General features: G+C 34.6%; 2 protein-coding genes and 2 pseudogenes across 3 annotated transcripts; 3 read left to right on the top strand and 1 right to left on the bottom strand.

The window, feature by feature from the left end:
- The first annotated feature begins 24,187 nt into the window (after positions 1 to 24,187).
- LOC120216154 lies at positions 24,188 to 32,532 on the top strand (annotated as a pseudogene).
- A 332-nt stretch (positions 32,533 to 32,864) lies between these two features.
- Positions 32,865 to 34,608, bottom strand: LOC120216203 (probable adenylate kinase 7, mitochondrial). The gene is made up of 4 exons (XM_039213692.1): positions 34,199 to 34,608; positions 33,798 to 33,938; positions 33,445 to 33,603; positions 32,865 to 33,263 (listed from the first exon to the last, which is right to left on the bottom strand). Exons 1-4 carry the CDS (start codon positions 34,553 to 34,555, stop codon positions 33,111 to 33,113), a joined length of 810 nt encoding a protein of 269 aa, XP_039069623.1. The 5' UTR covers positions 34,556 to 34,608; the 3' UTR covers positions 32,865 to 33,110.
- An 18,282-nt stretch (positions 34,609 to 52,890) lies between these two features.
- On the top strand, positions 52,891 to 55,593 carry LOC120216191 (uncharacterized protein At3g27210-like). 2 transcript variants are annotated; one of them, XM_039213684.1, is made up of 3 exons: positions 52,891 to 53,231; positions 54,584 to 54,664; positions 54,951 to 55,593. In XM_039213684.1, the coding sequence occupies exons 1-3, from the start codon at positions 53,051 to 53,053 to the stop codon at positions 55,394 to 55,396; spliced, it is 708 nt and encodes a 235-aa protein (XP_039069615.1). In that variant the 5' UTR covers positions 52,891 to 53,050; the 3' UTR covers positions 55,397 to 55,593. The 2 variants fall into 2 exon arrangements, with proteins under 2 accessions (XP_039069615.1, XP_039069616.1); XM_039213685.1 differs by having other exon boundaries at positions 52,905 to 53,183.
- A 1,391-nt stretch (positions 55,594 to 56,984) lies between these two features.
- On the top strand, positions 56,985 to 60,374 carry LOC120216155 (annotated as a pseudogene).
- The last annotated feature ends 574 nt before the right edge of the window (positions 60,375 to 60,948 follow it).

Here is a 60,948-nt window from a genome sequence, read left to right on the forward strand (position 1 = left end):
TCTCCAACCTTTTAATTTTATCAATTTTAGTATTAATATTATGTTTTACGTTCAATTATATTACTCTAAGGTTAATGATTTAACGAGACGATTGACATGAAAATTGTGTGCCGTGACAGTGATGTGGACGATTTCATTAAACTCATTTCAGTCAAGTAGGATCACTTTGACCTTTTACCTTTTTTTTATTTCACTTTGGCATTCTCTTCTCATCAACGATAAAGTAAGAAGAAGAAAAGCCACGAGCAACAAATAGCAGAGCGGTCTGATAATGAAGTTTAGAATTTTGATGACAGGCAGTTAGATGAGCAACGAAACTCTGCAAATGACTGTTTGTCAAAAAATACGAGGTCTGATTTTGTATCGGATATTAATAACAAGAAACTAAAGAAGATCGAATTTTGTTCCAAAAACTTAGAAGACTGAACTCTTCTCATGATGAAGCCAATACAAATTATATTGTATCCCTCTGTGAGAATATGAATCCGTATCACAAATACATTAATGAGATATTATTAGCATCAGGCCATTCGATCAACTTGAAGCTATTCTTTGTTTGGAGCAAACCAAAGCAAGCTTTTTGCTATCGAAAGAAGATAGTGACTACGGAAAGGTTTCGCTCTTAAAGTCAGGTCAAGAGAAATTCAATCGGAAGCTTATATTGTGCTTGGTTAAGAAATTCTTGTTGGAGAGTTAGTTCTAGTGGAAGTCTATGTAGAACCTTGGATAAACTCCAGAAAGTTGGTGAGGAAGACCCTCGGTGCACAAAAGCTTCTAAAGGAACTTTGTATGAAAATAGATGAGTTTTAAGCCAAGAAATTAAAGAGCAATACGGAGGAATAGGAGTATAGTACGAAAAACATATTTTAGGAACATGTAATGTGTCAACCTAAGCCTTTAATTTTCAAAATTCTCTATTTTACTGTATATTCAAATCCATCGAGGAAATCACCATTTTCGGGGAGAGTTAAGAGCTGACAAAAAGCCATATAGACCCTTCATTGCGGGATAATCAGGGGCGGATGCATTAATCTTACAAGGGTCAAGTGCATCATATTATTTGAAAAAATAGTTAAATTTAATTTAATGTGTTAAAAAAATACAATTTTACCTATCCATTATTTTTTTTAAAAGTTAAAATTTTAGACATCTTTCATAAATTTCTAGATTCATCACTGGGAATAATGCAGAAGTGGGTTTGTTTTATACAAGAAAAAAAGCAGTACAAGGAGCGGGTGATGGGAGAGGTGAAGAGTTTCGATGTATGGATATGTTCATGAAAGGTGTTTAAAAGTCAGACAAAAATTATATGTGGCGGCGAAGATGAAGACGAGACCCGAGAAACTAGTGTAAGTGAGGGAGATAAGAGTTTGACGTAAAAGAAAACACATTATAGAAAACGGATAAATTAAAAACTTATCCGTACATTGTTTAGATTTACAAAAAGATCCATAATTAATATTTTATTTAAAATATAGGGGTTAAAATGAAAATTAAACTATTTTGTTAACGTGTCATGACATCAAATTAATGACATTTAACATATCAATAACTAAAACTTAATAAAACGATAACGTAAGTGGCCAAAATTTATTTTTTTTCAATTTGATAAGCAAAAGTGTATAAATATGAAAGATAAGTGATCATTTTTGTAGTTCATTTTTAATTTTTTTTCTTTATCGTCATAGTTCCCGATTGTCATGTTATTGTCCTACTAAATTATTAAGGGCAGAATGGTATAATTGAACGTAAAATATGACGTCAGGGGCGGATGCACTAAGCCCCTAAGGGTCAAGTGCATCCCATTACTTAGGAAAAAAGTGAAATTTAGTATAATATGTTAAAGAAAAATAGAAGAAAATTTTTTTTGCACCTCCATTATTTTTAAAAAAAGAAAATTAAAATTTTGGATCCCATTTATAAATTTTTGAATCCGCCACTGATGTTAATGTTAAAATTGAAAAAATAAAAAACTTGACGGTATAGATAAGTCAGGACTCAAAATTGGATGGTATCTAATGTTGAATTAATATGAACCGATTCCGCCATGTTATCACAATCAAAGTGATAAAAAGAAAAAGAAAAAGAAAAAACGACACGACGAAACCTTCCGAAACGATAGCGTTTCGACAAGAATCGAGACCTCAAAATATCTCTGCTTGTTTTATTATTCTACTGTGGAAACCAACGCAAAACGCAGTGTTTTAGGTGGTGTTTGTTTTCACTGTGCAAGCTCTTCAAACCACTTATGTCTGCGTCGCGCAGACCAACCGCAGACATTAGGCTTCGCAGACCGTTTGTTTTTTAGAATACAAAAGCTCTTCAAACGTCTGCGCGAGCTCTTCTTGGTGCAGACTTGGTTTCATGTCTTCAAAGGTCTTCAAACCTCTTCAAGAACAATTATAAAATATAGTTATTTATTAAAATAATTTTAAATAATTTAATAAGGTTATTTATTTTAAAATAATTTATTTTAAAATAATTTATTATAAAATAATTTATTTTAAAATAATTTATTATAAAATAATTTATTTATTACTTTAAAATAAATTATTATAAAATATGGATTGATTTATTTTAAAATAATTTATTTTAAATAATTTATTAGTATAGTTTGATTTATTTTAAAATATGGATTGATTTATTTTAAATAATTTATTAGTATGAATTGATTTATTTTAAATAATTTATTAGTATGGATTGATTTATTTTAAATAATTTATTTGTATGGATTGATTTATTTTAAATAATTTATTAGTATAGATTGATTTATTTTAAAATATGGATTGATTTATTTTAAATAATTTATTAGTATGGATTGATTTATTTTAAATAATTTATTTGTATGGATTGATTGATTTATTTTAAAATATGGATTGATTTATTATTGTAGTTGTATGTATTGATTTATTTTAAATAATTTATTAGTATGAATTGATTTATTTTAAAATATGGATTGATTTATTTTAAATAATGTATTATTGTAGTTGTATGGATTATTTAAATTTCAGTACTGTAAAACTAAAATTATTTAAATCTTAGTATTACAAAACTCTTTTAAGTTTAAAAAATCAGTTTATTTATATTTCAGTTCATTTTAGCAGTCTGCATACGTTAAAAAACAAACAGTCTTCTTCTTGCAGACTGCAGACTTTTGGTCCACCTCTTCTGCTGCAGATGCCTGCAGATGTAGTCCGCAGACTACAGACCTTTTACCTCTGCAAAAACAAACACCACCTTAGTCTTTTAGTTTCTCCATCGCTGCTGTTATTGCTGCCCTGTTGCTCTTGTTCTAATTTTTCCTGGTAAATTTTATTGCCATATTGAGGGTACCCGAAGTGAAATATCTGTTGCTTTTCTCAGTTTCCTTTCTTTTCCTCTTTGGGGTACTTTGTATCTCTACATTGTAAAGATTCCACTTTTTCTCAGCTGATTTGAGTTAGAAATTTAACATTTTTCGCCATATTTTGTTTGTTTGAACTGCAACTGATGCTCAAGAATAATCAAGTTTCCCATTTACTAGTATTTTTGTCGTTTATTGAACTTTAAAGTTTCTTTGTTTAGGTATATTTTAATTTTTTTCAGCTCTGTCTAGCTTGTTTGATGTTCATGGCATGGATGAGCTGAAAGTTACTGTCAATTTCATTGCTTCATGTCTTCTTCCATATTGGGAGAATGATTATCAGCTCTTTTGTTTTACTGTTTATCATCACTTCTTAAGTTGTATACTAATCAAGTATGCCTTATTGGTTTAGCTTTTGAGTGTGCGTGTTTGTATTTGAGCTTTACAAATTCGTTGTGCATTTAATTTTCGATGCAAAGTTTTCTCTTTTAAAAGTGTAATGCTTTCTGCATTGTAGGAATTCAACTCTCTTGTGGATTGAATAGTTTAAGAACAAATGCATACGGTTAAAATACTCGTGTTTCAGCAACACTGGGTTGGTTTGAATGCAAAGAACCGGTCGTGTCGTGTAATATCCAAAATTTTGATTAGTGATTGAAGTGTCAATTTTGAAAGCTTGAGGACTAAAGTATAAAGTTGTAAAAGTATAGGGACTAACAATGTAAATTTTTAAAAATTATATTTTGAATTTGTAAATTAGTAGTTCAGCCCAAAACAATCATTTTAATAGGTTTCGGATTTTTTATCCGGAGTTTGAATAAAAGTCTATTAAGGATAAAGTTCGATATTTTATTCGAATAACCGACTCAAATCGAAAGTTTATAAAAATTCGCAGGAAGGTAGATTTGGGTTGAAAAAATTATATGGATATTTTTAAATAGATAAATTTATACTGGATCGGTGAAATTTGGTGAGAATTGTACTATAAAGTGAGATAGTACAATTTAGTTACTAAAATGAAATTTTAAAAAATTAGAGGGCCAAAAAGAAAAATTGAGAGATGATATTTTTATAACTATTTAATAATATTAAAATATAGATAATGGAGTGGCATGATTATAATTTTGGGAATTCATTAATGGTAATTTGGGTTTTCGACCGAAAATGAATAATTTTTTTATTGGTTTTAAAAGTCAAAATTGGGGGATTTTTTTTCAAAAATTTATGGAGTCTCTTCTTTTCCCCAGGTTGCTGAAACTCATAGCCAAGGTGAGCAATTTCTTTTCTTTCCCATTTTTGATCTAATTTTCTAAGATTTTGGGCTAAAATGTGAAATAAGAAAATGATCCTCATTAAATTCTCTACAAATTGGTGTAATTATTTCTTGGTTTCATGCTTGAATGATGAAAGTTGTGATTTTGGTGGATGAAGGGGAGTTGAGAATTTGTTGAAATTAAGTTGGATTTTGATATTAGGAGTGTTGTAGAGTTATAAGTAAACATGAAAGTTGAATAAAAATTGTTGGAGGGATTGGTCTAGTGATTTGGCCATTGATGGATATGTTAGGAACTTGGTTGAATTTGATTTGTTTTGCTTTGAATTTGATTGAGAATGATTAGAATTGATTGGAAATGAGTTTTACTTGATGAATCAAGCTTGAAATAGGTTGGAGAGTACTAGGAGCCTATTTTGCATGACTTGAGAAATTAAAGCATAACTATGTAATTATTGGAAATTACTGTATTGTGCTGAAAGTGATTGTGTTGATGATGTTAGGATCTTCAATTGATTCATTTGTGTTCATTTGATAAGCTAATAAAAGTGAGTTAAAAGTGAGTGAATAAGTTAAGAATGCAATTTAGTGAAATCAGTTTAAATTGGTAATCTGGGTGGTAAGTTTATAAAATCAATATAAATTCTACAAGAATGAATAAAAGACGATTTTTATACTGTTGAATTCGTAAATCAATCTAGTTTTGTTTAGGCATAATGCAAACAAATACCCCTAAAGCTTGACCATATATGCAATTTTGCCCAAATTGTTTTTTTGGAACATTTGACCTCCCCACGTTTTATTTTGGGTCAAAAAGCACCCTCGTTGGATGAAAATCGTTAGTCAACTGACGGTTAACGCCTGAAGCTGACTCAGCAAGAACATGTGGAGGGAGATGCTGACGTGGCATGTTCATATCATAGTAAAGGATGACGTGTCAGATCCACGTAGACTAAATGTTGACGTGGCATGTACACGTAGACTAAATGTTGAAGTGGCATGTATATGTGTGCTGCCACGTCATCATTTTTTAAAAAAATAATTAATAATAAATAATTATTTTTTTACTAAATTAATAGCAACCAATCAAATATTGTCACGTGACACATGAATTTTTTTATTAAATTTAGAAAGGAGGGATTAAACCTCCACAAAATTTGCAATCCATGAGATTTGAATTTGAGTCTAAAGGATGAAAGCCTTGAAGCCTAACCATTAGGCCAAGTCACTTGTGTTATTAAATGGCTAATAACAAGATTTAAAGTATATTGTTGCCATCAAAACCACCATTAACACAAGCATTTTTTTAAAATTATAGTTAAATTTAAATTGTTAGAATTATTTGAGTCAATTTAAATTCATATTTAAAACTTTAATTAATTTTAAATTTATAACTAATTAATATAAATTTATTCATTTGTTTATTTTTATTCAAAATTTATAACTAATTAATTTTAAATTTATAACTATAATTCATTAATAATACTAATTAATATTAATTTTAAATTTATAACTATAATTAATTAATAATACTAATTAATATTAATTTTAAATTTATAACTATAATTAATTAATAATAAATAATTAATATTAATTTTAAATTTATATTAATTATAGTATTATTAGTATTATTAATTAATTATAATTATAAATTTAAAATTAATATTAATTAGTATTATTAATTAATTATAGTTATAAATTTTAAATTTATATTAATTAGTATAATTAATTATAGTTATAAATTTTAAATTTATATTAATTAGTTATAAATTTTGAATAAAAATAAACAAATGAATAAATTTATATTAATTAGTTATAAATTTAAATTAATTAAAATTTTAAATATGAATTTAAATTGACTCAAATAATTCTAACAATTTAAATCTAACTATAATTTAAAAAAAAGTGCTTGTTTTAATGGTGGTTTTGATAGCAACAATATACTTTAAATCTTGTTATTAGCCATTCAATAACAATTAAGTAACTTGGTATGACGGTTAGGCTTCAAGGCTTTCATCCTTTAGGCCCAAGTTCAAATCCCATGGATAGTAAATTTTGTGGATGTTTTATCTCTCTTTTCTAAATTTAATAAAAAAAAATTCATGTGCCACGTGGCAACATCTGATTGGTTGTTATTAATTTAGTAAAAAATAATTATTTATTATTTATTTTTTTAAAAGATGATGTGGCAGTACACATGTACATTCCACATCAGCATTTAGTCTACGTGTACATACCACGTCAGCATTTAATCTAGGTGGATATGCCACGTCATCCTTTACTATGATATGGACATGTCACGTCAGCATCTCCCTCCACATGTTCTTGCTGAGTCAGCTTCAGGCGTTGACCGTCAGTTGACTAACGGTTTTCATCCAACGAGGGTGTTTTTTGGCCCAAAATGAAATGTGAGGAGGTCAAATGTTCCAAAAAAATAATTTGGGCAAAATTGCATATATGGTCAAATGTTAGGGTATTTGTTTGCATTATGCAAAAAAATAATTTGGGTAAAATTGTATATATGGTCAATGTTAGGGGTATTTGTTTGCATTATGCCTTTTGTTTAAAACAAACGGATAAAGAGGTGTATACAAAAATATATAAAATTTTAATCGGTGATAGGTCAGAAACTTGAGTAGCAAATTCTGCTTCAAACAGATTATGTAAGCTAGATTGAAAATTTTGGCATAAAATGTACAAGTTGAATTAGAAGAAGTTCCTTATATGGTTAGATTCATATACAATTATAGTTTTAATGGTACAAATGGAATCATTTTTAAGTGTATAGATTAATACAGAAAAATACTTCTTTGAGGGTAGTGCAAACTGCCAGTATATGAAATGGTGGTAAATTATGAATTTTGTGATATTTTTATGCTATATGCTATTTTAATTGGTTGAAATGAGCCAACTTTATTATCTTAGCATGAATATTATGACATTTATCATATGAGGAAATTATGATAATTTCATGGAAATGTTGCTTAGAGGATGAATTTATGTTTGAATCAAAATAGAAACTATGTTAGAAAAACTTAAAAGTATTTGGCTGATAACTCCATAAAAATGTCATATTTGGGACTTTTTCACTTAAGATATTGGCTGTCTAAAAGCCCATTTAGGAGCATAGAGTTGTATGTGGTGGAATTTTATTTGCCGAGACATTTTATTTTGTAATCAGTGCTGCTTTATGGGGAATGTGTTCGTTTGGTGATGTGCAGGATTTGAGAGCAATGAAAAGAAAAAGGGAAATATTGTGACATAAGGAGATTGCTGAGCAGAATGCAAATGCTAAACCAGTTGGCATTTCAAGAGCGGTCAAAATGAAAGAAAAATATTTTTAGTAAGAGTCAGCTGTCATTCTCTACACGTGATTTCTGCAATCAGGCACATAGGATGGGCCAATTACCATCTCTGTACCGACTCTCACATAAAAGGAATGAACTTTAGGTTACTAGGGTAATTTTAACACAAAATCCTAGGTTTATTCTCTTCTATAAATAGGAGATGAAGCCATACTTTATTAGAGGACTTTGAGACTTTAACTTTTTTGACAACCGCCAAGAGCCTAAAAATTCAGAGAAAAAGGTCTCTTTTTTCCCGTCAATCGTTTTTACCGTGGCATTCCTCTGTTGACAAGCTAAAGGGAGTGGCGTTTTAGGCGTCCAAGAGGAGCTAGTTCGCTGGGACAGTCCGTGGTGGTCGAGGGAAGCTCCGGTAGTGCACGTCGAAGGCTTTTCCTCCTTCCCTTTGCTCTTTGCTTTCATATTTTATCCTTTGGATTGTAAGGAATGAATTAACTTGCTTTGTGCTTGCTTATTTCGAACCCCACCATGAACTAATCCTATTTGGTGGGAGTTTATTTTGGATATTTAAGATTTGCTTTAATGAATGGTTGTTTTTCTATGTTATTATTTGTTTTGTTTATGGATCTTAGTGCCTTAAGGTTGTAGGAGCTATGAGAGTAGCCATTCCTTAGGTGATTACTTAGTGTTCGAGAGAATGTCTAAGTAGCACATCCTTAGTATTCGAGAGAAACCATGAAGGAACCATATAAACAAGAGGTTCTAGATAGTAACTAGGCCTAATCTACATTAGAGATAAGGCTATAATTTCATTCAACTAAAAGGAGATGTGCATGAGCAATATGTTAGATGTTAATACTGACGCAAAAAGGTATTGCCGAGACATATCATGTTATCTGGACCAATATGATCACTGCAGGGGTTTACGCCAACCGGTTTTTCCAAGGCATCTTCACTGTCGAGTCCCTTACTAGAGATAGCATAGGGCACCCTAGTAGACTCTGTCGGGAAGATTAGACATAGAACTAAGACCATTATGAGAAGTGGACTTAGATTTTTCTTAGCGACTCCTATCACTCATTCCCATAGTAGCTTGTCGTGTGAGGAAGTTAAAGTCCTAGTATTTAAATCCTATATTTACATTTTATTTTGCCTTTACATTTTATTTTGCTTTTGCATTTCCATTTGTTTGCACTAAACACAATTTAATTTGTCACGACATCTCCATCCATTTTGCCACAACATTCTCATTTGTGAATACAATTAGCTATACTTAGTTACTTTAGAATATTGCATAAACTTTACTTAAGATCTCTTTAATCCCTATGGATACGATACTCACTCATCACTGTATTACTTGTTCGATTGTGTATACTTGCACATATCTCCATGTCTATATATAGTAGTCACAAAACATCGGACAAGTTTTTGGCGCCGTTTCCAGAGATTGGCAATTGACGATGTTGAGTTTAGTTGTTGCACCGTTTTATTTATTTTCTTTTTACATAGTTACTTGTTTTTTTGTTTACCTTTCTCAGGTGTTATGTTGTCGCATGACCTGTAAAAAACCCAAAGAACCATTATTTCATATTGAACCTGAGGATAATGTTGTTCAAAATCAGGTGAAGGATCCTGCAGTTCTAAATGCCATGACAATTCCAAATGCTGCTCGACCATGAACTATTAGAGATCACTTAGCTCCAATCTTGGATGACCTAAAACCTGCTATTGTAGCTCCTAAGATTCAGGCAACCCAATTCGAGCTCAAACAGGTTATGTTCGACATGTTGGACTTGATTGGACAATTTGGTGGTGCTCCTCATGAGGATGCAAAACAACATGTTCGAGCATTTTTGGAGGCCTGTGACTCCTTTCGACAACAAGGTGTGTATGAAGATGTGCTGAAATTGAAGTTATTTCCATATTCTTTGAAAGATCACGCCAGGACATGGCTCAATGGATTACCTTCCGGCTCGATAAGGTCTTGGAATGACTTGTGCAAAAAATTTTTGTTATGGCATAATCAACTCAATATGAACAATCATCTTAGAAATGTCATAGCATATTTTCACCAAGGCGATGAAGAGTCTATGTATGAGTGTTGGGACCGATACAAAAGTTTGCTTCGCAAGTGCCCCAATCATGGATTCCACGACTAGACTCAAGTTGTGATGTTCTACAATAGAGTCAATGCACCCACGAGGATGATGCTAGATGCCTTGATAAATGGAACATTTCTCGATAAATCACCTGCAGAGGAATTCGACATTCTGGATAAGATTGCCAACAATGATTATCAGTTTTCATCTTTAAGGCTTAGAGCCGGGCGAAAAGAGCCTGGGACATTTGAGTTGGATACTATGGATTCCGTGTCCGTCCAACTTTCCGCCATCACCAATATATTGAAGAATTTGCAACAATCAGGTGAGATGAAAAAGTGAAGACAACCAACTCAGCATGTCTATTATGCCATGAAAATCACAACAAGAGCGAGTGTCTGACCAATCTGGAGTCCATCAGCTATGTAGAGAACTACAATCGAGGTAACAATAACCCATATTCTAACAATATTTAATGGTGTTAGCATCCAAACTTCTCTTGGGGAAATCAAGGAACCAATAATGCTAGTCAACCCACAAGGCAGCAAAACTTCAGTAACTCCCAGGGTTTTCAAACGAATATGTCATGGCATAATTCTAACGAGGGAGTACCATCTTCATCCAACATAAGTTCTTTGGAGGACACAATGCAAGATTTTATAAAAACCACGAAGACCATGCTGCATGACCATGCGACCTCTATAAAAAGCCAAGAAGCTTTGCTTCAAAGTCACAGTTCATCTTTGAAAGGCCTTGGAGGGTCAGGTTGGTCAAATTGGCACGACATTACAGTCTCGCCCATATTACAGTATTCCTAGTGATACTGAAGTCACTAAGGTTCAAGACATGGAACATTGTGGTATATTCACCTTAAGGAGTTACATCAAAATCTACAAAGATGCTAAGTTTAGGGGGGGACACTCGGAGAGCCCGATCAATATATTGTGCACGAAGATTAAAAGACACAAGAATATTCACATTCGATGGAAAACAATGATGAAGGTTCTAAGAGTGCAGCCAATGAAGACAAAAAAAATTTGCCATGGCAAAAGAAAAGCCCCCATCAGTAGGAGTTGATGACCAAAGGAAAGCTACAGAATTTTTCCGCAACAAATTTTTATGCACTGATAATCACTTGAAGCTTGTTGAAGAAGACGAAGAGCAGTTTGAGGATATTCCAAAGGATATGAGTCAGTCTAGCTCATCCATAGCTATACTAGATATGAAATTTAAACCGTTGGATTCTATCGAATTTACTCATCCTAAACCTCAAGTAACTGCCCATCTATCTAGACTAGAAATTATAAAAGAATTAAGGAATGGAATGGAGATTAAGGAAAAATTCCCTAATGAGAAATTATTATTTACCGCGGTAATTTTGTGGTATGCTGACATTGTCAATTTTCTCGTTAGTGTTGTTTTGCTTCCTTACTTGAATATCCTAGGAAAAAACAAGGTCATACACGATGGTGGCTACTGTCATAGGGATGACCTCGACCTCTTCAACGAATTTGCTGCCCAAATGATTTCAAGTTGCCACAGCAAAAAGAAGCGAAAAGAGATCTCATTCCACTACCATTCAGCTACATGCAGAGAGTACTTTGAAGAAGAGAGGACTACTGCAAGGGTCCTACAATTCAGATGTGAAAGATAATAAATGCCAGGGCAAACTATTTTGAAGGTAGAACTATTATATGTGTGGGGTATTTTGGTCTACACTAGTGCTCCAATCGAACAAGACAAAAATACCATAACAATTTGAGATGTTTCGGAAAACACAGACTCTTAAATATGTGGATAAATAAATGGCACAACAAATTGCAACACTTTTGGCCAAGAAAACCCAAAACCAAATGGTGAATCTGACCAACAACTTGACGACCTTCATTACATATGTCAAGCAAAGGGACGAGGTTGTGGCTATAGCCTTTATGGAACTCCTTCCGCATGTAGCTCTTGATATTTCAATCTTCCCTGATACACTATTGCGTGCTTCTCTGGATGCTACAGCATCAACAGATACTCCCCAACCAACTAATGAGAAGAAGCCTGAAGATGTTGACCGAATTCACACTTTGCCTACAATTGAACAATAAGAGACTAAGCCCTAACTACCAACTCTGACTACACCATCGCAGCTCACGGAGTCACATGATGTAGCACAATTGGAAATGCCGCAACAATTCCCTTTGCACAGGAGTCGATGCCATTTCAAAAAGTGTATAGGCATAAGGAGCCTCAGCTTTCCACAGTCCCAGAAGGCCCCAATACTCCCCCTGTTGCGCCAGTATCAGGCTCTGAACATTCCATCCCCACACAACTGCATAAGCGCACACGTCGCACGACCGCCGCATCACCATCCGCATAAAAATCAAGGTACCTTATATTACATTGCATTGCATATCATGTAGTTTAGTTTTACTTAGTTTTTCTTTAGCATTGAGGACAATGTTTCTCTCAAGTTTGGGGGAGGTAGGGTTCTCAAATAATTGCATGATAGTATTAGTAGAATAAATATGCCATGACATTAGTTAGTGTAAAATTAGTTTTCTGGAGTAAATTAAGGATGCCCGATGATGATGAATTCTTGATGGCTAGGATTGAATGTACATGACTGCTGAGGATGATAGAACCAATTTTAGGAACTTAGAAATTTTTTTATAAGAGAATTCTTGAATGTCGTGGAATAAAAGTTTAAATGATGAAAGCCCACATGTTTTTTTTTTAAAATTGAAGTTACGAATAAATGCTTCGGCATATCTGTAGAGGGACACTCTGCTATGCCATGGCATTGCCTGGAAAGTACATTTAAATAAATGGCAGCTATGATATATGAGTGAATGAAAGTAATCACGAGATGACTCTACCTGACTAGCTCGGGGTGGAAGGTATGCTCCCTTCATCTAGAGTGTGGGATGGTAGGTGTGATGGGCTGACTCCCCTCGTAGCAGAGTTAATGAAAAAAAAAAAAAAAAGAATGTGGGAGTAAAAATTGTAAATGTCGTGGTAAAACAAGAAAACTTGCTTAGAAAATTTTTAGGTTTGTTAAGTATGGACTGGATACAAACACGCACACACTCACACAAAGAATCTTGCCCTAGGGGACAATATTTGATTTCTTGAACTAGTCTAGCATGTTGAAGCCAAATGCTCCGAGGGCTGAAATTCTATCCCATATAACTATTCTGCTTCTGAACTTGCCATGGTATTTTTATTTTTCTTAATACTATATGTTGCTTGAAGACAAGCAATAGCTTAAGTTTGGGGTGTGATAACTCCGTAAAAAGGTCATATTATGGACCTTTTCACTTAAGTTATTTGCTGTCTAAAAGCCCATTTAGGAGCATATAGTTGCATGTGGTAGAATTTTGTTTGTCGCGGTGTAACACCCCAACCCGTATCCGACCCGGATACGAGTTCGAGATGTCACATTGTCATTTCAAAACCTTTATTCTTACAAAATAATAGAACATTTGAACTATTTTTAATAAAATACGATAAGATATTATTGAATCATGTTTGTTATAACCAAATTAAGAAAAATATATGTTTTATGAACAATAAAATACGATATGAACAGTGAACAATACCGTATGAACAGTAATGAACAGTACCATGAACAATACCATGAACAGTGAAAATTACGAATATCAATTGTGTATTGATGCACTGCTACAATAACTTCGGCAAAATACATATAAATTCATAAAAAAAAATTAGAGTTTTCATTCGTATAAAATTCCATTTACATATACACATTTAAAACATTGCAAAACTCTATCATATGATTTTACAAACTGATTAGAATATATCGGATTTAAACCGTTACTTATATGCCGACCACTATCCTTATTACAAAATACATACTATACATTTCTTTTCTGATCTGATCTTTGGAAAGGAGATCTGACTTGTCTTGCATAACTTTTATCAATCTTCCTCTTCTCGGAACCAACGTGTAAAACAATCACACGCTAAGTCGTTGACTTAATGAGGCATGAAAACATATGATATTACTTTACTCATATTAATGTATAAACAATTAATACTATCATATCATATAAAAGCATATACCATTTACAATACTTATCAGTACTCATATTATTATCACTAATTCATTTATATCATGTAAGCATATACTGAACCTTTCTATACTCACCATTGGGCATCCATATCATTTTACAACAGAGCACACAAAATATCATATCAAGTTATTTATTGTCTTTAAAGATCATGTATTAGCCCATGTATACTTTTGAGAACTTAAGGTATGTGAGTACATTGAGGTTGTGCACCACTATGCTGTCACCACAGCTCGCATAAATGTCCCGAATGACCTATCCAGAGGTCATAAAGAACCTCGGCAACTGTCCATAAGTCCCGAAGAACCTAGGTAAACTGTCCATATGTTCCTTAGAACATATGTATACTGTCCATAAGTCTCAAAAGACATAGCTAATTTTGTCTATATGTTCCGTAGAACATAGGTATACTGTCCATATGTCCCGAAAGACATAGGTAATTATGTCCATATGTTCCGTAAAACATAGGTATATTGTCCATATGTCCTGAAAGACATAGGTAATTCCTTGACTCTTGGCATGCCAACTATACCACTAGCTCACATATTACATAACATGGGCATTATCATTTATAATATTTTTGTATTCATATCAATTCTCTTATAATTGCATGTTCCTTCTATTCTGTCACATACAACATGTATGTGTAAACATATCAAATGTATGTGTAAACATATATCTCATATTCATATAACTCATAACTCTTTTATTTCGTATCATGTAATACCCTTACAGAGTATCATATCTTATTATCATATTTCATGTCACATATCTTATATCATTTCTCATATTCATATATATATATATATATATATATATATAGTTCACTTTCACATATCACATATTCCTATATACACTTTCATGTCATTCATTTCATTCTCTATATCCTTATCACGTAGCTTCTTATTTCTCATTTTCTCATGTAAGCACATATATCATGTCTTATTTACTTATGTTCACATATTCACATCACTTATTCATATCATCTCTCTTTTAATCACATATTTCCCCTTTTTTGTCACATATCACATGCGCATATAATCACATAGTTTACTTTCATATAATTCATGTCACTTATGTTTACATAGCTCGTATCACTTTGCATGGTTTCACATAAACATATATATATACATCACATAGCACCTATAAACTCATATATTTCATAGTTCTTTCACATAACACACTATCATATTTTCATATCATATATCTTATAATAGATTCTTATATCATCTCTTGTTTCCTTTATACCTATTCACAATCACACTAGCATATACTCATACAAATCATGTCACACATACAATAACATAAGTACAATTTAAATTGCACTCACCTTAGCATTGCTTTGATTCGATCCTAATTCTTTGATTGTTTTGAAACTTGTTTAGGCTCAATTTCTACATAAGCATAATTTCCGAGACGATTATCAGAAGCCTAAACCTTATAACTTGATATTAATAACTCAGGCTAATTTAATAAACCAAATTTCAGCTTTTCCTTTAGGAGTGTATCGATGCACTATGGGTGCATCAGTACACAAAATAGCTTTGAAATATCCATGCATCGATGTACCCCTTAATGCATCGATGCACCTAACCAGAAATCACTGTTCATTGCACGAAAATTCACTCTTTCAACTTTAATTCTTCAAGTTTCATTCCCTTTCATTTTCTTAACTCAAATATACATGCTTAAACTCATTTATATCTATTTATTTCATCTTAAATCTCAAAATTCTATGCTCCATATAGAAATCAATAATCATACCAAATTTTCCATGTTATCCAAACTTAATTCTAACAATTTTAACTTCTTATTCTCATAGGTGACAAGTCAAATTTATCCTCCAAATTCATTTAAACCTTATTATTCAAAATTTCACTTAAAAACCCATTTTCTTTAATCTATCATAACTCCTTTATCTTTTGATTTTAAGATAACTTAAGCTTTCCTTAAGCTTAGTTATCATCTAAGGATCAAAACCCAACCTTTAATTGAACAAATAATCAACTAATGAGGAAACTTGCCTTTTGCTTGAGCTTTCACGTGGAGAAAAGAAGAAGATGAAGAAGAGAATTGCTTGGAAGCTTATCTCTTCAATCATTCTCCACATGGGAATTATAATACCCGTTAATTATTATTTAATTATTTTCCTTGTTCAATTACTCATTTGCCCTTTGACTCCTTTAATATTTACTAACAACTTTCAGGAAATATCTCCACATAAATCATTGAACTATTCAACTATTCAACTATTCTACTTTTATCCCCAAATTCTGAAATTTTACAATTTAGTCACTAACCCTTAATTTAGGATGTTACACGCGGTATTTTATTTTGTAATCAATGCTGCTTTATGAGGAATGTGTTCGTTTGGTGATGTATAGGATTTGAGAGCAAGGAAAAACAAAAGGGAAATGCCGTGACATAAGGAGATTGCTGAGCAGAATGTAAATAACGAACCAGTTGGCATTTCGAGAGCGATCAAAATGAAAGAAAAATATTTTTAGTAAGAGCCAGCTGTCATTCTCTACACGTGATTTCTGTAATCAGCCACAAAGGATGGGCCAGTTACCATCTCTGCACCGACTCTCACATAAAAGGAATAAACTTTAGGGTACTAGGGTAATTTTAACATAAAACCCTAGGTTCATTCTCCCCTATAAATAGGAGATGAAGCCAGACTTTTTGAGAGGACTTTGAGACTTTAACTTTTTTGATAGCCGCCAAAAGTCTAAAAATTCGGTGAAAAAGGTCTCTCATTTTTCTCGTCAATCGTTTTTGCCATGGTATTCCTCTGTTGACAAACTAAAGGGAGTGGCGTTCTAGGCGTCCGAGAGGAACAAGTTCGCTAGGACAGTCCGTGGTGGCCGAGGGAAGCTCCGGCAGTGCATATCGAAGGTTTTTCCTCATTCTCTTTGCTCTTTGCTTTCATATTTTGTCATTTGGGTTGTAAGGAACAGATTAACTTGTTTTGTGCTTGCTTATTTCGAACCCTACCATGAACTAATTCTATTTGGTGGGAGTTCATTTTGGATATTTAAGATTTGCTTTAATGAATGGTTGTTTTTCTATGTTATTATTTGTTTTGTTTATGGATCTTAGTGCCTTAAGGTTGTAGGAGCTGTGAGAGTAGCCTTTCCTTAGGTGATTACTTAGTGTTCGAGAGAATGTCTAAGTAGCACATCCTTAGTATTCAAGAGAAACTAGGGAGGAACCACATAAGCAAAGGGTTCTAGATAGTAACTAGGCCTAATCAACCTTAGAGATAAGGCTAGGATTTCATTCGACTAAAAGGAGATGTGCATGAGCAATAGGTTAGATGTTAATGCTGCCGCAAAAAGGTATTATCGAGACATATCCTGTTATCTGGACCAATAGGATCATTGTAGGGGTTTACGCAAACCGGTTTTGCCAAGGCATCTTCACTCTGTCAAGTCTCTTACTAGAGATAACATAGGGCACCCTAGTAGACTCTGTCGGGTAGATTAGGCATAGAAGTAAGACCATTATGAGAAGTGGACTTAGATTTTCCTTAGTGACTCCTATCACTCATTCCCATAGTAGCTTGTCGTGTGAGGAAGTTAAAGTCCTAGTATTTAAATCCTATATTTACATTTTATTTTGCCTTTGCATTTCCTTTTATTTGCACTAAACACAATTTAATTTGTCACGTCATCTCCATCCATTTTGCCACAACATTCTCATTTGTGAATACCATTAGCTATACTTAGTTACTTTAGAATATTGGATAAACTTTACTCAAGATCTCTCCAATCCCTGTGGATACGATACTCACTCATCAATGTATTACTTTTTTAATTGTTTATACTTGTACATATCTCTGCGTCCATATATAGTAGTCATAAAACAACAGACATTGGCCAAAGGAAATAAATAAGGAAAATTTGTGGTAAAATTTTACAAGGTTTAGAAATTATGAATGAGTGATTCTATATGATTAGAATATGACTTGGGCCAATTTGGAAAATGGTGAAAGTATAGGGATCTAATTGTATAAATTGAGATATATGATGATTAACGTGTAATTGTTTAATAATTGATATATTAGGATGAGATTAAAAGTTGGACTGCTAAATTTGATGTCTAGATGGTGAATTGGAATATTTGTGAATTTAGGATTAAATGACAAGAAGGACTATATTAAACATAATAGAAAAGTTGAATTGAAAATTTAAAATAATTTAACTTATTGTTGAAATTATAATATTATGGATTTAGAATCAATTTTGGAAGAATATATAAGTTAAAGAACTAAATTATAAATATGGATAAATTAGGGATTAAATTAGAAATTGATTATGAGATGATGTATAAAGTCTAAATAATTATAATAGGGACTTGAATAGTTAAATTGAGATTTGGTTTAATGTGAAAAGTTATATAAGATAGAGATCAAATTCGTAAGTTTTAGGAAAGTTGGTGGTGAAACAACAATGGGTAAAGTTAATGTATTACATTTAATATAATGTGAAAATAGTTGATATAGATTTAAATTGATTATTAAAGAACTAATTTGCATATATACTAAATTTTGGATTTATAATTGAAAGAAAAGTTTATTAGTGGTTAAATGTGAAATGTTGAAAAGTTAAGTGAATGATTGTAAAAAAATAATGTTAGTATCGATTTGGTAAAAGAAATTAGTATCAAATATCCGTTGATAATATTTTTAAAACATTTATATGAACATAAATTATTAAGTTAATTAAAATATTAATATATGTCAAAATAATGTATGAAGTTGATAATTATTCTTTAAATGCTTTATATTAATAAAAATATAAGACCTAAATAAAAGCACAGTGTATAACACATGAGAGTTTGCAAGAGGAAGAGTGAACAAATAGAGATCACTCGTATAACTCATGTACCTTTGTGGTGCATCGGGTGGTCGGATGCTGATTTATTCTATAAGAATTTTTTAGAATTTAATTTGTATGAACCTCGAAGGGAAAAGATCCGGTGGTTGGCTACCGGCATTGTGGATTTGACGGAATATGGTGTTATCAAAGAGATGGTAGACGTTACTATTTTGATGAAAAGCAAAAGGATCTATAATAGTAACACTGCTCAACCAATCTTGTTCATTAAAATTGATAGAATTCCCAAGAATCAAAACTATTCTCCATCAAGTGGTGGCTTGTTGAAGGAGCTACCAGAGGATAGGAAAAGAAGTGAGTCTGTTACTTCTCTCATGGATGAAGAATATGCCGAGGAAGTCGAGATTGCGTCATTCACCAATTATGATGTTTTCTCATACTCATCTTTGATTGTTTCTTCTTCGACTTGGAATCTAATGTTAGTTCCCTTCCTCGATATAAAGAAGTGAAGCTCAGTTATTTGCTTTATGATCCTATATCTCCATTATCTGCCCTTGGATCACGATGTTGTTTTGGGGCATCACCTTATGGTCAGTTTAATGTGATGCCTTGATTTTTCTTTGATTAATTAAATTACACTTGGTAATATAGTAATTGCTACATGATTGTAGAACGGATCGATTGCCATAATTGAAGGCAAGGAAGTTAATGGGGAAAACATGTTGGCTTCAAATTCAACCATGGAAAGAACAAGTGTAGCAAACTTGATTTTAACAGATATATCATCAGACTTTGAGAGCTCTATAGATGCTCGTGCTTCCAGATTTAATTCTTATGGTTCCTATTCGTCTGTATGGGCTGGCATGAGAAGCAATGGTTGTGAAGATTTATCTCAGAAGGCTCGTGAAATGGTTTCCAATAAAGGAACCATGTTTAGGCGTGATCAAAGTGAGGAAGATGCATCTTCTGGTTCTAAGGCTTCAGCTGCTGCTGATGCATATAACTGTTCTCTAGAAGGGAACTTGGGATGAAGGACAACACTTGAAAGAAAATGAACTATTGAATATTCAGTTAGAAGAAAATGTTTTAAGCCGGGGGAATTGTTGAAAACTGTATATAGTGAAAGATATATTGAATTCATAGTTTTCTCACTTACAAGCACACCATCTTTATAGCTGATGAAGCTAGTATGTTAAACTAGCAAAATATGCTAACAGACTAACAACTTTGGCGCCTGAACTAACTATTACTAGTTATACTATAGTGCAAGCAAGTACACAACAGTTTTGTTTTAGCTTAACATTCTCCCTACTTTTCTCCTCTTTTCCTTGTTTTTGTAAGCAACTCTACAACACTTGCACTACACACACACTGCGACGAAATTCCTCAAATGCATATTTTGATAGAGGCTTTGTAAAACCATATACTATTTGATGTGTAACCGGTATGTAGTTAACTTTCAATTGGCCAACTACAACCTTCTCTCAAAAAAAGTGAATATCGAGATCTATATGCTTCGACTGCGCATGGTACACGGGGTTAGCGCTCATAGCCACTGCTCCTGTGTTGTCACATCAAACCACTAACTCCCTCCATTGTTAAAACCCTAAGTTTGTAAGTAAAGAGCTCATCCAGGTAACTTCAACAACTGTATCAGCCAGACTCTTGTACTCTGCCTCCATTTTGGACCGAGACACTATTTTCTGTTTCTTTGAACTCCATGCAGCAAGACATTTGCCAACGAATACACCATAGCCAAAGATTGACCGTCGATCATCTATGCTTGCTCCCCAATCAGCATCTGCAAAGGCTTATACAATCAACTCTGCCTCACTCGCTTGAAACATTAAACCATAATTTACAATACCAACTAAGTATCGAAGGATACGCTTGACTGCAAGCCAATGTGTTTCTCGTGGTACATGCATGAATTATGCCACATTTCTAACACTGTAGGCTAAATTAGGACGAGTGTGGCACAGGTAGAGCAATGAACCTACTATGTTGCGATATTCACTCGCATTTGTCAACAACTCCCCAGTATCTTTTGATAGTTTCGATGCCAGAACCATTGTCGTGGAGGATGCAGTTGCCCCTACTATGTTGGTTTTCTCAAGCAACTCCATCAAAAAAAAATTCTGATTCAAGAAGAGATAACCACGAGAGCGATATACTTCAACTCCCAGGAAAAATCGAAGCAAACTAAGATCCTTAAGCGAAAACCTAGCACTGAGTAATCGAACTAATTCTTGAATCTCACAAGATGAGTGTCCAGTAATGACAATGTCATCAACATATACTAATACATATATGTCACTAGCACCTCGTTTACAAACAAATAATGACATATCTGCTCGAGATGCTGTAAACCATATCTGCACAAGACTGTCATAGAGCTTAGCATGTTAGTTCCTAGGTGCCTGGCGTAGTCCATACAATGCCTTTTAAAGCTTGCAGACAATGATGGATCCATCTTCAGCAAATTGTTCAAATCCTGGCGGTTGTTGCATGAACATGTCTTCAGTGAGATCCTCATTGAGGAAAACGTTATTAACATCAATATGCCTCAACTCCCAGTTATTAGATACTGCCAGTGTCAAGACTGCATTAAGGAAGAGAATTTAACAACTAGGTTGAACGTATCAAGGAAATCATGCCCTGGTATTTGCGAGTAGCCTTTTGTAACCAGTCGCGCCATATAGCGATGGATGGAGCCATCTGGATTACACTTTAGCTTAAACAACCACTTGTATCTAATATGAACACGACCTTATGGCAGTTTGACCAACTTCCATGTGTCGTTCCTTTGAAGCACATCGACCTCAGCTTGAACTGCCTTCTTCCACTCGACTGATTGTAATACCTCTTGAACTGTGGAAGGTATCTCACTATCAAAGTGACTAGAGTACAACTTAGGTTTGAAGACTCCACATTTGCTACGTGTCATTATTAGATGATGATTTTCCATAACCGGTAGAACAACTGATGTAGTTGGTGCTTCAGTAGGTAACACCGATTCTTCATGCTCCTGAGTTGTATTATTGTCCATATCAGCATTATTTGTATCAGACAATCTAGATTATGACCCCAACTCAACAGTAGCAATTGGGACTTCACGTGATGTGATCCCAACAGTATCACCATATGACTTAGACATATTCTGGCACGATTGTTCTGCAACTTCATCACTCTCCTCAGTGTATACAACATCCTGGTGAATAGTTGGAACAACATCACTAACCAACTTCCTTGCATTTGCAATGATTGGAATGTCTTGTGAGGGAAAACCTTGTGCACCATGTGACGAGCAAGCTGCAACCTTCTCTGCAAATGGAAAAACTGTTTCATTAAATACCACATGTCTAGAGATATAAACTCTACCATTCCTTGCCAAACACTAGTAGCCCTTATGTTGTGAGCTAACGCCTAGAAATGTACAAGACTAAGATCGAAAACATAGTTTGTTATTCTGAAAAGGTTTGAGGTGTGGGAAACACTTTCACCCAAAGACCTTTAGTGAATCATACTCAGGTTTTATCTGAAACAGCTTCTCGTAAGGAATTATCCCTCCAAGTACAACCGTGGGGAGACGATTTATCAAGTGAACAGCAGTCACGATTGCATATGACCAGTACAACATAGACAAATATGCTTGGGCCATCAAAGTCCTAATTCAACAACATGGAGGTGCTTGCGTTCGACCACTCTGTTCTGCTCAGACATATGAGGGAAAGTCAACCGATGCACTATTCCAGATTTGGCAAGTAAGGCAGAAAACACTCGATATTCTCCACCCAATCTGACTGAAGAGCTTTAATTGAACCACCAAATTGATTTACAACCAATTTGTGAAATACATTGAATGATTCAAAAACTTGAGCTTTATCTTTGAGTAGATAAATCCAAGTAAACCGAGTAAATGCATCCACAAAAGTAACATAATAATGAAAGCCATTTGAAGTAACGTGAGGAGGTCCCCACATATATGAGAATACTAGCTCGAAATGTGCAGTATATTGAGTATTGGATGAAGAAAATGGTAGCTTGTGACTTTTTCCCATAAAGCAAGCCACACAAGTTTTATTTATATCAACATCAAGTTTTACATCAAGTTCTCTAGCAATTCTACTAAAAAAAAAACTAGTTGGGTGCCCAAACCGTCGGTGCCATAGTTCAGATTGAGATGTAGTTGCAAGGTGAGCTTCAGCATTCCAACCTTTTTCACCAAGACCACTGAGGGAAAAAGTGTATAAGCCTCCTTTCTTTTCACAGTGTAGTAGGATCTCCTTAGAGAGTTCATCACGAACAAAGCACTTTTCAGTATTAAATTCAAGGTAAACCTTATTATCCCTAGCAAGCTTAGAGACCGAAAGTAAATTTTTGGTTATGTAAAGAACATGCAATAATTCGTTCAAGATCAAGGTTCTTGAAGAGAAGGAAGTAAGAGGAACTAGTGCAGTGTCAATGTTATGAATATCAATAGAGACCCCATTGCCAACAGTAAGTTTACCTGGACCTCGAAATTCAACAGTATTCGGGACATTTGCAGCATCTGGAGTGATATGATGCATAGCTCCTGAATCGACCACCCAATGGTCATTGGATCTAGAAACGGTATTGACTTGCACATTACCTACTGCCTAAGAATGACCTTTGCAACATTCACAGCCCATGCTTGAAGTCTCAGTAACTGAATAGTGAGTATTGACAGATTATCCTTTATGAGCATTGTGAGTTTGAGAATAAGATATAACATACATAAACTCCTCATCAAACTGGTTCCAGCAGCGATCAACCAGGTGGCCAACTTTACCACAAAGTTGACATTGAATCCTGGCTCGCCCTCGACCTCGACCACCAGTTCTGTTAGTAAACGATGAGCGTGTAGGTTTAGAGTCTCGTCGCCTATTAGCAAAGGAGTCGTGAACCTCCCCTCTTCCAGCAATATTGGCAGCCATAGGTATGTAGTCAAACTGCTCATTGAAGTCGGTCAACTGTGCTTCAGCATCTAAAAGAACAGTGTAAAGGCTATCTAGAGATAATGTTTTCTTCATCATGGTGATAACCGCCATAAATGGTTGATAATCCCTAGGCAGGCCTTTCAAGATGCTTGCAACATGGCCAACATGTGAAACAACACTACCACACGATGCAAGCGCATCGCATACTTCCTTTACTCGACTGATGTAAACCCACATACTATCACTGCCTTTCTTAAGTGACTGTAACTTGCAGTACAAACTCATGGCAGCAGTCGTGAAACTGCTCGCAAAGAGCTGTTATACGACATTCCATACTGCTGCTGTCGATTCAACGCCCACAAAGTGAGAAAGCAGGTGAGGACTAATGGTCGACAGGAGCCAAGAGGCAAGAGCACTATCCTGCGCCACATAGTCTTCAAATGCATCGTTGGCACGAGTTGTACCAGTATCATCAAGGATCGTCTCCGGCGGTGGCTTCAGCACTCCAGTCAACAGGCATTCAAGAGGATGACTCCTTACCGTAAGCAGAATTTGCTACTTCCACAGGAAGAAGTTCATCTCATCAAGAACAACATTGATTTTCTTGTGAGAACCCACCCAAGACCAACGGCGAAAGATACCATGTTGAAAACTGTATATAGTGAAAGATATATTGAATTCATAGTTTTCTCACTTACAAGCACACCATCTTTATAGCTGATGAAGCTAGTCTGTTAAACTAACAGAATATGCTAACAGACTAACAACTTTGGCGCCTAAGCTAACTAACTATTACTAGTTATACTATAGTGCAAGCAAGTACACAACAGTTCTGTTATAGCCTAACAGGAATCTAGGAACAAACGATGGTAAAAGTGGCAGACTAATGTATGTCAAGTCCGTTCGAGCTTCATCAGACTTGGCTAGGAGCAATGGGTTGTTGAGCAACAACCAAAATGGGAAGTTAAGGGAAGTCGGAGTTGTGGGCTTGCGGCAGATGCACACCATGGGCCAGGAAGCTTCAGGAGCAAATTGAGCAATAAAAGGAAAGTATATACGAAGGATACCAGAAGTGCCATTTTGTATAACAAAGTGAAGCAGTTGAAAAATAGGATAAAGATGCTTGAAGGACAGTTGAGACAAGTTGCAGCCATTGAGGCTGCTCTGTATTCTGTAGTTGTTGAGCATGGAAGCTCCATGAGTAAAGTGCATGCTCCAGCTCGGCGTCTTTCTAGGCTGTATCTTCATGCTTATAAGGATACCAACTAAGGCGATCAAGTACAGCTAGAAGTGCTGTTTCTGGACTTGCTTTGGTTGCAAACGCACGTGGAAATGATGTTCCAAAGTACGTTCATGAACATTCTATAAATCAGTTTGCTGTAACATTTTGAAGTTTGCTGCAGGGGGATCTGAGACAGATGATGCTGAGCTGTCAGATTGCACCTTGATGGCGCTGAGGTACCATGAATTGGTAGATCAGCGCAAAGGCAGGAATTGATTGTGACATGTTCCTCATTGGGGTCGTTTTGAGTATGTTTCAGTCTTTTGGCCATAACTTTGGCTACAGGTGTCAGAATCGCACATAAGACCCCAATCCGGAAAGCTCTTTTCGACGCGCATGCTCTCCATATTGAGCTACCATATGGCCTTTTTTCAACCTCAAATTCTGCCGTTTTCCCCTCCGAATCACTAGAATTAGATATTTTTTACTATTTATAGTAATATTTCGATTGTCAATTAGGAAGTCAATTTAAATCCGATTTAGGCCGGATTTTTTGGAGATTGCTTATTTTATTTCAAATTTCAATTTAGAGTGATTTTCGGGATTTTGCTATTTTTGGCAAAATTCGAATAAAGACGATTTTTGGCTATAACAGTCCGGCTTGTGGACTGATTTTGGTGGTTTTGAATTTATAATATTTTATTAAACCCTAGAGACTTTTTTCTCTGGTTTTTTTTGGGTGAATTTTCTCTTGTGAATCATTTGTTGGAGCGCTTGCAGGATAATCACTATTCTGTCTGGCGTTAGTTGGTATTAGAGCTTTAACATCTTCTTGGGAAATTTCACCAGTTTCAATGGCTGGAGGTCGTGGTCGTCGTGAGAAGGTTCCGAATGAGGAAGCCCAACGCCGTGATCGCAATGTTCAGGATGTGATGATTGCGAATTTACAGAGGCAAGTCGTAGAATTAACCCAGCGCCTGGCAGCACAGGATTTCGAGGATCGTGAGGCCTCTGATCACGATACCAATTCCGCTTTCGAAAACCCATATCACAATCGTGCTCTATTCCGGGAACACCGTGGTCAGGAAGAGCGTCATGGAGACCTCAGTTTTCGGGTCGATCTCCTTGAGTTTTCTGGTACATTACAGGCCGAGGGATTTGTGGATTGGATTAATGAAGTAGAGCGTATTTTTGAATATAAGGAAGTCCCCGATCGTGTGAAAGTGAAACTGATCGCCATCAAACTCAAGGGCAGAGCATCCGCGTGGTGGGAACAGTTGCGACGTTCACGATAAAGACAGGGCAAGGCCAAGATCATTGATTAGGAGAAGATGAAGAAGAAGATAAAAGGTCACTTCCTTCCCTTCGGCTACACGCAAACCTTATTTCAGCGACTTCATACGTTGAGGTAGGGCGCACGATCAGTCGATGATTACACGGAGGAGTTTTACCAATTGGTCGCCCGGAACGATTTATCTGAGACGGAGGAGTAAATGGTGGTGCGGTATTTGGGGGGTTTACGCCAGCCCTTACAAGTTATTCTCAGCCTTCATTCACTGTGGAGTGTTTCGGAAGCTTACCAGCGTGCACTTGCTGTTGAAAAATAGTAAAACAGGAGACCAGTGATCAGGAACGATCACAACAGTCGACCAGTTCGTCCTCAGGATTCCCGTCCTGCTCAACAGCCACCGCATGGTAATTCTAACCCTACTATTAGATGTTTTAGTTGTGGTGAACAAGGGCATAGGGCGACTGATTTTAGGAAGCCTGCTAGTCAAAAGGGAAAAAATTTGTTGATTGAGGAAAACGCGGAGGACGAGACTGAGGAGATTGGCGAACCCGTGTAAGACGATGATGAGACTGATGATGTGTTGTATGGAGATGGTCATGAGACTCTGGTCGTTCGTAAGAGTCTACTTACTCCCAAGGGCGATTCAGGGGACGATTGGTTGAGAACCAATATTTTCCACACGAACTATACAGTTGCAGATAAAGTCTGAAAAATGATCATTGACAGCGGCAGTTGTGAGAATGTAGTGTCCGAGGAGGTTGTCCAGAAATTGTAGTTGAAGACGGACCGCCATCCTAAGCCATACAAGCTATCATGGCTAAATAAAGGCAGTGAGGTAACAGTTGATAGGCGATGCCTCGTGTCTTTTTCAATTGGTAGAAAATATTTTGATAATGCCTGGTGTGATGTTGTGTCAATGGATGCGTGTCATATATTGTTGGGTTGACCCTGGCAGTATGATCGCAGTATCATTCATGATGGACGGAAGAATACATATTCCCTTAGAATCAAGGGAAAAAAGATTGTATTGGCACCCCGGCGGGAATGACTCATTCCTTCCCTAATAACCCATAATACTACTCTGCTTTCTATGTCTAGGTTTTTAGATGAGATTGAGCATGGCGACGTGGTCTATGCCTTACTACCTTGCGAGAACAATGCAGTAGACGTGGATGCAGATTTACCAGTAGAAGTGCAGTAGCTGCTAGCAGAATTCTCTAACTTGATGCCAGAGGATCTTCCTCCTGGGCTACCACCTATGAGGGATATTCAGCATCAAATTGACCTTGTTCCTGGGTCAAGTTTGCCAAATCGACCAGCATATCGCCTCAGTCCCAAGGAGGCTGAAGAGTTGCAGCGACAGGTGGAAGAGTTGTTGGAGAGGGGTTATATCCGAGAGAGTATGAGCCCATGTGCAGTCCCTGCTCTGCTAGTGCCAAAGAAAGATGGTTCTAGGCGTATGTGTGTTGACAGCCGAGCTATCAACATAATTACAGTTAAGTACTGGTTTCCAATTCCCCGTCTAGATGATATGTTGGATCAACTATCTGGTTCTAAGGTCTTCTCAAAAATTGACCTTAAGAGCGGTTACCACCAAATCAGAATAAGACCTGGAGATGAGTGGAAGACGGCGTTTAAAATGCCACAAGGGTTGTATGAGTGGATGGTCATGCCTTTCGGGCTATCCAATGCGTCCAGTACGTTCATGAGATTTATGCATCAGGTCTTGCAGCCTTTTATGGGGAAATTTGTTGTAGTTTACTTCGATGATATCCTCGTTTATAGTCTGACATGGACTTCACACTTCGATCACCTCCGTGCTGTTTTTGAGATGCTGAAAATGGAGTGCTTGTTTGTCAATCAAAAGAAGTGTTCTTTCTTCACTACTTCTGTGACTTTTCTTGGTTTTGTTGTGTCTACTGATGGTGTTCATGCAGATCAGTCAAAGGTAGATGCAGTCTTGGAGTGGCCCAGACCAAAGACCTTACATGACATCCGAAGTTTCCATGGCTTGGTGTATTTTTACCGCCGATTCATTAGAAATTTCAGTACTCTGATCGCCCCTATCACAGAGGGCCTCAAGGGGCGTGATTTCCAGTGGTCCGAGGAGGCAGAGGCCAATTTTCAACTGGTCAAGCAGAAGATGACCGAGGCTCCAGTTTTGGCACTTCCAGATTTTGACAAAGTGTTTGAGGTAAATTGTGATGCATCTGGCGTTGGCATTGGTGGTGTTCTGAGTCAGGCAGGTCGTCCGGTTTCTTTTTTCAGTGAAAAACTATCGGGGTCAAAGAAAAATTATTCCACTTATGATCTGGAGTTCTATGCCATAGTTCAGTCCCTGAAGCATTGGCGTCACTACCTAGTACAGAAGGAGTTTATTCTGTTTATCGATCATGAGGCCTTGAAGTACATCAATGGACAACACAAGTTGAGTAGACGTCATGCCAAGTGGGTGGCATACTTGCAAGAATTCACTTTTACGCTGAGGCACCAAGCAGGGAGTTTGAACCGCGTCGCAGATGCCCTGAGCCGTCGTACCTTACTTCTCACCACCATGAGTACTAAAGTTGCAGGCTTTGAGACGTTCACATATATGTATGCAGTTGATCCTTCCTTTGGAATGATATTTCAGGAGGTAACTGAGGGTTACCGTCATAATTTTGTTTTGCATAATGGGTATCTGTTTCGTGGATTACAGTTGTGCATTCCAGATTGTTCATTGAGGCAGCAAATTATAAGTGAACTCCATAATGAGGGACACTTTGGCCGAGATAAGACCTTGGCCCTTATCTGTTCTGACTTTTATTGGCCCAAGTTGACTAGTGATGTGACCCATTATGTGGACCGTTGTTATGTGTGCCAGCGATCTAAGGGAGTTCTCACCAATGCGGGCTTGTACACTCCCTTACTTGTTCCTGAAGCTCCTTGGTTCGATGTCAGCATGGATTTTGTACTAGGCTTACCCCGCACCCAAAGGTCCTCGGATTCTATCTTTGTTGTGGTTGACAGGTTTTCCAAGATGGCTCATTTTGTAGCTTGCAGAAAGACTATGGATGCTGACCGGATTACCAATCTCTATTTCAAGGAGATTGTGCGTTTACATGGTGTTCCTCGATCCATCACTTCAGATCGTGATACTAAGTTCATCAGTCATTTCTGGAAGAGCCTGTGGGGGAAACTGGAACACAGTTGAATTTCAGTAGCGCCTACCACCCCCAGAAGGATGGCCAGACCGAGGTGGTGAACCGAAGTTTGGGAAACCTCTTGAGGTGTTTGGCAGGAACGAAGCTGAAGCAGTGGGATTTGGCATTGCCTCAGGCAGAATTTTCCTACAACAGATCAAAAAACAGAACCACAGGTTTAAGCCCATTTGAGATTGTCTATGGTCAGAACCCATCCGGGGTGCTGGACTTAGCCCCTATTCCACGTATAGGTCATTTCAGTCCTAAAGCAGATGAGATGGCAAAGTATCTTCGGGGTATCCATGAGCAGGTGAAACAAACCATTCATGAGAGCAATACCAAGTACAAGACTCGGGTCGACAATCATCGTCGTCAGGTACTTTTTGATGTTGGTGATTTTGTTTGGGCTGTATTAACTCGTGATCGTTTTCCTGTTGGTGAGTGTAATAAGCTTAAGGATCGGAAGATTGGACCTTGTGAGGTCGTGCAAAAGATCAATGATAATGCTTACAGGTTGCGCCTTCCCAGCCACTTGAAGACTTCTGATGTCTTTAATGTGAAATACTTGAGTCATTGTTTTGTGGATTCTGATGACACTACTCTGAACTCGAGGACGAGTTCCTTCCAACCCGGGGTGACTGATGCAGGGGGATCCGAGACAGATGATGCTGAGCTGTCAGATTGCACCTTGATGGCACTGAGATACCATGAATTGGCAGATCAGCGCAAAGGCGGGAATTGATTGTGACATGTTCCTCATTGGGGTCGTTTTGAGTATGTTTCAGTCTTTTGGCCATAACTTTGGCTACAGGTGTCAGAATCGCGCATAAGACCCCAATCCGGAAAGCTCTTTTCGACGTGCACGCTCTCCACATTGAGCTACCATGTGACCTTTTTTTCAACCTCAAATTCTGTCGTTTTTCCCTCCGAATCACTAGAATTAGATATTTTTTTACTATTTATGGTAATATTTCGATTGTCAATTAGGAAGTCAATTTAAATCCGATCTAGGCCGGATTTTTTGGAGATTGTTTATTTTATTTCAAATTTCAATTTAGAGTGATTTTCGGGATTTTGCTATTTTTAGCAAAATTCGAATAAAGACGATTTTTGGCTATAACAGTCCGGCTTGTGGACTGATTTTGGTGGTTTTGAATTTATAATATTTTATTAAACCCTAGAGACTTTTTTCTCTAGTTTTTTTGGGCGAATTTTCTCTTGTAAATCATTTGTTGGAGCGCTTGCAGGATAATCACTATTCTGTCTAGCGTCAAAGTTCTATTAGTCCAGTCCTCAATCTCCAGTAGCTGAAGCTGGATTTTCACAAAAGTCTTGGCTGTAATTCAGGGATTATGAAACTGTTTTTTAGTCCCTTCAAATTTTTAACATATTTAATGAGTACAATGGTAAAATTATATTTGGATTCCCTCATAAATGTCAATTTATGATTTAGTCTCTTCAAAAAGTGTAAATTTTAAATTAATATAGTATTAATTTTTCATTTTTGCCCCTTAAAAAATTTTAATTTAACTTTTCACCCCAAACAGTTTTTCCTGGTTTCGTCCCTGCTGTAATTTAACCTCATAAATCATATGCACGATTTCTCATTAGCTCATAGATCATATGTGTGCTGACTACAGGTTGACGTTCTGGTTGTCAAACTGTGTTGTGTTGCGAGCAATTATAAGCGAAAACATTGGAGATTTAGTCACCACTTTCTGCTGGACCTATGGAAAGAAATGGAGGTGGAAAGGGGAAGAAACCAGCATCATCTCCGCTGAAATGGAAAGAATCCTCTCCCAGGAGAAAGGAAAATATAACATCTAATGATTGGGACAGCCGACTTGTCTTTATTACTATCTCAAGACTCTCACTCCACATATGCAGTCCTTGGCTAGAAAGGAAATTGATAAAGGTACCGGCTCTGGCTCAAGTAAAAGTTACGGGGGATTCGCAGTTCAAATAATCAAGACCGAGGGAACTTTTCATTAGACCATTGGAAGAAGGCTTTCAAGGAGGCTTGTGAAAGACTCTGCCCAGTTCGAGCTGCAGGGCACGACTGTGGCTGCTTGTGTTTGCTGGCTAAATTGGTATGTATATTTTGCTTTCGGAAATAGATAAAAGGCACACAAGAACACTGAATATTGCAGTGGGTTGACTATGGCTTCTGAAAGTACTGGCTTTCTTGTCAGTGTAGTAACATTTAACGAGCATAAGAGACTTATAAAAGCATTGGAGGCAAAAACTATTTAAGAAAATCTAAAAGATCTAACCTGGTTGTTGCTTTCTTTTTTATTTAGAGACTGCTATGGAATTTTACCATAATGGTAATGTTTTTGTTGGTTTCTTTGTCATCATTATGGGAACTGTCACCGGTCATGTTTACCTATTGTGAGATTTTTACCCTTTTAATTTTATGTTATAATTCATCCTTATTGTGCATCTAGATAAAGGAGCAATGCGTGGCTACATTAGATGTGCCAATGTTCAATGCCATTCTTCGTGATTCTGCTGATGAAATCCCAATCGATCCTGTGTCTGACCCCATTAGCGATCCTCTGGTGCTTCCCATTCCAGCTGGGAAAACAAGTTTCGATGCCGGTGCTCAACTGAAATGTGTTAGCCTTGGGATTTAATCGTTGAGTTTGATCATGGTGTATCACATTTATCATAATCCACTGTAACCATTATACAGTGGTAGTTACGACTGTCGGTAATATTTTGTTACTTCCATGGTGGTTAAGATGGTGACAGTACCTTGGTTTTTCTTCTTTGAAGTAAAGCAATTTCATTTTTGTGGATGTCAGATCGGAAACTGGTCTAGATGGTTGACTGATCTCTTTAGTATCAACGTCAATGACTTGGTTGGAGATGCTAATGACCAGGATGACAGTGAGACAAACGACTTTGTCAAAGTCTTTGCATCTCCTTAATGCCTTAATGATTTCATGATCTTCCCAAGGACATGCTTCTAAGTAAATCCATAGGGAAGGGGTTCAGCACCCAAACTTTAGACCTTTTGTTGGCTCCGTGGTCATGGACATCTTGCATATGCATCTCCTTAATGCCTGGAAGTCGAGGTTAGTCTTATAAATCTTGATGAGTTGACATCTTCCATATGCATATGACTTGAACCTAAAATATTAAGAGAGACTTTTTTCCTTCACTTTTTCCCCTTCTTGAGCAGTAAATACGTAAGTAAATTTCTGCTTGTTATTCCATATAGGCATTTCTGAATAGAAAAACAAAATAATGTAAACGTAAATGAAGAAGACAATGCAATCCTTATATTAGAAGCGATTATATGGGACAATGATCATCTCTGCCCTTAGCCAAAGCTACATTACATACTTTCAAACTGCATAGTAACAAAAGGAAAACAAAACTTCAGAGGCAAATCCAACTAAGGTTGTTTGCAACACTCAAAAACTTGTCTATCACTCAATAGTTACATATTTACTATGATGCCGGAATATCAAAAGTAAACACTAGTTTTCAAGAACAAGGATGATCACGCCGACATCTTCTGTGAAGTGGTGAGAGCATTAATATGCTGGAGATGTAATGCAGCCAAAAGACCTTGCCATGCATCTGCCGGTGTACTGGAGACCTGAAAGTTGAGAAGCTTCTTTTGCCAACTGTAATAATCCTCCACTGACTTGGCCTATGTACATCAAAATGATTAGTCGGCTAGTAAAAGTTAAAGAATTTCGCTCCAGATTTCAAGAATCTAATAGTTTATCACATTCACACATGCATTTCACTAATCAAAGAATAATTAAAAAAAAGGGGGCTAACAAAATGCTGGGGACCAATGAATGTAATCCACCAGTGAATATTATTACCTGCTCTGAGTATGCATGGACATTTTTCTTCCAGGAACTTCCTACTTCTTTGGAATGGCCTATGTGCAGAACCTCACTTTCTGAACTTTTCAACATATACTCTTCAGTGCATTTAAAGTTCACAACCAGATCAATATCAGTAATTTGTTCAAGAATCTCCTGCAAAAAAAAAAATAAAACAAGTGAACAAGCATTTCAATGAAACGTTAAAGAAAAAGGGGGCACTCAGCATTTCAAAAATTAAAGAAAAATTAGCACCAAAATGAGATTGGTTAGGCTAAAGTTGAATAGGATTATATATAATAATGGAGAAACTATAGCTGCAAACACCATCAGAATCATAGATGACTTACAGCTTGGATCCTGGTACGAGGAATCCCATCAAGAATGAAACCATTTTCACCTCCATAGTAACCTTCTTCAAGTCTCTTAGATAACAAAGCAAAAATTACATCCTCCGGTACAAGCTTCCCTTCATTCACATTATTTGCAATCTAAACCCAAATGGCACCAACCCATTAGCGTTCTTCACTATATTATATATAAAACAAAGTTCTTTAATCAGACAATCAAATAACAGATTTTTTTTGTAATCTTTTGCAGTTAAAAAATAAATCTTCTCCAATATTACAGGAACCTTCAAAACGCGAAAAAGCAACCCAAAACTCAAAGAAAACATTAAAATTAACAACGAAAATACCCAACTTTAAAGAATATAGAAATTTATTCACAAAGGAAAAAAAAAGATATAGACCTGTTTGTAAAGAGAAGAGCGGGGATTAAGCTCTTGTCTAACGAGGGTGCCCATTGAAATATGTGGAACTTCTAGAAGCTTCGACAGCCTCTCAGCATAAGCATGTCGTTTGACCCCAGGCTCCCCAATAAGCACCCACTGTACTCCCCTGTCTGTCGCCGATCCATCCAAGTCAATCTTCGGCTGAGCTGAACGCCGGACCCGGTTAGCCTGTTCGTACTCGTAGTATTCACCGTCGTAGGGGATCTCCAACGCGGCGGCAGATCCGAAGGACCGGATCCGATGTCGGAGCGGATTAACGAAGGAGGAAACAGCGGCGGTGGCAACTCGGAGCTTGGGGAGGCAAGCCATTGCCATGGTGGCTTTAGGGAAAATGATTTTTCTTTCTTTAAAAAAAAAAGGGAAAACTTTGGAGAGGTTAACGAAAAAGCAGAGGATCTTTCCTTTTTCTCGAGATGGTAAGACGAATGCCACTGTTGGATGAGAAAATTACGATCGTGCAACTGACAGATTTCAACTTTTTATTTGTTGATTGGTTGATTGGGAAAAAAATCAACACAGTAACTTAAGGGTCTAATGAGACTAATAAAGGAAATTTTAATTCCTCTATACCTTAATGAAGCGTAATTATATAATTATATACTATAATTTAGTGATAACATTGACCTGAGTAAACTCATCAATCAATAAAAAATTATTATATTACATACGAGTTTATTAAAAAAAATAATTAAATGAACAAAATAAAATAAATAATTTATCCTTTTTATATGAAGAAGTAAATAACATAATATAACTTCTAGTGTATGCGTTCCTTTTGGGTTAGAATTTAGTAAATTATTATTTTGCCTATATTAATCAACATCACAAATACGTGTAAAGTTTACTTATAAATTAAAAAAATTCATATTTATAAATGGTATTGAATGAATGTTAAGTTTATCAGATGATGATTGATAAAAAAAATATATGAGAGATCTATATATCTTTAATTTTAAATCTATAATTACAATTAGTTTTATTAATAAATAAAAATATAATATTCATAATCTTGGAAGAGTCAATAAAATTTAAAATAGACTAATACAGAACATAACAATTAATTCTATCACAACTTAAGTGTCATATATTTGAGTGATTGTAGGTTATTATCAATATGGTATGAGCATGCATTAAGGACGGTTTTTTTTTATTAGAGTTGCTCTTCCCTCCATTGATAAATGTTGAGCCTTCCATCCCGACAATCGGTCCCTTATGTTTTGAATAAGGTACTGGTAGTGGGGTTCCAAGTTAATTACCTTGCTTGTTTACCAACTTGAACTGGAACTGGAACTCGCTTCTGATATCGCTTTGCAGTTGTATACTTATATTTTTTGAGAATGTGATCGTTATTTTTGCTAGACTCACTTTATGACCGGAACTGATGCATAAATCATTGGGTATCCTTTGGAAAACATCAACTTGTTCTAGTGATGCTTCGACCAGGAGTAAAATATCATCCGCAAAGAACAAGTGTGCTAGTCGTGGTCCATATCTGGAAAGTTTAATTAGTTTCCACTCGCCCTACGAGATGGCACTTTGGATCGCCTGTGCTAATCTTTCCATGCAGAGAACGAACAAGTATTGTGAAAGCGAACACCCTTGTCGTATTCCTCGAGTTGGTTTGAAGGAGTCGGTCTTCAAATTCAATTGTATTTTATAAACGTTCAAATACAATTATACAAAGGAGAGATATACATATGCACACCAAATTCACGAAGTTCAGAAAATAAAATTCAATATATAATATTCCATTTCCCATTTGCCCTAATGCCCGATTTCTTGGAAAATTGATAAGTCAACTATAAGAAAACTACAATCAATAAAATAAGCTTTCGGCTCTTCTGCCCCTTTCCTGGTTATTTACAAATATTTTAATTTATATACAATACATTACAATCTATAAAATTTATATATTTTTCTTGAACTAAATGATGATACAATACCATAAAATTTTAAAATTAAATTTTATTTTTAATGATATTTCAAATTTAGTACACGGTCAATACATCGAATACAATAATAAGAAGAATATATTAAAGGGATGTTAAGTTTTTTATTCTAAATTCAATAATTCGTATATTCATATAATTTTTGCGTGTTATAATCATATATAAAATATTACGTATATATTTTTCTGAAAATCGAAGCGCATTAGACAAATTCACAGTCAAACACTTCAGGAGAAAATAAAGAAACAGTAAGAGCTGGCAAATTTCGAAGATTCAACTTATGCCACATACGAGGAATCGATGGATTCCACGCAATCCACCAATCCAATCGACGCCGATCACACACCCATTGTCGATCCAATGCACGATGTATAACACCCAGAACCAATAGGTGATCAAACAATTCGCGAACTAGTCGCAGCTCCTACGGTACAACAACCAATCTGCATCGCTTTCCCTCAAGGTGAAATGCCATTTCAACTCAAAACGGGAGTGATACATCTACTTCCTACCTTTCATTATCTTCTTAGCAAGAGCCCGCACAAGCACTTAGCGGAATTTCATTGGGTTTTTTCAAGCATGAAACCTCAGGGAGTATCCGAAGATCAAATTAAATTACGAGCATTTCTATTTTCTTTATATGGCATAGCGAAAGAATGACTATTTTATTTACCACCAAATTCGATAAATACTTGGGCTGATTTAAATCGTATTTTTCTCGATAGATTTTTCCTAACAGCGAAGGCAAGTGAATTAAGGCGGAGTATACTTGAAATTAAACAAAAGCACGAAAAATAGCATTACGACTACTGAGAGCGATTCATGAAGCTATGTGCGAGTTGTCCGCAACACGGATTGACCGAGCAGACACTTCTACAATATTTCTACGAAGGCTTACTTCCGATGGAAATGAAAATGATCAACGCTGCAAGTAGGGGAGCTCTCGTCAATATGACACCAAACCAAGTGATTGAATTAATTTCAACGATGGCAGCCAAATCTCAACAGTTTGGTGCATCGAGTGAATTCAACCGAACGATTAACTGTTGAGAGTGAATTAACGAGGTAAGCAACGTTTCACTTGAAAATAAAATCAACAAATTAACTAATATAGTTAATTCTCTTATTGGAGGAAATAATGGATCAACCAAAGTATGCGGGATATGTACGATGCCAAACCACCCAACTGATTGCTGCCCAACGCTCCAAGATGAAACAAGTGCATAAGTGAATACCATGGGAAATTTTCCAGGACTTCCCCAAAAGCCGTATAATCCCTATAGCAACACATACAATTTGGGATGGTGAGATCATCCTAATTTCAGGTATGTGCAAAACCTTAGGCCTAAACAATCTTACCAGCCAAGGCCGCCTCCACCACAACCATATTAACCGCCAAAGACTTCACTCGAGACCCTCGTGGAATGATTGGAACAATCCCAATAAAAAATTTTAGAACTGCATAGAGTCACACTTGCAAGAAATTGACAAGTAGATCAGTCAATTGGCACAAACTGTGGGCATCTTAGAATCACACGACAAACTTCCCTCACAAGCTAAAGCGAACCCACTGGGGAATATGAGTAACATCACTCTAAGGAGAGGAACAGTCATCAAACAATCAATCCAAAAGGAGATTGATGTCAAATCTCAAAAGAATGAAAAAGTAATTGACGCCAAATCCCAAAAGAAGATGACGCCACAATTCAAAGAAAGAATAATCTAATTTTTGAAGATGCACCTTCTTCATATGTCGTTCTACCTCATTTCCTAGCGAGATTCATAAAGAAAGACAAGCAAGCCAAGGAGAAGGAGATTTTAGACGTCTTCCGAAAAGCTGAGATCAATATTCAACTCTTAGAAGTAATTCGGAAGGTGCCCAGGTATGTACGTTTCCTTAAATAGCTTTGCACTAATAAAAGAAGACTTACCGGACATGAGAAAGTAAACCTTGGAGAGCATGTTTCTGTGGTCCGACAGCTTCCACCAAAGTTAAAGGACCAAGGCATGTTCACCATACCTTGCAAAATTGGCAAAGTGGGCATAAAACGTGTGATGTACTATTTGGGAGCCTCAATAAACTTGATGCCTCTATCCATTTATAATACTATTTTAGCCGAACCATTGAAGGACACGAGAGTTACCATTCAATTGGCATATTGCTCAGTTATCTACTCAGAAGAAGGATTGGAGAACGTCTTACTAAAAGTATACAAATTATTTTTTGGGTGATTTTTATGTCATTGACATGGAAAATGATCGCTCAAATACTTCATCTGAGATTCTCCTTGGGCAACTTTTCCTTAGCACTGTCAATACAAAAATTGACGTAAGAATCTGTATTCTCACAATAGAGTTCGATGGTGAAATCATTAAGTTTAATGTTTATAAAGCGATATGGTATCCTGAAAATATCCAAAGTGTTAATTTTGTTGATGTAATTGAGCTTACGATTGATGAGTTTATCGAAATTAACTTTGTTGATAAACTTTTTTAGGTCATTGGACGCTTTTGATGGTGAATTTAGGGAGTTCGAACAAACTTTCTCTATTGATTCAATTAATTTTGATGAAGTTTTTATAACTTCGAAATCTAAAATTTTATAAAAAATTATTTACAATTTATGTCATAAAATTAAAAGATAAACTAATGGAAAGAAGAGTATTGTGTACTTTAATAGGATCGTTTTCAGTCATTATTTTTTAAAGTTTAAAATTTAGATCATGACCAACTAATCATAAATTATATTAAGTAAATTATGTTATTACTCTCTAAATTGTTAGACTCTAATTTTTTTTAGAATAGTCTGAGATGATTACAAAATAGTATATGTCTATGTTCTTTCTTAGTCATTGACAACTCACGCACACCCTACAGACACAATTGCTCGAACTCATAACCTTTAGGGAGAACAATACCTCTTTTAACCACTGAGGTAACTAGATGAATTAATACACCCTAAAATTTAAATACTATAGGATCAAAGTTGAATTCAATTTATTACATTGATCTTTTAAACGACTCACTCAAAATAATTGATATAATAATAATTTATAATTAGATTAATTATATTAATTATAGATTTACTTTTTTTTCCAAAAGATATGTAATCCTCTAGACCTAGACCTAGCATAGACGTTACGACTGAATCTTGGAGACCATAACAATAATTCGGTATAACAGAAATTATGAAACTTTCATATTAAACCATGCATCGTCCAAAAATCAGAATAAATTCATAAACAATAGTAATAGTACATAATAGATACTATAATACAAGTTAAAGTTCAAAGCAATTCATAAACAGAAGTAAGAGTTCATAATAGATATTATAATACGAGTTAAAGTCCAAAGCAGATAAAATAATTTAATATCCAAAGATCTCATAATTAAATAGAAAATTATAGAAAACGAATAACATAAAACTGAAAATATTCGTAAGATGTCAGTAGAGGAAACTATCAACTAAATGATCCTTCAAGTACTGATTGTTGTCCTAATGGTTAAAGGAATATGAAAAGACAAACTAGAAGGTGAGCTATTAAGCCCAGTGTGTCCTATACAGTAAAACATATATTGACAACATATCATAAATAAATCATACATGTCATAAATATGTAATTTAAAATCAGACAATAGTAAACTCATTGATCATTATCGGGAGGTTATAACAAACAATTCATACAAATTTACCTTTTGTCGCAGATAACAGGATGGGGACGTTTTCTTCGAAGAGAATTCTCGTCGGAAACAGAAATAAGAGTGGGGATGTAGCCCTCCGATGAGAATCCCAAATGGAAACGAGATATGGATATAATTTCATGCAGAATCAGGACGGGGATTTAATCGTATGTAGAATCAGAAATGCATCGATATATATACTAAATGTGATGCAACATTATTCAAAAGTTGGACATAACACAAATATATATATTAAGTTTAAAAATATGCTTATAGTTAGCAACACACAACATAATAGCATAACATATTAAATGTATAGAGCATGTCAAGAGGATACATCTATAGCAGCTAATCGATACTAAATAAGCCTTACGCTTCCCACGATCGGTAGTATTAGGTCTTGCGGACTAGAGACCTAATAATAACATAATACTAAGTGATTACCAAATCATACATCTAAGCAAAAATAGACTTTAATCCACTAATTAATACTTACGCGTATCTCAAGACAAATATGTGGAATCAAACTGAACTGAGCAAGAATGGTCATGATCTATCGAAGAGAGATACGAAGATGCAAAAACATCTTTATAAAATAACACCAAAAAGTGAGTCCAAAATCTCACAAATTACTTAATATAATTAACACTTTAAGCGATAAATGACGTAAAATAGGGATTTCAGATCAAATTTTGTCAAAACGAACAAACTCAATGGGTCAAATTCAATGGTCAATGGTTAACAGTCAATGGGTCGGGATAAACTCAACGAGTTAGGTCAATGGGTTAACCAGTTCAAGGTCGATTCGGTTAGGCCAATTCAAATCAGTTCAGTCAGACCGATTCAAGGTTGAACCAACAAAATCACTCTCATACACGTACAAGGACACGTGGGGGCACGTGGAGGGTCCTTTGGCGACTGGTTTAAGATGAAAATTTCTAGAATTATATTTTGATGCATAGGGAACTATATATCGTGGTCGGTTTGCAAAAATAACGTCAAAATTAGGGTTTTTAACGAAACAAAAAAATTTAAACCTTTACCATTTACCAACAGTGACAACAAATGACAACCCAAGGATACCAGACGAACGAGAATGACACAATGAATAACAAGATGTAGGAGGTGAGAATTACAACAGCTTGAACATCGATAAATCAACGAAAAAACTAAAAATGTATTGTGAATAAAGAGAAATTGAGAGAGAAAAAAGTATGAGCAACGATTTTTTCTCAAATTAGAAAAATTGGAAATTGAACATAAGGTGTTTATGTATATTTACCTTAGCTTTATAGGTTAATTATAACCTAGGTCTTAGAAATTAAAAGAATTCGTAAAAAAGATTCATAAATTTGTAAACGTATCAATTTAACCCAATTTCTGGGTGTTACAAATTATATAGTGTAGATGAAAAATATGCAAAATGTAGAGAACACTCAAAACCTTGTCCCACTAGTGGTGTCCCCTCTCACCACCTACAGAACCCCCAAATACTTACCATGTTGAACCCATGTTAGAAGAGGAAATGATAAAGACCCCAACAGTTCTAAAAAGACTACAACAGTCCTAAAAAGACTATGATCGCCATTAGAGACTATGATCGCCATTAGAGACTATGCTCCCAAGCTTCATATAGGTTCTCATCCTCCATTTTCTTGAATGATGTGAGATCATTCAGTAATTTAGCATTCATGTTGGGAGGGTTGAAACGTAGCAAAAATTTTGGGCAAGCTCATTCTTAAATGTTATATCACCATGTGACATTCCTCGAAATTATGATTTTCTCCACAATAAACACAACAGAGAATAATTGCAACTTTAACTCATACATACCCCTATACTTTTACATATTTTTCATTATTTCAACCAATGTTATAACTTGTGAGGTTAGTTTGTTGATAGCATCATTGTCCAATGCTGCAACATTGCATCTACCTGACATAATCCTCGTATTGGGATATTTATAGTCATTGTTGAATATCATCTCCAAGATGTCGTAGTCTTTATTGTAAGTCTTATCCAATAATGTTTCATTGGAAGAAACAATAACAAACATTTTTTGTTTGCATATTCAATTCATTGTAAAACATCTATATTTGTGTCAAATGCTGGAAACCATGCATTGGGCATTTGCGCAACAAATATTTGAAACGCTGCCAAGCTTCATATAGGTTCTCTCATCTATTTTCTTGAATGATATAAGATCATTCCTTAATTTAGCATTAATGTTGGGAGGGTTGTAACGCAACAAAAATTTTTAGGCAAGCTCATTGCATGATGTTATATCATTAGGTGGCAGCTAATTGAGCCATGCTTTAGCTTTTTTTAAAAAGAGAGTAAGGAAACAACTTCAACTTCAAGGCTTCCTCATGTATAAAATAATCATACGTTTCTATGAATGCTCTAAGGTGTGCTCTAGGATCTTCATTAAATGGACCACTATACTGCCTCGTTGACTGCAATATTTGGAACAATACGATCTTCAGCTCAAAGTGGACAACATGGATGACTGGTCTTATGATGCCATGATTTAGATTATCTAATGTTGGCACAACATTCTCACGGATAGCCTGTTACAGTCATCAATGTTGTAAAAATTCGACAGATGTACTCAATTTTTAGTAGGTAAGCCATCATTACCATTTTGCAATGATGGTAAAGCATTGTTATCAACACCAACGTTCATGTTTGTTTGATTATAGTTTTCTTGTCTATGGGGTCTATGAAGTCTTCGTTCTATCTCGAAATTGAAAGGCTCTAAGTCTTAATTATTGTTGTGGGTCATGCACCAGCAACACTAAGTTAAGAAGAAAGTATCTATAAACTGAAAATAAACAAAGTTAGTAAAAGTTAAAAAGAAAAAAAACTCTAATACATTACCATTGCTCCCCCACAACAACGTAAAAAACTTGATGCTACGAATGTTACTACAACATTTAACGTAAGTGCTCGTGTTGTATATCATGTAGTAAAGTTGATACACTAAGTGTATTTGATATCGAACCCACAGAGAGCAAATGTTGCACTAGAATTGTTGTGATATATAAAAGAGATAATAGATGTAGAATATATATGTATGTTGAAACGAGAAAAATAAAAACAAGGCAATAAAAGATTAAAATCAGAATGAAGAAGCCATGTAGTGCAGTAACATTCAGGAGAGCAAACAGATCAATGGCTTAACAAATGCAAATGTCATTTGGCAGTTCTCGTTATAATAATGGCGTAACAATGCTATCATACGATGTGCAATGATTAACAATACTTAATCAACTAGAATCAATTTTCACCAATTCCAGTAATCAAATAGTTAACAAAGCATCAACTATTGATAGCACACATTTCTATATGCTAACTCTACTTTTGAAAATACAAAAGTTGTAAGAAAGTAGCATGCAATATTAATAACTTTCATCTCTAAAAATCATCAAAATCACATATATTAAAGATAACTTCATTTATAAAATTATCTCAATAAAGCTACAACACATAAAATCATTGTTTAAGCATAAACATAATTAGAAACATTTAATCAAACATGTTGTGTTCAAATCCAAATAACATCCTAAAATAAGAACATATACAAACTTTATAATTGTCACTTCACTCTTTCAAAACAAGAAATGAAAATAGAAGTTGAATTTCACGATGATCATCATTGCTACATGATGTTGCTCCCCCAACTACTATTGTATGTCCTAGCGACGAATTTAGGGGACCATGGCTCTCGGAAGGTAGGTTTGTGGAAAACAAATTAGATGATGAAGAAGAAAAAGATGTGAAATGTGTGATCTTCACTCCCTTTTATAGGCTAACAAAGTCAATCTTTCATCCAATAGAAAAAATCCACGTTTTCTAATTTTTAGGCCTTTTTACATCTATCGCACCAACTGTCCCTATTCTAGAATATTCTGTAACTGTCTGGTGATTCAATAGTTTTTGGCAATTCTACTTAATGATTCGACGCAACATCGCAACACAACATCACCTACAACATGGAGCAATTCCATAGCATCAACATACCAGATTTCAACATAAAATATGAAAATCAACCCAAATTCCACCAACTAACTCCCATGATGCAAATAATGCAAAATATGATAAAATAAACTGAAAATCAGTGGCGAATCCAAATTTTTTATAGGCTTACCAATATAAACATAATAATTTTTTTATCTAAGAGAATATATATATATTGATAACTTACCGTTACAAAATAACAATGATGTTAACATGACCTTTTTTTAATTATTTTTCAGTCATAACATGACATTATCTTATGATGATACATCAACATCAATGCTAATTTTTAAAGATGAGACACCAAAACATAACCAAAATGTAACATTAAGTGTGATTTAAAATAAATAATAATTGAGTGATCAAAATAGTAACTAAATAATAAATGGGTGACTTAATAAGTAATTTATCTTTTTAATCATAGAGGGAGCCATGGCCTAGATAGGCCTAGGCCTAGATACACCCTTGCCTACAATGATCTTAATATGATCTTAATGATGCTAAAATTCAAGCTTGATATAAGTAAAAAGATCCTAAATGATAATTCTTTTGGAAATTTATCAATACTTTGACAAAGACGATTCTAATGGATGATTTTGAAGGGAAGATCTACTCAAAGCCTCCTGGGATGCTATCTCAAGACTCTAAGAGGATGCTTCAGGCCTAGGCCTTTGAATTGCTTAAGCTAGTTTTAGATTCTTGGATTACCAAAAAAAAAATTAAGTATTATCTTTCAAATTGATAATTTTAAATATTTATATTTTAATCATATTGAATTTATATTATTTGAGTTAGAATTAAAATTTTAAAATAAAAAAAACAAAAAACTAAAATTGAAACAAATTAAAATACATGAATTAATTATAGTTTTATGCACAATAATGATACTTAGTTCTAGTTCTTTTTTAAAGAGGAATCTAGTTTTATACACAATAGGGAGACTGATGACGTAACTTTGACCTCAAATTCACCGTGCTCATTATATTATTTTTAAATTTTATTAAATGGATAATGTTTGTATTAAATTTCACTACTGTGTGTCCAAGCCGAGATCAAACCATCGAAGGGACAAATAATCCAAAAAGTCATATTTAGTAGGTAAATTACCAAAGCAGGTAAGTGGTTTAGGATATATAATATTTTTAATTTACGAAAAAAACTGCTTACTACAATTCTTAAAGAGATTACTTGAATAATAAATAAATAAAAACTTTCAATTTTTTGAGTTTTAAGTAATTAATTTTGTAATCAATTCTTTTGATATTAAATTTACACACAACGAGATATCCAGATTATTGTTGGTCCCGCTGATTTACATGTGTTATTAAGGTACAAGTAGCTACGAGATAATGGGGATTAATTGTGTTATGGCCACTCGTTAGATCACTAAGCAGCACTCATTTCCAGCTTTAAGTTTCAACAAAAACCCTTTAATTATTGAGTAAACGTCGAGAGTAATAAACTAACAAATTTATATTACCTCTCTTCGAAAAATTATATTAGATTTTTTTTATTGAAACTAACAAATTTGCAATAAATTTAAAACCATCGATTATAACTCGAATTTTTTTCCATCATCTGCTTTGTTTTTACAAATGTAATGTTTATTTTGAACATCATATTTATAAGATTTTTAGATTGAAAAACAAATTTGAAATCATTTTTCATAATATGTCTATTATAATGGTCAATCCTTATTAAGCGATCTTTATCGATATGATTTGTTTTTCACATTCTAATCGTGGAGATTAATCGTTTTAACGATCATGATTGTTTCCCATAAAATCTTCCCTTTTCTCGACACTCTTTCTCAATCGTCATAATCTCGAAATCTTTTCGAGCCTTTCTGAAACTTTAACTTTAAACAACCATCTATTAGAGCCTAACAACAAAAATATATAATCTGTAACCGAAATTATTCCAAATCCTCGATAGCGACTTATACGTTACTTATCCTTGCCTTTTTGGCCCCATAACGTTTAATTGCCACTCAATATTCTGAACTCAATTCTAATCGAACATTTCTCTAAATTGATATCCTTGTTTTCCAATTGTGTGAACTGTGATCTCGTCTCAATTTACTTTTCACCAGTTAGCAGAACAATTTTTTTTTGCAGCATGAAACAAATTTTGTACAACACTAACCTTTTATGGAATAGTAAATTAGAGTTTCCTCTAGTTTATTTAAATTAAGAACGATTCCGATCTTTCTTTTTGAAATATCAAATAATATCACTAACACTGACATTTCTCACTATATCATTACACTATCGAATTTATTCATATACTATATCACCTAAAAAATTTTGCCTTATTCATCGAATCACTTAATCACACCAGATCAATAATTCATACATCCTAGTGGCATGTATATGCTTTTAACATGTTTTCTCTTTAGTTTAGGTTGAGAATCGGCTAAACTTGTAGTTCTGATACCAAAAATTGTAACACTCTTAACCCATATACGTAACCATATACGAGTCAAAGATGTCACATCAATCATACAAAAATTTAATATTTGAAAACAGGTAAAAAATTATTTCTTTAAAATTTCAAAATGCATTTCTTTATTTTAAAGCTAATAATCACACAAAATCATAATTTAATATCTAAATATCAAAATTTGATTCAATTCAGATAATATTTTAGGCAGTTTTGTATTGTATCATATCTTAAATCAAATTTGCCAGAAAATTATCTGATTTGAAAATCATTTCTATCATAAATAATTACGATTTAATAAACTAATATTCATAATTAATAATGTCTTTTGGAAAACCAAACATTAATAATTTAAACAAAAATATCTTAAACAAACTCGAATCAGAACAGCTAGAAACTTCTTTAATATACATGTCACTACCAAATAAATTAACAGACATGATGTTCTTACTGATTTTGGTAACATAACCGATTCCTCGAAAATGATGTTGATGCGCTCCATACTTTTCCATCTAGTTTGTACATGTGTAAAACACTCACACGCTAAGCTTTCACTTAGTGAAGCAACCAAGTAAAATAAAATAAATAAAACATTTAACGTATAAAACAAACAATATCATATACAAACATTAATAAAATAAAACATGTATAAAATCAGTTGTCAATTAGTGATAAGAACTTATTATAAAAATCTGTAATTCAGACTGTATTTTGTCATTTTAGATCGATACTTTTTTACTTCAGTTTATATCATTGCAAAACTGTACTTTTCTATATGAGATCAGATGATCGTTTCAAATCCATACTTTTGTTATTCATATCAAACATTTTCCCACTGTATTATCATGAGAATGCGCGATACACGAATCAGATAACGAGTAAGCACGCTATTTACAAATTTATTGTCAGAACAGATTGCACCGAGTAACTCCACCTCGTGTACCACTAAGGCACCCAAGTCAGACTACGAGTGACCCATTTTGGTGCCATATAATGCACATATAAAGCTAACCAGATGCATCGAATCACTCCACCTCGTGCACCATTAAGGTACGCCGAGTCAGACCACGAGTGATCCATATTGGTGTCATATATCAGAAACATATTCAGATTCACTCCATCTCATGGCATGCCATTGTACCACTAACCCTCATTTTCATACAATGGACTTCATTCTAAATCAATTATTAATTTGCATATTAAAACAATTCATCCATATAATCGAATATAAAACAATTCTTATAAAACCAGATCTGGGAAGTTCATACCCAAAAATATTCTCATGCTAGGAAATAAAATATCGAATAAAACAATTTGGGTGATTCATACCCAAAATCATATAAAAACCATTTAGTAAATCAGTATAAAGGTATTTCATAAAATAATTCAAATTGTTCAAAAACCTTCGAGGTTAACTCATCGCAAGCCGTCCTTATCGAATAAAAAAATAAGTAAGTTGCACTCACTTGGTGCCTCACTAGTTTATCCTACGATCATCTTTATAACCTTCGTATCCGATTCATTTTGATCTCGACTATAATCATGAACTACTCGATCATCGATTTCCAGCATATAAACAATTCACATACATTAGTACTTTAACTAATATAATAATCATATATATTCAAACAATTTCCTAAAAAAGCAAGCGATATACATACATATATATATATATATATATATATATATATATATCGAAACTAATTTCTCTTTCTTAATCTTGTGAAACTTTCTACATCGATCCAAATTCAATATTCTAACATTCTAACTATAATTTCCAGCATTGTATCCCAACTTTCCAAAACTTGCATCTTAGTCCTTTAAATTTTCCAAACTTTGTAAAATGTCCCTAACCACTTCATCATCTCACCACCAAACTTCCTTCAACTTACAATTGAATTACTAAACTTATAAACTCTTCCAAATCAGTCCAATTCAATGTGCTAATACTAAATTTCAGCATAGAACATTAATTTATCAACATGTTCACATTACCCCTTTAAATTGCCCTACTATGCGAAAAGGTCCCTTAAGGTTTAACAGAGATCCAATTTAGTTTCCAAACATCATTTCAAGCATCTAAAATCATTCTTACACTTAATCTAGACCATTATAAAATTTTTACAAAATTTATCCTTTAATTTCTCCTTCGGCCGAAACTTTGTAATATATCCCCTAATGGCTCCCATTTTGATTCAATCACAATTTCATCCTCAACACACCATTTCCAATCCATTCTAATCAAATTTAAAGCAAAACAAATCAAATTCAACCAAGTTCCTAACAAATTCATCACTAGCCAAATCGCTAAACCCATCATTCCAACCAATATTTAGTCGACTTACATGCTTAATTATAACTCCACAACACTCATAACATCCAAATTTAACCTTAACTCAATCAAAATCAACTTCCCCTTCATCTACCATAAATACCCATTTTCACATTTCAATATGAAACAAAGCAATACTTATATCAATTTGTAGAGAATTTAGTGTAGGCAATTTTCTTATTTCACATCTTAGTCCCAAAACTCATTAAATTGGATCAAAAATGAAAAAAAAATCACTTACCTATTATGGAGTTTGGCAATAACTGAAGAAGGAAGGAATCTTTCGTGAGTTTTCTTCAGAAAAAATCTCCCACTTACCTTTAGATTATAATAAAAATGAATTTTATTTATTTATTTGGACTAAAAACCAAAATTACCCTTAATGAATTTCCAAAATTACACCCATGTCACTCCTTCATCTCTATTTGAATATTATTACATAATCATAAAAATATCATCTCTCAATTTTTCTTTTTGACTCCCAATTTCCCAAAATTTCAATTTAACAACTAAATTGCACTATTTTACTTTATAGTGCAATTTAGTTGTTCATATCACCATGATTGTCACAACCACCATCATCATCGTCGTCATCATCAACATCATAACTTGACGTCGATAATTGAACATTTTCCTCATTAGATGGAGTAGGTTAAATGTTCATATCTTCACCTTGAGTTTCTTCCTCAGTTTTATTAACTCCTCAAACAACCATGAGAAATTTTGTTCCTTATCAAGTGTAGCATTTTCTCTTTCTTCAATCCATGCATTCAGTAGGTCATCTTCTTCAAAAATATTTTCAATATTAATTGGATTAAAATCCATTTCTAATTCTTGTGCACTTTTTCTTTGCATGTGTCTTAGCTTCAACCTCATATAATAATGGACATAAACCAATTTTTGAAGCTTTTTATGCTTGAGTCTATTTCTCTTCTTTGTATGGATCAAACTAAAAGTACTCCAATTACGCTCACAATTTGAAGATGAAATTGTTTGACTCAAAACTTTGACAATAATGCGTTGAGGTTGCGGTGCACAATTTTCATAGTTAATGATAATTTTTTTTTGTTTATCAATGTTAGTCTTCAAAATTACAGCTTGAGCTAATGGTGTTCCAAAAGAATCCATTTTGTCTCGATATAGCAATAACTAGAAAATAAATGAATTAGTAGTTTAAACAGGATAATTTATGAGTTTTTTTCAAATAATTTAATTATATAAAATACATACATGGTTCATTGCAAGAATTTGATGATTCAAGTTGGATTTTATCCTCTGTATGACATTTCTAACTCTATTCATATTTTCACGAATCACTTCACTTGTAAAATTGTCTATGTATAGAAATTGTGGATTTAGAAAATATCCTACATAAAAAATAACATAATAAATGTCTAAACAAGATATCACAATTTAAGTTAAAAAGTTTTATAGCGTACCAGTAGAATGTAAATCATTATGAAGTTTTTACTCCATCGTCAATCAATTATTTTTCAATATAATAATAAATAAACATATAATTATAATACTTAATGTTAATATAAAAATTTAATTTAAAATTAATCACGTCAATTTTAGATATGAGAAAAATTCAATTTAAATTTAAATTAATTTATTTTTAAAATAACTTTAATAAATAATTTAATTAATTCAAATTTAAGTAACTAATTTTAAACATAACTATTACGATATTATTAATGATATATATTTATAATCCGGTTTTAAGAATTAAATTAGAACAATTCATCTATGTAATTTTATATTTCAGATAATTTAAAGTTTGTTACGGCATTGCAATGTAATTTATAGCGTGTTGCGGTATTACGTAACGATTTTTTACTGCAACAATCGTGATACGATTTTCTTATCGTGTTGTGTCGATATTACGTCGCGATAATCTCAAAAACACGTTACGATGCGAATGTTACGCTACTTTGCGGCAGCAATTTAGTACTATGCTCGCAATATTCACCTGCACACTGGTGTGGTCCCACTGCCCCGGATGTGTTCTGGTTTGTCCAACGGTATTGTTCCTCGCTATCTACTTTGCCATCTCCACTAAATCGGGTTCTAGCACCAGTCTCTCGATCTTGGCGGCCGCCTTCTCCGGGGGTCATTAAAATCAACTTTGATGGGGCTTTCAATCGGCATGCACTGTTTGGTGGAGTTGGTGTGGTGGTCCGTAACCATGCTGGGCAGTTTATCTTTGGGCGTTCAAGCTTCATCTCCCATGCCATGGATCCTTTTGTTTTGGGATCCGTCGTGCTCCTTCCAGATCAAGGGACCCTTCCTACAGTGGGCCAATTCTGGCGGATATTCACTCTCTCGCTAGGATGTTCCACAGCTGTTGTTTTCTGCACATTGGTCGGGAGGGTAATGATATTGCTCACGCCTTAGCAAGGGAAGGTTCTACGAACCGGCTGACTGAAACCTGGTCGCAATCTGCTCCTCCTTTCATCGTACCTTCCCTTGCTGCAGATTGTGGGTTGTAGCTGGTTTGCTGTTTTGAGCTTTTGTCTGGTAATATATGGTTTTTTGGTTTGTGCTGGATTGACTTTTGCTATTGAATATGATGTTATCTTAAAAAAAAAAAACCAATTTAATTATCTTATATATATATATCCGTTATTTTGTTGAGTCCCTCGACTAAGACTGTAAATGAGACGAGATCGATCGCGAGCTACTCGAGATCGGCTCGGTCAAAGCTCGATAAATACTCAAATCGAATGAATTCGAGCTCGAATTCTTAACGAGCTAAAATGAGCTACTTAATACTCGACTCGAAAAACTCGTTAGCTACTTGAAAAAAATGTTATATTATAATTTTATATTTTTTAAAATTACATTATTAAAAATATATTAAAAATACATTATTGATAATTATAAATTTTTAAAAATATATTTTTAAATGTAATATAAGATTTTTTTAGGTTCAAATTCGAGTTTGAGTTCGAGCTTAAATCGAGTTCAAGCTTGAATCGAGCTTCAATCGAGTCGAGTCTCGAGCTTCAATCGAGCTCCTGAATTTTTTTGAGTTCGAGCCTTTTCGAGTTTGAGTCGAGTTTTAATATTATATTTTGAGTTCGAGCTAAGCTTGATAATTTTTAGGTCGCGAGTTTTCGAGTCAAGTCGAGCCTAATTCAAACTTTTCGAGTTCTAGTCGAGCTCAACAATACTCCAGCTCTACTCGGCTCGTTTATAGTCTTACCATTGACTATTAAAAGTTACAAAATAGTTACTTAATTATTCATATATTTCAAATTCGCCATTTTTTGTTAAAAATTTGACGGATGGAACTACTCATAAACTTATTGATTGAGATATAAAATATCTTATTCCAAAAATCGTTTGAGGTATATTTTATGAATCGATTCTTTGTTTATTTTATGTAATCGAATCAATGCTTGAAATATTATACGATTGAGTCAGTGCTTGAAAGCAACTGTGGTTCCAGTAAACATCATTAAAAAATTGATTTTTATCATATCTTAATCAGCAAATTAACGTCACAATCAGACTATAGTTAATTTTTTAACAAAAAAGATGAATTTAAAATATATGAATACTCGAATGATAGGAATGGCAACGAGTCGAGTTCGGTGCGGGTTTTGCTCTCCCCGTCCCCGAACCTGAAATAAATCCCCATCCCCGACCCCGACCCAATCCCCGACGAGTTTTTTATCGGGGCGCCCCGTCGGGGATTTTTTTTGCCCCGTCCCCGAACCCGAACCCAAAAATATTTTATATATAATTAATATAAAATATATAAAATATTATATATATATATATATATATATATATAATCGGGGCGAGGCGGGGCGGGGATACCTTTCCCCGAACCCGACCCAAAAAAATCCTCAAAAAAAATTCCTAAACCCGATATCATTCAACCCGACCCGACCCGAACTTGACCGGGTTTCGGGTTTCCCCGTCAGGTTCGGGTCATACTTCCATCCCTATCGAATAATATATTTCAATCAATTGATCAACAGCTAAATTAGATGATCGTTAATTTTTTTAAAATAAAAATAATTTAAAATATAAATAATCAAGACATCATTTATATTTTAATAATTGGTTAAAAAGCAACACCTTCCTTGCATTGCTTTGCTTATGGTGATTGTTGTGTTCAGGAGGGGCGTTCCTATTTTCTACTCGTTTAGCGTAACGCAAATAAAACGCTATATTCTCTCTCCCTCTCCCTCTCCCTCTCCCTCTCCCTCTCCCATTTATGCCTTTGGGTGTTGCAGTCTCCATACCCTTGAAAAGGAAGAAAAGTATTTTTATATTTTCTCTGCTTCTCTCTGTTTTTCTCATAAGCTGATGTTGAGGTTCTAAAGAGTTGGAGATATCCCCCCCCCAAAAAAAGAAAGAAAAACTAAAGAGATGGGTTCATGTGCATCGCTGCATAAGAGCTCTCAAGAGTCAGCCATAAAAGTTGGACTCTCTTTTGGGTCTAAAACAGACAATCTCATCTTCCCACCTTCGTCTGCTAAGGAGAAACCCGATGCTGCCAATGGTGATTCCACTCCCAAATCCCAATCTTTCTTTACTTTCAAAATTTTATGTAGATTGATTCCCTGATAGTTTGATATAAAACCATTTTTGAAGCTAGTTTCCTTTTTTTTTTGAAAAGTTGAGGATAGTTTCCTTGGTTATGAGGCAAAGGGAATCTTTGTTGTTTTTGTTTTTTTTTTTTCCAATCTTCAATGGCGTTTCCTTCTATTTCTATTTGTAGATGATGCTTTGCTTTGACGATATGAGATGTTAACTCGATGCAAAGTTTATCAAAGTTTTTTTCCTATCAGTATATTGATCTTGCTTTCAAGTGATCTACTTATTTTTGTATCAATGTCTGCCATGGATGTGTGCCTAATGAAATTGGTTTTTTGACTTTGTTGATTATGAGATAAATATGGTGCCTTTTCATTTTTTTTTTCCTTTGTTCAAATTTCCGGTTTTTCTTAGCTTAAGTTTTAGGATTTCCTTCTCTTTCTCAGATTACTTAGATCCTTTCTTTGACTTCCCTCCTCCCCCTCAATGGTAGTAGTTTTACTTCTAATTTGTTTTCTAATTAATTTATTTAGGATTAGAGTTCAGTTCTTGACAATTTGTCTGATTCTTTAAGGTATTCATCTTTCAGAGGGCCCATTTTCTGTTCATTTTTCCATATTTTCAGCAGTGCATCATGTGGTAGATTTAGCTGCCCTTGATGAAAAGCTGGTCAATGGATGGACCACTGTTTAAGGAAGGGCAAATGGTTTTAAGCAAGCTTTTCTTATGGGTGTAACAAAACTCACAAGATAGACATTTTTGTGTTTATGTTGTTGTGGTCCTTACTATACCTATATGTAGAATTTGTGTTCAATTCAACGATGTTGGCTGGCTATGTATCACAGTGCTACTGGTATTGATGTTAATGTCACTTAAATATCGTAGTGATGACATTCTTCAGAACGCAAACAATTTCCGTTTATGTTGTTGTGGTCCCTTACTATATGTCCAATTCAATACAGTTGGCTTGTGTATCACAGGACTACTGATATTGATGTTAATGCCAGTAAAATATCATAGGGATGACATTCTTCTGTCCGCGAATCGTTTTTCTCTGTGTGTGTCTGGTTGTCTCTTATATCATGTACCGTCGCTGTCGATTTTGATCATCTTGACAGTGGGAATGTGAAGTTCATTTATGTAGAAATGAACTGCTGGTATGTTTTTACTACCAAATTGAGGTCGTTTGGAGGACTTGGATACTGCGTTTCTCAAATTTTTTGTTTTATTTTTCTTGTCTGCTTTCTCTAGGTGTTGAATCTCTTCTTTTTCAAGATTGGAATTCAATGTCTAAATGCAGTTCTATCTAATTTCTAGATTTATTCTATGATGTCAATGCTCAACATTGATTTTTCATTTTTGCAGGTAGTAAAGATGAAACTTTTTTCGACTCCCGAGCATACCTGGATTCAGATTGTGATGACGATTTCTTCAGTGTCAATGGTGGTAAGGATGTTAGAAATATTTGAATTAATTCGTAAAGCAAGCATATGTAATTTCCATATCTGTTCATTTCTTTTCTTCGGTTTCCTACTGCACTCTTATTTTTATGCTTATACAACACTTGTTCCTTGGGTGTTTAATGAGTAAAAGATCGACTTCTCTGTTTACTACTGCTGGAATATCATTGTGCCATCTCCATTGCCATTTTCTGTGTTCTTTGTTTGGATTTCAGAAATTGGTTTCTAGTTAACATGTTTCTCTGATCCATATGTTGTACATCTGTGAGCAGATTTCACTCCATCTCGTGGTAATACCCCCGTTCATCATAATAGCTTCTCTGCCGGGGCACCTAGAATTTTCAAGGCCACTGAGGAAGGATCTCCCGGTTCAGCTTCGGAAATATCACCAGGAAAGAAAAACAAGCTAGCCGATCTATTCCGTGACAACATTAAAGAAGATCACGATGTCAATGAGCTGAATACCTCGATCAACCAGGACACTCCCAACGGAAAGCTAAAAGTCAAACCAACAATCCAAGACATACTACCTCCGAAATCCGCCGATGGCACTCCTCGTGTCTCTCGGGCTAACTCTCGGTGCAGTAGTGAAAGGACTGCGAATGGAGAACCTCTTAGGTCCACGCAATGTTGCTTTCCTAGCTTGGTTTCGTGCGGTAGCTTTAATGAGAGGAAGAAGAAAATGAACCCTGCAATGGACGTAAATTATAAGCCTTAATTACCATCGATATCCCTACACTTAGGTTGAAGTAGCCTGGAACTCGAGTCCCAGAGATCGTACTCGCAAGATAACATGAAAGTTTTGTTGGATTTAACAAAGCCTTGGGGAATCATTGTTACTTATTGGATTTTCAGATTCAATGCTATGTAAAAAGCATTACAGTAAATACATGGCTTACGAAAAGTATTATATATACATATGTTGGTATCTTCTGTTTAAAAATCTGAATTGTGGTTTACGGGCTTTCAGCTTCTATGTTATTCTCTGTTTAAAATATTTTTGCTTACAGGAAAAGTCCCCATTGTTGAACGGATCACCATCTTAGCTTTGTTTAAACTTCTATGACTTATTTTACACATATATCAATCTCAACATAACGTGCTTTAATTAACTCTGTTCACCATTGATACATATAACATTGATACTCATAACATTGAACTGCTACAACATTCGTTACAGTATCTTGTAGTCATAATAAGTTCTCTGGTGGATAAGTATTTTTTTGGCAACAGTTTTGAGTACCCTTCAGGGTTACACACTGTAGTCGAGCTCGGTAGCGAGGGGTTCGAAAACTGCAACCTGAGAATATCAATGGGCACCAAAAACATAAACAACCAGGGGCGGATGCAGAATTTTATGTTAACGAGGACGAAGTTATAAAATTTTAAGAAGAGGCGAACTTATAAAATTCTAGAGAATAAAAATAAATTTCAATAAAAATATATAAATAAAATATAAAATATATGATAATTTTAAATTTTTAGAGGATGAGACAATGTCGTGAAACTCAACAAGGTGGGCACTCGTTACTTCGCTTGTGGAACGTTAGGCCATTGCGACCAGGGCATGAAGATAAAACCAGCACCTTCACATGTGCCAACGCCGATTACACCATTACTTTCTCCATTATTATTCACTTTTCCTTCCATGCCAGCTTCCACTCATTCTGGGGCTTTTACGGCTCATTCTTTTATCATATTTCTTATGTTTTCTCCATTATTATTCAATTTTCTGCTTTATTTACTGTTTTGAAAAGGGAAAAAACTAGGGAACATTTTTATTTACTATAAAGCTTGGGAACATTATGTTATAAAAGCATCTAATGTATGTGAAATGATCTTTAATTTGTATTTTTTATTATAATTATAATTAGGTTGAAGGGTCATTTGAGATGTTTATGGAAGTATTTTGGTCTAAAATTCCGTTTGAAATACTAAAACATTCTCAAACAACTCATTTTCAGTTAAAATTCACGTTTGAAATGTGATTATTGACTCAAACTAAAAAATTGGAAAAACGATGTTTTGGCGTTAGAAAAGCTGTTTTGGAGACGCAATCCCAAACAAAGCTTGATGTAAAAATAATTGTCCAAACTATATTTTAAGTTAACTTTTGGTACTTAAAGAATTTTTCAATAAAAATCGATGTCAACTGTACATATTTAGGTGCATACAGTTAAATTTAACTATTATGAACACATTTCAACTTGTAAATTTTCAAAAAATAAAAAACTTTAAATAATAATTTATTTGAAAAAACTCAAGAAAAAAATTCTCCGAGCATGTTTTTCTTCTTTCTTGCTCTGATGGGTTGTAGCGGTCGCTATTTTATTTGGCAACATATTGTAGATGCTGATGTGAGACTTGCTCGTCGAATAAGGCGAGATACAGATGAGAGGGGTAGGGATGTAAATTCTGTTATTGAACAAGTAAGCCCATCTATATCATAATTTGCTTTCTAATTTAGAACTTCGAGAAAATATTCGTGGAAGTGTATAGATTATGGATTTAAATAGCGTTCGCGATCACGTTGTCAGTCGCGTTGCGTTTATCGCGGTTACGGACATAACGTATGCAATCGCGGTCACTACGGGTGTCGCGGTCGTGAATTTTTTTAAAATTCGCACAATTTATCCTAAAATATAATAATTATACTTGGTGACCCATTTTTCCATCATACATTTTAAGGTAACAACATATGCTTCTAACTTATAAACGGTAACAAGTTTACCACATTTTTTAATTGAATTCTTAATCTAATTTAAAATACAAGATCCATACACCAAAAAAACAACATCAAATCCAAATTATAAACGGTCCATTGCTTTAACAACCCAAAAATTTAAATACCCAAATATTCACCCAAATTGAACCCCAAGCCCAAATCATTTCCTTGACCTAGACTAAGTCTTTGTCTTCTTCTCCACGACAACACTTCAACAATCCTCATCAGCAAACACATACAGAGAGTACTCAAAAAAAAATAGAAAGTCCAAAAAGCAGCATGTAATTCTCAAACAAAAGCAAGAAACCCAGAAAATATAATCCATAAACAATGCAAATTAGAGCTTCAAAAAATGGAGGAAAGTGACAGTATACATACCATATTCAGCAAGTGAAGAAGATGAATGAGCATAAAAACGAAGACCCATTTGCTTATCGACCAGCTCTCAGCCATTGGTAAGAGGCTTACTCACTTTCTCTGGCGTTGCTTGCTTTTTTCTCTCTTTAATATTTGCTCTATTTTGATGATGAGAGCAAGCTATGGCAGTGGGTTTCTTTTATGCGAAAACTTGTGGATAACGGGAATAGCGTCCCGTTATTGACGTTATTTGCCGTTAGATGCTAAATTGCGGCCGCGAAAAAATGTTATTGTTGTGATTCCGTCACCCACCGCAATTTTTTCAATTAGCGGTTTCAGACGGCGGTGCTATTGCGAAATAGCGGCCGCTATTACGGTTACGCTCCGCTTTTTGATTCCCTGGTACAGATCCCTGGGGTTAGATTTGTACTTACCATGAATATGCAACGTTAGGTTTGCTTTTACTTAGCTTTTTCAAACATTTTGATAAGTACAATGCAATACTGTGCAGTATGCAAAGTTTGTCAAGCCTGCATTTGATGATTTTGTGCTGCCATCAAAGAAGTATGCCGATGTCATTATCCCTCAAGGAGGTGATAATCATGTTGCCATTGATGTAATTGTGCAACGTACCCGCACTAAGCTAGGTCAGCATGATCTCTGCAAAACATATCCCAATGTAAATGTAATCCAGTCAACATTTCAGGTATGTACTATAGTCTATCTCTTTCTTGTTTCTGTTGTTACTAGTTTCATCAAGTAGAGTAACTCATATCTGTTATTAGTTGCCATTGCTCGTTAATAGAAGGCATAGAACTTTTCATCTGTACTATGTTCATCTCCGACTCTTCACGTGCCATTCACCCTAAAATATTTACGTCAATTATCAGTTAACTGTGATGACAGAATGGTGCCACATATATTGTATCTGGGTAATGAAAATTGGCATGTCTGGATAGTTTCTATCATGTTCGACAAAATGAAAGATTAAAATAAGAAATTTTGTGCAAAACTTCTTGTGAATGCGTCTCCCTGGAGTATAGTTTTCTCAGTAGACAGACATGATATCCCACTTGCAAAACTTATTCCAAGATTAATGTGTAATTTGTCTTAGCTTCTTTTTTATTTCAAAATTAGAAAAAAAAGGTCTAATGAAATACTTATGGTTCAGATTAGAGGAATGCAAACACTGATTAGAGACCGGGACATTTCTAAACATGATTTTGTCTTCTATTCAAATCGGCTTATTCGTCTGGTACATTCCGCTTTTATATTACGTATACTGTGTTTTGTTTCTGTAAGCGTTTTTAAAACAAGAATATAATTGTTTTGAATTTGATTTAGGTGGCGGAGCATGGTCTTTGGACATTTTCCGTTCACTGAAAAGCAAGTAGTAACACCTACAGGTATGTTTAATGAAATAACAGTGTCAGTTTTTCTCTCATTCATGGAAACTTCCTGCCTACAATTGGGAGATGTCCAACAAGAATGATGGAATTCTGTTAATCGTAAGATGTCTTATCACAGAAACAATTAACAGTCCACTCACCTTTGGAACATGCTATTTCTTTTCAGCAACGTTATATAAACATGGTTTTCAGAATCGGACCGGTTAGCGAACCGGACCGATTAACGAACCGGTCATGCTATCAGTTCATTGGTTTAACCGGTCGAATCGGTCTGACCGATTGAAAGAATCGGACGACGTCATATTTATTTAAAAAATTAAATAAAAATACCAAAAATATTTAATAAAAAATAATTTTGTATATCACAAGTCATATTCAAAGCAAGTCATAATATATATGAGTTAAAAACCATAAAATCAAGTGAAACAAAATGATTCAAATTAACTACAACATAATATTTAAGATAAATCATATTAAATAATAAATATAATTATATAACTATAATTAAAAAAAATAACAAAATGATATTGTTTGGTTTAATTTAAAAAAAAAACAATCTCACATGGCTAAGAAACATAGAAGAACATCCCAAAAGTCTAAAGAGTAAAAATATGAGAACAAAACAATCCACATGGCTAAGAAACATAGAAGAGCATCCCAACTAACTTCTATAAATAATAGAGGTAATTTGACATTTAAAATCATGGAGCCTTTTGGTGAGCATAGAGTGAACTATTCTTTCACTTCAATCAAGCTCGAATTTTAGGCTTCAATCGAGCTTCTAATTTTTTTTTTGAGTTCAAGCCTTTTCGAGTTCAAGTTTCAATATTATATTTCGAGTTCGAGTTGAACTTGATAATTTTTAGATCGTGAGTTTGAGTCGAGTTGAGCTTACTTTTAAAGTTTGAGTCGAGCTTAGCAATATTCGAGTTCGACTTGGCTCATTTAACAAACGACGTCGTTTGGTTTAATTTTTTAAAAAAAAAACAAAATTGCTGGTTTTTTCCGGTTTTCAGCCGGTCCGGTTCGAACGGTTCAACGGTTCCGGTCGGTTCACTAATAGCGGTTCAACCGGTTTAGTTTGAACTGGACTAGGCAACGGTTCCCGATTGAACTGGCCGGTCTGGTCCGGTTTTCAAAATAATGTATATAATAGAGTTGATTTTTACTGAAAGTTGTGTGGCGTTTCCATTGTTAGAACTTAAGCTTTCAATCAGGCATCGGTATGGTTTGCTGTATTATTTGATAGAAGATCTTGTTTAAGTTAGATAGAGTATGCTTAAAAACCAATCATATGATGATTGTAATGATACATTTTATTTACCGATTTTATTGAATAAATGCATTGTCACTATTATTTTCAGTTTTAAATATGTGTTTGACATAAACTAAAAGATAATAAAACCCATATAATAATAATATTATTATTATTAAAAAATCTCTAGTCAAATTTTATTATGGGCATAAACAATAATAATACGCTTAAGACTAATATGTTACTCATTGATGACAATGATATGTCAATGACAACGAGATGTCAAAATAGATACATGATTATATTGTCAGAAAACAATATATTGGATTGACCCAACGTGAGGATATGTTTTTTATTGTTATGTGATGGTCATAACATTGCTTATGGTGATACAGTTAAACATGCTCCGTAACTGGTTACACTATAAAGACTGTTATTGAATATATCTTGATATATGTAGTGGAATGTGTATGATTAAGATAAGATTTATCTTCCTAAACCAAGCAATCGAACTACTCATATAA

This window comes from Hibiscus syriacus, unplaced genomic scaffold, assembly GCF_006381635.1.
Source record: "Hibiscus syriacus cultivar Baekdansim isolate YM2019G1 unplaced genomic scaffold, ASM638163v2 tig00110159_pilon, whole genome shotgun sequence".
Lineage (NCBI taxonomy): Eukaryota > Viridiplantae > Streptophyta > Magnoliopsida > Malvales > Malvaceae > Hibiscus > Hibiscus syriacus.

What these genes read in the sequence shown, in the direction of transcription:
- LOC120216191 (XM_039213684.1), top strand. Translation starts at nt 53,051, where the DNA reads ATGGGTTCATGTGCATCGCTGCATAAGAGCTCTCAAGAGTCAGCCATA. An exon ending in CTTTACTTTCAAAATTTTAT is followed by an intron (nt 53,232 to 54,583) that starts GTAGATTGATTC and finishes TCATTTTTGCAG; the next exon opens with GTAGTAAAGATGAAACTTTT. An exon ending in TTTCTTCAGTGTCAATGGTG is followed by an intron (nt 54,665 to 54,950) that starts GTAAGGATGTTA and finishes ATCTGTGAGCAG; the next exon opens with ATTTCACTCCATCTCGTGGT.
- LOC120216203 (XM_039213692.1), bottom strand. Translation starts at nt 34,555, where the DNA reads ATGGCAATGGCTTGCCTCCCCAAGCTCCGAGTTGCCACCGCCGCTGTT. An exon ending in GCTCTTCTCTTTACAAACAG is followed by an intron (nt 33,939 to 34,198) that starts GTCTATATCTTT and finishes ATTTGGGTTTAG; the next exon opens with ATTGCAAATAATGTGAATGA. An exon ending in CTCGTACCAGGATCCAAGCT is followed by an intron (nt 33,604 to 33,797) that starts GTAAGTCATCTA and finishes TTTTTTTTGCAG; the next exon opens with GAGATTCTTGAACAAATTAC.